The sequence below is a fragment of the Cibotium barometz genome, chromosome 10 (genome assembly GCF_041138505.1).
Source record: "Cibotium barometz isolate CiBa-2024 chromosome 10, ASM4113850v1, whole genome shotgun sequence".
Lineage (NCBI taxonomy): Eukaryota > Viridiplantae > Streptophyta > Polypodiopsida > Cyatheales > Cibotiaceae > Cibotium > Cibotium barometz.
The window spans coordinates 37,470,142-37,533,021 of NC_141055.1; the positions used below are offsets into that span (position 1 = coordinate 37,470,142).

The 62,880-nt window shown below is 42.9% G+C and overlaps 1 protein-coding gene across 6 annotated transcripts; it reads left to right on the top strand.

Moving 5' to 3' along the window:
* Positions 1–13,451: 13,451 nt before the first annotated feature.
* On the top strand, positions 13,452–48,795 carry LOC147634864 (CBS domain-containing protein CBSCBSPB3-like). Of its 6 annotated transcripts, none has more exons than XM_086804066.1 (15): positions 13,452–13,594; positions 13,902–14,075; positions 38,292–38,463; positions 38,562–38,694; positions 38,897–39,067; positions 39,162–39,240; positions 39,471–39,584; positions 39,714–39,780; positions 39,903–40,008; positions 40,102–40,160; positions 40,270–40,376; positions 40,471–40,595; positions 41,683–41,762; positions 41,852–41,941; positions 48,387–48,795. In XM_086804066.1, exons 2-15 carry the CDS (start codon positions 13,930–13,932, stop codon positions 48,597–48,599), a joined length of 1,662 nt encoding a protein of 553 aa, XP_086660192.1. In that variant the 5' UTR covers positions 13,452–13,594; positions 13,902–13,929; the 3' UTR covers positions 48,600–48,795. The 6 variants fall into 6 exon arrangements, with proteins under 6 accessions (XP_086660192.1, XP_086660190.1, XP_086660189.1 ...); XM_086804064.1 differs by having other exon boundaries at positions 13,483–13,594; positions 13,872–14,075; XM_086804063.1 differs by having other exon boundaries at positions 13,491–13,630; positions 13,872–14,075.
* The last annotated feature ends 14,085 nt before the right edge of the window (positions 48,796–62,880 follow it).

The window sequence follows — 62,880 nt, forward strand, 5'->3', positions numbered from 1 at the left end:
GCTGATGTAAGAACCCACAAAGGCATGGGCCCCTTCTACCACTTTCCCTATATGAACCCAAACCACTTACAACCATGGAGATGAGGCCTCACATCAAGCAGTCGCATGCCAACATTATGCCGCCACATGTAGCCTCGACAAACTTCTATTCTAACGCTACCCCACATATAGCCTTACATCATGCACTTCTACACCAAAACTACCCCACATGTAGCCTCCACAAACTTCCTACCTAAATGGCCAACACATGTTATCTCCAACAAGTCCTACACTAGGTGGATTGGTCCCTTGCCTACAACTAAAAACCTTGTAAGATAACTTTATTGACACATCTTTGACCATCCACACCTCTCCAAAATTTGCAATCCGAAACTAGCATCATCATCAGATAAGCTTGGTGACATAAGGACACATTCACCATTAGGAAGGGGGGTATGTTAACCACTCCAATCAACATGGTCTTGCTCTCACTGTACTACCATAAGATGTTTCACCGTCTTACCCATATGTAATGAAAGCCTATCTTTTGTAGATGGCATTGGAATATATGACATGGCCCCTCTGCTAAATGCCAAATGAAGTAAACTTCATGTATATACTTACTTAAGGTTATAAATATGGGTCATGGACCATTTTTAGGTAATGGTTGGCCAAGTGTGAACACTAGCCATCTATATATAAGATAATTTGGACATTACACAATCATTCCCCTTGCAATAGAATACTTGTGAGCTCTCCCTCTCCTCCCTACTCTCTTGCTTGCTTGTGTTTCATTGAATCTTTGCATAGAGTTCTAGATTCATGCATGGATAGGTTTGATTGTAGGCTTCTTTCTCTTATGAGCTTTTCTATCCACCTCTTAAGTGAGAACCACTATGAAGGTAAACCTCTTCTTGGCTCCATCTAGGTGGTTAGAGCTCTCCTCCACACCCATCTAGGTGGTTAGAGCTCTCCTCCATCTAGGTGGTTAGAGCTCTCCTCCACACCCATAGCCATGGACGCTCTCTGGTGTGACAATGGAGTGATGATACGAATGATGGGCTAGCACACCCACAAGTGCAAGACATTACAACTTACAGCTCTAAGGCAAAGCTCCCAACAACGACACTTGTTTTGGCAATGGCAAGGTAAGTTGTTGACTTGAACGATCATCTTCTAGTCTACTTCTACTAGGTTATGAGAATAAAAATAACAACAGTAAATATGAGAAGAAGAAGATGGAAACAGAAATACAAGAAGAAGAAGAAGTTGGAAGCATTCTCTTCTTCGTTGTCATCATCTTCTTCCTCTACTTCTTCTATCCATTTATGCTCCTACTTCTAAATATTCTTTCTCTTTTAGTCTACATCTCAACTACATGATTTTATCTCTCTTTTTCTGTTAAAAGTTTATCAATGTTTGAAATAAATTTGTTAGTTTCATTTAAACAAAATATCTTACATCAATTGGTTGCATCAATGGTTTAAATAAAACATGGTGACTAGTTATGGTACCTATTTGTTTCATCTTACACATTGGTTGAATGATTTATTCTTTCATCACACATCTTTAGCTCTAGTACATCTTGTTATTAATTTAAATAATTAGATATTTATTAAGTGAGTTATTAAAACGTAGAGGGACATGTGCTTCAAAACTTTGGAATTGCTCCAAAACTTGCACATCACTTCCTTTTCTCTTCTAGAATGCCACTTTATGGAAGATGATTGCTCATCCCTAGACTCTTGAATGACCATGGGTACCTTTAGTCTAAATGCTCATCCATGTGCAAAATATTCTCCATTGTTACATGCAAAGCATCCCGAAGGGATTGAATAGTTTGATCCAACTCCTTTGTTAAAAGCAAAGCATGAACTTTTCAAGTTAGCGGAATCCACTTTATTAAACCCAAAGTTCCCAAAGTTCAATACCGCTTGGATACTTAGGGATTGTGGTGGTAATGATAAATATGTAGGAGAGAGGAGAAGTGGATAAAGAGATGATGAAGAGGTGGATGAAGATGTAGGAGAGAAGAGTATGAGGATGAGGATGAGGAAGTGGAGGTAAAGGGGGAAGTGATTGAGGATGGTGATAATAAATAAAAGCATGGAAAATACCTTTTCATCAAGTACACTATAACAATGTGGTAATATTGACTATAAAAGTCTTTTAAGAGTGTCCCAATTTGACTCATGCAATATTTCTTTAATGATACTTGTTAGCATCACAACATAATGCCTATAAAAGACCTCAAAATTTTTAACTTTTTTGTTGTTTAAAATGATGCAATAATACAATGCTTACATTATTTTCGGTGTATAATTTGCTAGCTCTACGAGTCATTAGCTATAGTATGCTCTTGTATAGTGAAACCACAAAAGAAACTCCTTTTATCAAGGAGGACTTCATTGTTTTTGGTGGCCTTGCCCACCTCTCCCTAAATGACAAGTATCATGTCACCAACCCACCATTGTAGGTACCAGTTCACTTAACTGTTTTATCTTGTTCTTGAATAACATGAGATTAAGTGTCTATAGCACATACATATTTTGGAAAGAACATAACCAAGCCACCAATAAGTACTAGTTCACTCAATTAATTTGTCTTATTCTTGAATGGCATGAGAATAAGGTGTCCATAGCATTTTAAAAAGTCATACATATTTTGGAAAGAACATAACCATGGAGGAGGACCTTGGCATAGTCATGTGGACAAGGACAAGGATACAATAATACTTTGTTCTCTCATAGGCTATATGGAAAAAAATATATAACTTACTACTACACCAATGTTTCCAGATCAATGAGGTCCAAACAATACAATCAGAGATCAACATGATAAGGGTATTCAAGCTATAAAATTGGGACAGCAAAGAAGAACTCCATGATGTCAAGGGTGCGACAATTGGTTTTGAAGAATAATTATCATAAATACAGTAGCTACTATAAAAGTGTGTAATTTAAGGAGTCTAGTGAATGTTCCTTTTAATAAGATACAAAAAAGTGATAGGATACATGCAAAATATTTAAATGAGGAAATAAAGCTGTGTTTGAAATATGCACATAAGGTCGTACATTATTGTTACATAACCTTCCCTATTGCTCTATACTATATTTGGCCATTCTCTTAGGGAAGGCACTATGTAGAAACCCCATATGGAATTTTGCAATCTAGATACATCCCTTTTATAAATTTTGAGATGATAAAAGTACGTTTTTCTAAGTATGTATTCTTTCACTTTTTGAATTAAAAGACCCCTTAGATTGTTTATAAATTTTGAGGTGATAAAAGTACTTCTTAAAAGTATGTATTTTTCACTTTTTGAATTAAAAAACCCCTTCAATTTTTTATAAATATGCAAGATTATAAAACCACTTATGGTAAACTCATGTGCAATCTTACATCCTGGTGCCTCTTCTTGACATTCTTATATAAGATTACTAACTTTAGACTTATGGCTAGGAAAAATTTTGTTATTGCAATTTCCTTTCGCCTCATACTTCTATTTCATGTACACATAATGAAACTAATAATGTGGTGATGGCATGGATGAATATGGTGATTTTATTTTGATGTAACCTTTTGTTGATTTTATTGCTTATGGTGCTCTTACAAATAACTGTACAAGTTGCCAATCTTAACGAAGGGCTATCATATTACTTACTCAAAAAGCACTCAATAATGGATGAGATATTATTTAAAAACCAAATTTTTACTTATCTCTTTTGTGTGGATTAAGCTTTCTTGAATGTAGTTGTTTCTCGCATTCAAGAGAAAGGCAAATGGAAAAGATGAATTTAAAAACAACAAGAAGGAAATTAAGGTTAACAAATTTTTCCTCACTCAATGTCGTTATGGTTGCCCAATCTGGTTGGCAAGTCACCTAGCAAAAATAAATTTATGGATTTCCAAGGGATGAGTATTGGTGGACTTCCATGGATTTCCAAGGGATGAGTATTGGTGAACTTTCATGAACAATATCATTATGGAAATGAAAATATGGAAGCACAATCAATTTTAACTCTTCATTTATTTTATAAGTGATATAGTTATCTTAAATGCATACAGAACATAGATATTTTTGGCATTAAGAGGATGAGTAAATTTATGGGTGACCAATTTATAAAGAATGGTAAAATTTCATGGAAAATAAACTAGAGGTTGATGATGCATAACTACCAAGGTCACTGATGAAAGTTGAGGCCCATGTGCGAGATCCAAAGTTAAGGCCCAAGTGCATATTAATAAAAGTTGAGGTGCATTGGTGCTAGATTTAAATTAATATGCCATGAAAACCCAATAATCACACAAATCACAAAGGAGACTAACTAAAAACAGATTTAATAACCCACACAAACCATTAAGGTGACTAGCTATAAGCACATTCATTTTGAAATAAATATACAATTATCAAACTCTTAACTTCATAGTTTTGTACAACCCCTCCCCACTATGACATCCCATCTAAAAATCTCCCACATGCTCCCACAAACCATAGAGGTGATTAACTATAAGCACATTCGTTTCAAATAAATATGAAATTATTAAACTCTCAACTTCATAGTTTTGTACAACTCCTCCCCACTGTAACATCCCATCTAATTTCCTCCCACACACTCCCACACGAGAACCTTGCAATCTTTCCCAACTATTGAAAGATGTTGCATCGAGAGATCGAGAGAGAGAGAGAGAGAGAGAGAGAGAGAGAGAGAGAGAGAGAGAGAGAGAGAGAGAGAGAGAGAGAGAGAGAGAGAGAGAGAGAGAGAGAGAGAGAGAGAGAGAGAGAGATTATCTGAGATCACATATAAACATTTGTACTTTGAATGCTATGTGTACCATGGAACATGTATAAAATGCAAATGAGATTTCATTATAAAAATCAAAAATACAATTTTGACATTTATAGGGCTTAGAACCTTCATAATCATATCATTTTAAAAAATTACATGGTGGTTTAGATAATGAATATAAAACTAAGGTTAAAACTCAATATCCTAAAACTTTTCAAGAGTCCATAAAAAGTGTGCAAATCTTCGATATTGAGAAGAAACACACAGCCAAGACACCTTGGGTTGGAGCATCCGATTTCCATAGTTCTAAGGGGAACAAAACGGAAGGGGGCCAAACAAGGTAATGATGTGGTTAAGAAGGCCAAGGGGCCAAGGGGTCCCTTGTCACTGCAAGATTATGAGCAAGCTAAAAAGGAAAAATTATGTTTTATTTGCATGGCTTTTGGTCATGATGATAAACAGAATTTTCCAAAGAACTGTGGCAAAGATGTCAATAAAGGCGGTAGTAAGGTAGTGCTCACAGTGAAAATCTCACCACTTTAAGCTTCTCAAAAGATTTTTGAAGTTCAAGTATGCCATACCGACACCACACATGAGTGTTGTGTAACCTCTATGGGTACCCTCTTTCAGGCCTTATGATTTGGTTCGAATACATGGACACATCAACGGACAAAGAGTTCGTGTCATGATTGTTGACGATGGGGCTACACATAACTTTTTGAATTATCACTTAGTTAAAAAATTAAAATTGCCACAAAGCCCTAGTGATCATAAATACATGGTATCTCTTGCTAATGGGCATGATAAGCATGTATGGGGCACGGTGTTAAGTAATCAGGGACATGAAACGCACAGGTTATGCATATTACGAGAGTTGATGTTATTTTGGGTAGTGAATGGTTATTTCATTTAGGACCATCTCTTTCTCGTAGTTATTTAGATAATACTTTTGATTTTGAGATGAATGGTAAACAAGTTCATTTGCAAGGTGAATGTGATGTGCCCCTATCTTCGCTCATTTGTTCTGTTGAAGTGGGCAGCCTTGTACATGCTCATGAAATAGAAAATCTCTTTTTGTGTTACTTGTCTCCTTCAGTTTTGTCTCATGATGATGCTAGTGGTGGTGATTTTAATTCCAATTTAAATATTGAATCTCTCAATTCTATCATATGTGAACATGTTAGTGCTATGCATCATAATGAACAAATTAAAATTTTTCCTCAGCTCACTCAACTACTATCTATCTACTATATATCTTATTTGGGAGCTACCACGTTTGGGAGAGAGAGAGAGAGAGAGAGAGAAGTAGATATAGGTAGAGAGAGAGTGAGTTAGAGAAAGAGAGGGAGAAAGAGATAGAGAGAGTGAAAGAGTTAGAGAGAGAGAGAGAGTGAGTTAGAGAAAGAGAGGGAGAAAGAGATAGAGAGAGTGAAAGAGTTAGAGAGAGAGAGAGAGAGAGTTAGTGAACAAGAGAGAAATAGAGAGTCAAAGAGAGTAAGAGAGATTGAGATAGTTGGAGAGAGAGAGAGAAATAAAGAAAGAAAGAAAGATATATTAACGTCCTACGAGAGGCCAAAGTCGGCCTATGAGACAAAAAATAATACGATTGTGTTCTTCCGGTCATCAGAAGAAAAGGAAAAGAAAGAAAAGAAAAAGTGTGCATGTGTCTGGATACAACTGTGAATCATCATGGATCGGTGGAGCCCATATACAAACAATATAAAGGGGGGTGGGGATGTGGATGGAGTGCTAAGGCAAGATGTATCTCCATATGCTGAAGGGGTAGTACAAGCATGCTATGCAGATCTATGTCTAACTCCATCGAGTGCCATAAGAGGGATATAAGATACCATACATCGTCAATGCTAAGGCTGTGGGTGAGTGGCGTGAACATGTACCCTGAGTCTGAAAAGCAAGCTAGCCTCTCCTGTGTCTCCATCTGGTGTCTCATCCGGATAGCTGCTATCTCTCGACGGGACGGAGTCGGGGTGCTATGTGTCCAGTCTGTCTAGGTCTCCTCCTGGCTCCCAATTGCTCTGCTCTCTATGCAGTCACCCCACGTGGTACATCAGCTGGCACTGGCATAGCTCTCTGGAAGAAATCTTTGAGCTGGGACTTTCTCCCACCCCTAGTGGGAGCGGGTGTCTGGAGGAGTCTCTCTCAAGAACTATGAAGCTCTAGTAGTAGTCTGTCAAGCTGTCTCGCTGGTCCGAGGCCTCCATCAACTCATGTAGTGAAGAGTGCTTCTCAAACAATCCTGCATAACTATCTCCGACCCTCTAGTGGGCTCTACATCTACATACAAAGTGATCCTTAGTCTCCACCTCCTCATGGCACAATCTGCATATCCGCTCGGCTTTGGGAACCTGTGCCACTCTCCCAGCCTCTATCTCTAGCTGATGTGATGAGACTCCTAGCTGTCCAATAGCAACGCAAGAGCTGTGTGGCATGTATACATCTATATACCGCGGTCGCTGTATAAACCCATCCCCTGAGATGCTCATATAGTGGTCTCTGTAATATAGCATCTTCGGTGGTAGTGGGCTCTCTGGTGCTGTCCATGTCTCCTGTACTCATCACTCTGTTCCTCTCATTGAGAGAGAGGTAATCCCATGGAGCAGACTGATCATACTGAAAAGGTGGCAACTGCTCAATGTCTATCCCATGATGTGAGAACCAGTGTAGCATCTGTGCATACCAAGATCCAATGTGTCCAGCCTCGACCAGCTGTCTGGATGCCTCAAAAGCTCGACGGGATAATCTCTCCGTGGGCATCTCCCTCATCCTATATATAAAGGAGATCGTCTGGAACAATGCCTCCACTGCCCCATAGGTGGTGCAACAAACTTGGCTTAAACAATGTTGTGCGGGACGGATGGTTTGCTACGTATCATTCTCGAGAGCATCAAGATCTATGGTCGCTCCAACTGTACCCATGTGGAGGCTGCAAGCCCTGGTTCCCAAACAACTGTTGAATACATCAAGGCTGGTGTCACTAATGTATCAAAGAGCCGCCCTTCGTGCGGGGTTCCTGAAAATGTGCCTGATGACACTGATGCTCAAGGCCAGCAAGAACTGCATACCCTTGGGGGTCACTATCTCGGATTGCCTGAGCCATGGAGAAGCGTCCAGCTGAGCTAGTAAATGTGATGCCAAGGTAAACATAAGAGCTCACCACCTCGACCCGCCCTCCTGCTAATGTGAGAGTAGTGTGGCTCCTGATTGCTGGTGAGGTGTGGAAGATCATAACCTTGGTTTTCCCAAGGTTCACTGTGAGACCCTGCTATGCGCAGAAGTCATCAAGAGCCACAAGGTGTCTTTGAAGCCCAACCTGCGTGTTAGATACCAAGACGATGTCATCATAATAAAGCATAACATGGATAGTAATACCTGATAGCTCAACCCCAGAGCCTCCTCCCTGTGTGATGTAGTCGACAACCTCATCAATATAGAGCCCAAAGAGCATGGGGGAGAGCGGGCACCCTTGCTTCACACCAATGGTGCTAGCAACTGTGTCGGACAAGCCTCCTGGGCATCGGACTCTCCCAAAGACCTGCTCATATAGCCTGTATATGCCCCACATCATGTCTGAGGGTATGCCTAGTGTCTGTAGTCGCCGAAAGAGGTGCTCTCTGGGCACAGTATCAAATGCCTTGCGGAAATCCACAAAGCAACAATAGAGCCGTTGCCTCCGTGCCTTGGCCTGATCAATCAGGCACCTCAATGTAAAAATGTGGTCGATGGTCAAGAAGGCTCCTACTTGGCATGGCCTGCTGCTCTCAATCCCCCATCCTCTGCATGAGTGCTCAGCTCTGCCTCCAAAACTGCCCTGTATAGTTTGGCCAATATATGGCCAATCATGATGGTCCTGTAGTTCCCGGGGTCTAGTACATCTCCCGCTTTATGGATCGGCACAATAGTGTGCATCGTCCACTCAGCCAGAAACCCCTCTGACAGAGCTCTGTTGAAGAGATGAGCAAGAAATGGTGCCAATGTATCAATAGCATAGATGAGATGCTCTCCCTGTAATCCTGTATGATCTGTCGCCCGTCCATGTTGGAGTCGGCATATGGCTCTCCTAACCATAGGTGGGGTGAAGAAGGTGGAGACTGTGGGGCATGGCTCTGTGGACTGTGGTATAGGGGGCTGTGCAGGCACATCATAGAGTCTCTCTGCATATGTCTGCCAGGTCTGAGGATCGGTAATAATAGGTGTGGGAGGACGGGGCTCTCTGAGTCTCCTCCAAGCAGCAGGCAGCATCTTTGCTCATGAGAGCATGTGATATGTGTCCCAGTACTGAGCCTCCTCATAAGCTCGTCGGGCGGCCGATGAGAGTATGCATCCTCCTACGTGCCTGTCTCTGGGTGATCTCCCCGCGAGCCCTCTACACTCGGAGACTGCGATAAAGGTTTCTGCACTCATCATCATACCATCGATTCTAGGGTCCCAGATGTAGGTGGCTGTCCTGTCTATATGTGGTATGGGAAACTCCTCGCCAGCTGCGGAGTGCAGTACATGTGAGAGCTGGGAGGTGAGCATAGCCATGGGTGCCGATTGGTCTAAGGCAAATAGCTGATCATGAACATGATAGTCATACACATCGGGTAGGTCGTCCCCGAGTGAACTAGAAAATAGTGCGTGGTGGCTATATGATGGGTGGGTGGGTCTCCAGTAAGCTCCTAAAAGTGAGGGATAGATATGTATGATCCGCCCCAATGGGGCATGGTGGTACGGTAAAGTGAGACACCATATCTGCTGCCTCCCGGGATCCCATCACATACTCCACTGTACTGCTGCCACCCCCCAGGAAAGCAAGTCAACCCACCTGAATCTGGCCACTGAGTCATCCCGTTATAAATAACGAGATGGTGTCGGGCCCCAAGCTCCAGCAAATGTTGCCCATATCCAGTGCTGTCAGCTCCTCCGTCAGCGGAGATCCGAGTGGTCCCTGTATCCTCTCTAGCTAGCGACTCTAGTCTCAAGGGATCCTCAAACTCATAGATCTCGCATTGTCTGCTCTGAGTCCGTGCATTGAAGTCCCCCATCAAGAAGACTTCTCCCAATGTCAAATAGTGTAAGATCTCCTCAGATAAGACACAGTATGGAGACTCACTAGCCTCTCCTCCACCTGGCTCCTCGGTGGTGGCAAACTGCGACCCCTTCTTCGGAGGAAAGTAGCAAAGGGTGATATAAATCCATCTGGTCTCCGAGAGGCATAAGCTAATCCACATGTATCTCAGCTCCGAGTCTCGTGCTACGACTTGAACATGCTCATGTAACCCATGTTTGAAAAGCACTACAATACCTCCTGAACCTTGGGAGGTGGCCTGTCTCATCCCCTGTTGGTGAGCTGACTCCCACTGATAACCCTCAACCCGTGGTAAGCCCCTCTCTGGGCTCTCATGTGTCTCTGTCATCAAGATGATATCCCGGCCCTCCATCACCTCCTCAAGTCTCCCTAGATGTGTCCATAGGACTCCATTACAGTTCCAGACTGCTATGTGTATCTCTTTGTCTTCATGTTTTTTTCCTCTGTGTCTCATAGGCCAGATGGCTCTATTCGACCCTCTTCCCATCAATGTAGATGTGACCATCCCTATAATGTGCCTTCTTCCCTTCTTTGCGTGCCGCCTGGATCTTGGCATGCATAATCTTCTGTGCTCCAGCAGGCTACATCCATGTGAGGTCATCATTGAAGTAGATGGGGTCCCCTGGCAAGTTCCTCAAGATAGCACGTCTTCTCATAAAGCTCATCCTACTCTCCTCGTCCAGGAATTGTAGCACTAAGGCCTTGCCTTTGGTGGAGTCCTTTGGGGTTGTCCTCCATACTCTAGTGAATGGGAGCGGCTCATCCTCCTTTAGTCCCAGCTTGGTACATAGGTTTCGCCTGTCAATCTCGGCGGATGTGGAGGCAGTGCTCTCTGGTATCCCTGTGACTCGGATGTTTAGGCGCCGGATCCGTCGCATCTTTTCTTCATCAAGAGTAGACCAGGAGCAGAGAACAACCCATGAGAGAATGAGAGAGTGGAAGGAGAGTTGGAGAGATTAGCCCATGAGAGAGTGAGAGAGTGGAAGGAAAGTTGGAGAGATTAGCCCATGAGAGAGAGAGAGTGGAAGGAGAGGTGGAGAAAAGCCCAAATTTTTCCATACTGTAATGGCTTTAAACTGGCTGAATTTTACAAATTTCTGAAATAACCCTAAACATTGATAATCATGGGAGCATTAATTATACAATTTTCACCTCATATGTAAAAAGCCCCAAATCTAAAGTTGTTGATCTATTGACATGGAGATGAAGCAACTCTACAAGTGAAGCATGGAAATCAGATTGATGGTAATGGCGTGCTAATGATGATCATCATCATGATGGGCTGCTATTGGGGAAACACATGGAAATCAGATTGATAGCAATGGTGTGCTGATGATGATGATGATCATCATGATGGGATGCTACTAGGGAAACACATGGGGCAGTGAGTTGTGTATGGGAGATCGATAAAAAATGCAAGGCTTCATCATCATCATGTAGAGAAGAGAGGGCTATATGTAGCAGTAGATGATGGCATGGAGCAATGGTAGCTACATGACCACTATTATTGGTGACATGGCTATGTTGAAGATGATGAGATGATGTTGTTGATGGGCTGCCAACAAATGAAGTGGAACATATGACTACGTGGTGGTGTAGATGCTACAGTGTTGTCTTACGATGAGATATACATGTGGCAAAAGCTACATTAAAGGTGGCTGAGATGGCAACAAAGAAAACGCATCATGATGGTAGTCTATTGTGATTCAAGGTGGTGGGCAGTTCATAAAATGCAAGTAAGAGATGGGCAACTTTCATTACAAAAGAAAACGTAGAGGTTCATCATAGCAGCAAATTAAAAACGCAAATTGGCATGATGATGAGGAACAACACATACAAGTGGGCGCTGAATGGATGAAAAGTTCACCCATGCTTTGATACCATGTAGGTGAACATGGTTTTAGCCATGAGACATTGAGGGAGTGGAAGGAGAGGTGGACCATGGTGACTTGGTGTATAGACATGAATGGGTGGAAGAGAGAGAGAGAGATGTGTTAACACACACACAAGAGATGGGAGAGTGGTTGCAAAGCACAAGAATGATTGTATTATGATAATACTTCCACCATGTGCAATGCTTTTATAGGCACCAAAGTCTTATGTTTTGACCCTAAATAAGAGGGTGTTCACACCAGTAAGGATACTTAACTAGACTCCAGACTAACTCTGAAATACCTAACAAATCCCCCTTTAGAGTGATGGTGGAGTTGAATGCATAACCTTCAATAGTCCCATACTCCAACACAAGTAAAGACCAGACATTGACCCCGCAAAACTAGCTCAGTGGCTCATGAACATGGCTTAGAGGCTAAAAGCATGGGTCAAAGGCTACAAACATGGCTCAGAGGCTAAAAGCATGGCTCATGGCTAAGAGGCTAAAAGCATGGCTCATAGGTTCATAAAGCATGGCTTAGTTGAAAGGATTCAAAGGTTAAGTCCTCCTTAGGGGACAAAGATAACCTACATCGACATACCAACCCCCACTTGCCTAAAGTAGGGGCAAAATGGGAATAATAAGGAGAAGCCTTTTATAGAAAACAAGGCATTACAAAATAAAAAAGGATCCAAAAATATAACTTAGATTCTAGAGGACAACATGGGCAAAAAACCCATGACGCATACAAAAAAAGACTAGAAGTTGAGGAAGAAGAGTCACCCCTTGATGCCAATGAAAATCCTTTTATGTCGACGTTGTTGCAAAGCTATGGACAAGATTTGTACAGCCTTATAAAAAAAGAGGTAACGAGCGCATATCTTTCTCACACCTTGCCCAGGTAGGAATGGTGCCAAAACTTTTGCATAAGGGTCCAAAAGAATCCGTCGTGCATGAAAATGATTGCCTTTCTGCCAAGAACTATCACCCTAAAACATATATGTTATTGTACTTGACAATATTAAGGTCATTATTTTACATTTATGCCAATGTGCTTGACATTATGGGCATATATTGTGGTGACAATATGAATTTATGTAGTGTACTGACAAAATTTGGCACATTATCACTTTAATATATGCCTAATATTGTCAATACATATCACCATACATATGACTAACATGGTCATAAAACAAATGTACTTTTATTGCACTGTTAAGACTCTTCCATTAGAAGTATGCTGTTAGAGAGAGAGAGAGAGAGAGAGAGAGAGAGAGAGAGAGAGAGTCCCAAAACTAGAAAGAGAGGGAGTTAGTGAGAGGTTGGGAGCTACCACGTGGCAACTCCCCCTTTCTTCTCTTCTCTTCTCTTCTTTCTCTTCTCTTTTATATACTACTACATATATATCTTATTTGGGAGTTAGAGGGTTAGATTAGGGCTTAGAGAGAGAGAGGGTTAGAGAGTTATATATCTTTAATACACCACTATACTACTATATCTTATTTGGGGGGGGAGAGAGAGAGAGAGAGAGAGAGAGAGAGAGAGAGAGAGAGATTGGGAGTCTCGTACACAAACAATATCTATTACATATTAACCATGGACAACCAAGGCACAAAGAGAGGAGAGAAAAGAGAAATCCAGGATTTCAAAAAAATAAGAAGAAAAAATCCCTTCTATTGACCCTTTCTGACCTTTTGTATTCAATTGACCTTTTATATTCAGATTTCTATTCCTGGTTTTAGCCTCTTATTTTACATACCCCAACAGCTATAGCGGGTTGAGTAGTGCTGCAAACAATATGAAATCATATTTTGAATCTCTTTGTTTCTTCGCCCCACCATTGCAGCAGATGTCGCCTTCAACGTACGTAAGCTTGTTTTAATCCTTGTTATACCCATGGTTAGTTTAATCCTTGTTAAACCTAGGGTTTGTTTTCAACCTAGGTTAGTTTCACTCGGTGTTCAATTAAGGTATGTTTCAGCTAATGGCATTAGGCTTGTTCGAAACCCCTGTAAATGAGCCCAGGTTTTCATATAATCCCTGCTAATCCTGATGGTTTTGCAAATCTGAGGGTTTTCTCACTTTTGTATGTTTTATCTGTTGCTACATTAAGGTTTGTTTCAATCTCTTTTGCCTGCAGCAAGCCTAATTTTCCAGCAGCCTGTTGCAGTGTTTGTTTGTTGTGAGTGATTATAAACATGTCTACACAAGGGCCTGCTCCTGGTGGCGGCTTGACAAAATGGCAGAGCTCCACCACAGCTAAAAGGGGACCTTCTCTCATTCGAAAGAAGCCGCCCTCGGAGAATGGAAGCATGGGTGGCCGTCGCAAGCCAACACGCTCCACGTAAGAAAACCAAATTGCGTAGATTCTTGTCATGCTATTATGTCACTGGCAATCCATTTGAATCTCAACATAAAAATTCGCCGGAATGAACATCGATAGCAAGTGAAGGGCCCCTTTCACGTGGGAGACACTCTAGAGATGTGCCATGATCCACCCCCATCTTTGAACCTTGAGAGAGAGAGAGGGAGAGAGAGAGAGAGAGAGAAAGACACTTTGAAGTACAATCGTGAATATATAGAGAGTATAGGAAGAGAGGAAAGAGAATGACATTAAAAGACTTGATCCTCAGTAGATCCTACCAAAAATTGAACTTTCACTTTACTCCTTTTTGATAGAGCAACAAACCCTTATCCCAATCTCTTATGTTTTGAACTGATTTGTGTTAATTGCTATTTGCGATTCTCTTTGGCTTGATCTACTGGCTGCTCCTAAAAAAGGCTTGTAGAAGATGTGTGGAATGGGAGGAGGGGTTCTATTTATAGGCAAAGTAGGCCGACTAGTCTGCCAACTTTATGTTAACTATGTTAACATGCATTTTGCTTTAACTGCATTCACATAGCCTCTTTTGCACCTAAAAAACCTTATTAGATTAGAGGTCACAGCATGGGTTGTGTAAGGTCTCCATAGACCTAACCAAGGATTATTTGAGGTAGAACCACAGAGGGCTAGGGTTAGATGAGAAACCCTAACAAAGGTTTCATATGCATCACATGACCGTGATGGATTGTGGCTAGTGACTTCTCGCTTAACAGTAGGTTCAGTGCCTTGAACCACTCCTGAGCATGACGTCTGGTTGTCGCTCACGAGCTTGCCAAGCACAGAGATGACCCCAACTTGGCATCCCATACCTCCAGGCTGAGCCACCCGCTTGCAGCTCCATGGCGCACTGAGAACTTGCATGCCCTTGGCAGCTCTTTATAATAGGCTGGTCAGAACGTAACATTATCTCCCCCTTCTATTAGATTCACGTCCTTGTGAATATGTAAGCAAATTAAACCACTGTAAGCAATTCCTCGGATCCTAACTATCACTCATAGCATCTACTCGAGTCTCTTGGCTCTTACTTAAGCCATTATGAAACTCCTCTTGTGGACCTTGTTACAAAGATCCAATTGCTTATTGCCAATGCAATCCAACTCTCCTCTAAGAGTTGAAACGTTTGACTATAATTCGTCGACTCCAATCCAAGAGGTCCCAATCACACTCGGTTGCGAAGTGCAACAAGTTCTACAAGAATAACTCTAGCACAGATCCATGGCACAACTCAACTATCATACCAAATGACTGCTGGAGTATGCATAGGCAGAAGCGTAGACAAAACAAAAGAGAGAAGAGGGAGCAAAGGAGAGAGAGCTTGTGGACAAGATCACCTTTTATAATAGCATGAAGCTTTACAATGGCAATAGCCAACAAGAAAGTGTTGCACTATGCTTGGAATGAACCACATCAAGTGAATATGAGAAGACCCCTTTTATAGTGCATATGTGAACTGTCCTACTGCCTGTAGAAACATGCTGACTGCCCACCTGCCCACGACTTACTGAAAATAGGAGAAAATTATAAAAGCCCATAAAATAGGCAAACCCCATGAATACACTGAGATGCACAATTCTAACACCCCCTCTCTACGGCTCATAGTGTGCAAGAGTCTAAAGAAGATAAGCTGATGAAGATGCAACCATGGACCCTCCAGTACTGCAGATACTGGAATCACCTCGGAGAGAGCATCTGCCAACCTGTTTCCTTGAAATAAAATGCCACCACAAATAGCAAGGAACTTTGCTTAGCTCCGAATTCCCACACAAGTGTGGAGTGAACTCCAAGAATAAGATGATGAGCTTTTGGATACATCGTGCCCATAATCCCCAACAATGGACTCTGAACACATCACGTCCCAAAAGCCTCGAACAATGATCTCGGAATATATCCAGTCCATAATCTCAGCTACACCAAAGATGACCATGTCTTGCCAGATTTTTAATGCTTGGAACTTCAACTCATGGTTCTCCTGCACCAGCAAATGGAGCTGCTACCAGCCCCCTCTCCCACCCACAAGCCTTCTCTGGCTGGAAGCACATGGGGGAAACTCCATGTATACTAGAGAAGTACACCATCTTGGTTCTCCTGCGCCCTAGATGTGTTACTAGAAGTATCTGTATTACTATCGTGTGTCGTGTCTTTACCCTTCTTTTGAGATGAAGACTTGCCCTTTGTCTTGTCCTTCTTCTTGGACAAACAATCCTTGGACATATGTCCTCTCTTCCCACATGAGAAGCATCGACTCCAACCTTTCTTCCTTACTGAAGTAAGTGCATAGTTGGTTCCGTCCAACTTGTCATCCTTGTTCGTACAGGGTGAAGGCCAAAGGAGTGTTAGGGTTAGGGTTTGGAGATGCTGCAAACAGGCGTGGAGAGCAACAGAGAGGGAACACGACTTTTGTGTATTTAGCTGATAAAAATGTGAAGTACAATAGCCACATAATAAGTGACCTAAAGAGATGTGTTCACATGTCCGGCCATAAAATGTGCCGGGTGGACCAAAACACCTATAAACTGCTTATAAGTGAAACTAAGCTAAACTGGGGGAAAAAACCTCCACTAACTGAAGTAAAAAGTGCCCCAGTAATCTACTGATGATCACTAGCACTCCTCTGGGTGCATACACAGCATAAAACCCAACAAACCCCCTTGGAGTGATATGTGATCACTGTACATCATCCACCAAAAGGAAACAAATTCAAAGCAGTGCGGAATGCTTCGAATTTCGGACGTGGTAATGCCTTGGTGAAGATGTCTGCCACATTCTGATCTGTAGGACAGTAGATCAAACTGATATCTCTTGCCTGGAGTCTCTCCCGAACAAAATGATAGTGAATCTCAATGTGTTTTGTGCGAGCATGAAACACAGGATTCCTGGCCACAGCAATGGCACTCTAACTATCAGTATAGATAGGTGTAGGCTCCTCCACTGAAATATCCATATCAGTCATGAGACGACGCAGCCAAACACACTCAACAGTAGTAGTGTAGGCTGCTCTGTACTCTGCCTCACAAGACGAAGTGGCCACTTTGGTCTGTTTCTTGCTTAGCCAAGAAATGCATGAAGAGCCAAGAAAGAAACAATTTCCACTAGTGGAATGTCTGGTATCAAAATCACCAGCCCAATCTGAATCACTGTAAGCGTATAACTGCATGTCACCCTCCTCAGGATAAAGCAATCCAAGAGACAAGGTACCCTGCAAATAACGGAATACACGCTTCACAGCTTGCCAATGTGACAACCGCGGGCTGTGCATGAATCTGCTCAACTGAGAGACTGCATAGGGGTACTAATAGGCTTGCAATCCTGAAATTTAAACTTCTCCAGAAGTTTAGCAACATACTGTGATTGCAACAACCCAATGCCTCTGTTATCCTACACAAACTGTATGCCCAAATAGTAGTGTACAAGCCCCAAGTCAGACATGTTAAATGTCTGTTGCAGTATCTCTTTAAAAGCTGCAATTTTGTCATCATTTGATCCCATGAGCAAGAGATCATCCACATAAAGACTGATGACCAGCAGATCTGTCTCTTCTTTCTTTACATACAGAGCGGCTTCTGATGGACTGTTCACAAATCCCTGAGTGAGTAGGAAAGCATCTATTTTTGCATACCAAGCTCGTGGAGCTTGTTTCAAACCATACAAGGTCTTTTTCAGCCTGCATACTTTCCCTTCATGACCATGTTCTGCAAAACCCATGGGCTGATATACATAAACTTCCTCCTCGAGGTCCCCATGTAGGAATGCAGTCTTTATGTCCAACTGGTGAACAACCCAACCACGATGTGCAGCCAATGCAATGACACACCTAAGTGTCGACATACAGGATGTAGGAGCAAATGTCTCCTCATAATCAATGCCCTTTTTCTGTGCATAGCCCTTTGCAACTAGACGGGCTTTGTACCTGTCTCAATGGATCCATCTGCATGTCTTTTCAACTTATAGACCCACTTAGTACCAATTGCTTTCTTGCCTTTGGGCAGATCAACCAAATCCCATGTTTGATTCCTTTTAATAGAATCAAGCTCATCCTGCATGGCTTTGTTCCAATGCACATTATCTCGTGCATCCACAAATGAATCAGGCTCATCATCATCCTGTAAACTGGCTGCCATAACCAGATTCAAATCCATGATGTGTGCATGCTCATTGGTCCGTGTCTCCCTACGAGTACGACCAACAAGAGGACCCTCTAAATGGCTGTCCTGTAATGTCCTCAAATACCTCTAGGTATGTGTCTGACTTGTGGTGCCTGCTGCCCCATATTTGGTTCAGCTTCTGGCTCAATGTGCCGCTGAATTTCTGCACCACCTTCATCATTTGCTGGCTGTCCTGTACCCTCGAGTTGGATCACCAACTGTGGAATGAAACTCCATAGGTAGTAGACCTTCAAACACATCATTTTCAGCCTGATTTGCCTCATAACCAGCCATGGATATTTTTGATTTTTCATCAAAAATCACATCCCGACTAGTGAATATCTTCCTGGATAGTGGGTCATATAACCGGTAGCCCTTGCTCTCACAGCTATACCCAACAAAAATGCATTTTGTGGCTTTATCATCCAGCTTCCTCCTCAACTCTTTGGGTATGTGTGCATATGCAAGACACCCAAAGATACGAAAATGTGATATAGAAGGCTTACGGCCATGCCAAGCCTCAAAAGGAGTAATGGAAACCAATGCCTTTGTGGGACATCGATTCAAAATATGACAAGCACACATGACAGCTTCCACCCAAAAGATATGTGGTAGCCTCTTTGCCTTTAGCATACATCTGGCCATCTCCATGAGTGACCGATTCTTCCTTTCTGCAACCCCATTCTGCTGTGGAGTGTAAGGAGTAGTATACTGATGTTTTATACCTCTACTCCCAAGAAAGGAATTCAGCATGTGTGACATATATTCCCCCCCTCGGTCAGAACGGAGAGTCTTGACCTTGCATCCTGACTCTGTCTCAGCAAGTGCTACAAAGGCCAAAAATGCATCATATACCTGTGATTTCCGTGTCAAAGGATAGACCCAGCATATACGAGAGAAGTCATCAATAAATGTTGCAAAATAGAAGCAACCACCTAATGACTTCGTTTGCATGGGACCACAAAGATCACTGTGTATAAGCTGCAACTTTGCAGTTGGTCTTAGAGCCTGATCACGTGGGAAGGAAAACCTATGCATTTTTCCCAAAATACATCCTTCACAAATGTGATCTGGAGGCTTCTCCATGAGAGGTAGATCTGTAAACATGTTATGTCGCTGCATAAGCATAAGACTACCAAAATTTACATGCCCCATGCGAGCATGCCATAACTCCGCATCAACCATAGCTGGAGTAAGAGTGAATGCATTATAAGCAGACTGATCCACTGGCTGAAATGCATCCAACTGATAAAGTCCATGACATAATGTACCAGTAAGCATCAAGGTCAAGGCATTAGCTTTGTCTCTGACCATGCATTTGTCATCATCAAAGTGAATTTGCATACCACAATGTGCTAAAGAAGAAATGGACAACAAATTCTTCTTTATCCCTGGTACATATAAGGCATCTGTAAGGCGGAGAATGGAGCCATCAATGGCTGTGAGCTGAATCTCCCCAATGCCACGAACTGGATATGAAGCATTGTTGGCACACTGAACAGTTTTGCCAACAGGGGCAGGGCCAACATGACTAAACAAATCCCTGCGAGATGTGATATGCTTTGAGGCACCACTATCAAAATACCAAGTACATGCATGCTCTGTCATACTGAGTGCCTGTGAAGACCAAGAGGCATCATAGCTGCATGTATAAAAACAGTCATCCCTGTCCTCAACAAAAGAAGCAATCTCTGGAGGAGCTTTAGAAGCATCATTTACAGACATCCCAGCTTCCTTTGCCTTCTCTTTGGCAATCCTCTTTCTACATTCAGTGATGTAGTGACCTGGCTTCTTACAGTAATGACATTTTCCCTTCTTCTTGGGCTGTCCATCACCTTTCTTGGTATCCTGAGAAGAACCACCATCACCTGAATTCTGATTTGAACTCTTTGGCTGAGTTTTTCCTTTCCCCTTTTGACCTGTAGTAAATGCTTGTTCAGCATGTGTGTTCATATTCATATTCTTCCTCATTTGCTCTTCTTGTAGCGAGAGAGCAACAAGTTCCTGATACTTAAGGGGTTCAACAGCATTTCTCATGCTGAGGTTCAAAGAGGTATGAAAAGCCAAGTAAGATCTTGGCAAAGAGTGCAAGATGGTGGACACAAGCTGTGTCTCAGGAATAATCTCATCCACATTGATGAGTTGCTCTCTCAAATCCTGCAGCTTGTTTAAGTGGCTAGACATATCATCTCCTTCATTCATTTTCTGATTTTCCAGCTCTCTTTTCAAAAATGAGATCCTAGTCTCATTACGAGCAGCATACATCTGCTCCAAAGTCACCCATGCATTTTGTGAAGAGCCAGCTGAACGAATATGAGGTATAATAGACCTCTGTACTGACAATGCAATGAGTGACAAAGCTTGTGCATCCCTGGCATCCCATGTCTTTTGAGCATTTGTTCTTTGAACAGGCAATGGCTGCCCTGGAGCCTGTACTTGTTGTCCTCGTCCACGAGCACCCCCTTGGGGAGGAGTCTCTGGAGCCAATGGACCTGGACGTGGTTCATCACCACTAACAAAATCCCAAAGACCTTTTGCCACAAGCACATTTTTCAGCATAAAACTCCACAAGGAGTAGTTCGTGCCGTCCGATTTGTCTTCCTTAGACAAATACGTGAATACATCACTCTGCTGTTGATTTGCCATTATGCCTACGCACAATGTTGTACCTGTGTATCAAAAAACCCAATAGCAAGAACCCTGAAAACAACTGTACTCCACTGAATACAGTTCACCCAAATATGCCTGCACTCTCAATCCTCTGAATGTGCAGCTCAATGCACCAATGACTGAGTAGAGCAGCAAATGGCGTACACAATGCCAAAATGCCCCAAAAATGCCCAAATTTACTGCACCCAAAACTGTGCAAAAAATCTGTAGACTTCTTTGCTAGAAAGTCTGCCTGTAGTGCCTATAGATTTTCACAGAGAAAATAGTATTGCCCAAAAACAAAATTTTTAATGCTTACCACAAGTTGACTGAGCAGGTTGTGGTACATATGCAGGTACAATCCACCAAAAGAACACGTACAGTTGACTGTACTGTGCAGGTACAGTCGACTTGTACTTTACAGAACTGAAGGCGACTGCAGGCAGATACTGTGCAGGTACTGTGAAGGTACACTGCAGGCAGGTACAGTACGGGTACATTGTAGCTACACTGCAAGCAGGTACAGTACGGGTACAGAAGCAGTCGACTGAATACAGCCGACCAGTGCAGTACGAGGCCAGTTGACGTGCGCTGACAGATGCAGTCGGCGCTGACAGGTACAGTCGGCGCTGACTGTATGGAACAGGTACAGATGTACGGAGCAGCTACGGGCGCTGATAGGTGCAGTCGGCGTTGACAAGATGCAGTCGGCGCTGACAGGTACGGAGCAGGCACAGATGTACGGAGCAGCAGGTACTGACGGCGAACAGGTACCTGGTACGGAAAGCTGCAGTACACCTGCTGACGGCTGCGAACTGGTACGGAAGCTGCAGGCTGTGGTGTACCTGCTGAAGGCGGCGCTTACAGTGTGTGTACGGGCAGGGCAATGATGTACGGACAGTAACAGAAGGCGGCTGTGTACAAGCTGGGCAATGGCAGGCCAACACAGCTCTGATACCAAATGAAGGCCAAAGGAGTGTTAGGGTTAGGGTTTGGAGATGCTGCAAACAGGCGTGGAGAGCAACAGAGAGGGAACACGACTTTTGTGTATTCAGCTGATAAAAATGTGAAGTACAATAGCCACATAATAAGTGACCTAAAGAGATGTGTTCACATGTCCGGCCATAAAATGTGCCGGGTGGACCAAAACACCTATAAACTGCTTATAAGTGAAACTAAGCTAAACTGGGGGAAAAAACCTCCACTAACTGAAGTAAAAAGTGCCCCAGTAATCTACTGATGATCACTAGCACTCCTCTGGGTGCATACACAGTATAAAACCCAACACAGGGGGAAGCCATATCCACAGCAATAAAGTACACAAATCTCAGCACTTCAAGACTCCTCTTGAGCACTCTCCAACGAAGCGAGGCACCAGGACCAATCAGCCCCCTCTCAAATCTGAGAGAGAAAGAGGCTGGACAGCAGCAAAACAGTCCACCAAAACTCACCGGAAACACCCAACCGGAGGGAGGGGAAGCCGGGGAAGAAGCAAAGATGTCGGGGCAGCTTGTCAGGTTGCACCGCATGTGAAGAGAACACCTTCCATTGCAGACCAGGTTGTAAAAACAGAGAAATCAGCTCTTTCACCGCAATCAAACGCTGAAAAACAGCACCAAGAAGCTTGCCGATGACGCTTGGTATGAAGCAACAGCAGCAGGGCAGCCCAGGGAGTGAAAACGCAGATGAAGAAGAGCTACAGGAGCAGAAAAACGCAGCTATGTTCAGAAAAGGCAGCCACTGTTTGGATCTCCAGAAAACGCAGCAGCGGAAGGAGAAGAAATATTTGCCTTAAGGAGCCAGAAACACAGCCAGCAGACGAGTCGGCTTCAGAAGCTAGAAACGAAGCTAGTAGATGAAGAAAACATAGTCGCCTTGTAGAATGCAGCTAGGCACCTAAGCGATCGATACCATGTTGGAGTATGCACAGGCGGAAGTGTAGACTAAACAAGAGAGAGAAGACGGAGCAAAGGAGAGAGAGCTTGTGGACAAGATCACCTTTTATAATAGCACGAAGCTTTACAATGGCAATAGCCAGCAAGAAAGTGTTGCACTGTGCTTGGAATGAACTACATCAAGTGAATATGAGAAGACCCCTTTTATAGTGCATATGTGAACATGCCGACTGCCCACGGGCCACGACTTACTAAAAATAGGAGAAAATTATAAAAGCCCATAAAATAGGCAAACCCCATAAATACATTGAGATGCACAATTCTAACAATGACAACCTGCATTGATTGTTAGCAAACACTAGCCCACTTGGTGAAAATAAGTTCGAGTATCTCATTACCCTCATCACAAATCCAAACAACTCATGCTCAGGTAACAAGTTGTATCACCTCTCCCACCTCACGCACGTCCATGCATGTGAAACAGTCGTTCGTGTGAGAAGTGTTCCAAGTCCGTACCATGTACTCAAGGCGCAATATACCAAACACAAAATCTCCCCTGTCCAAAGCTAAACGGAGCTTGTGTTCAATCATAAGATCTCCTTCGCCCAATTCTCACATAAGACTAAACCCAACAATTGCTTCCGATTGGACGAAGCATAGTTGCCAACTCCCTTCTCAATCCTTACTCCACACTTCCATCAAAGTTTGTTTTACTCTTAGAACCCTGACTTCTTGGAAGTCTGCTGTGGATGTTAATAGAAAGGTTGTCCAAATTCATTGGAAGTGAGAGATTGTCCTTCAATCACAGAGCTTCTTGCTCACTAAAGATTACCAACAACTGAAGGAACTTGTTCCTAGAGAACCCATCATTCTCCCAACTCACCTTCAATCCTTGGCCTAAAAATGCCGGACTCCTTGAGTCATTCCGACTCCTCTCTTGCATTCCCTAAGCCCTCCATTGGAAAGGCAATAAGCTCTTCCGAATACCATATGCTTTGTGAATGCGAGTAGCGTGTCATGAATCAACATGTCACGTGCATCCCGCACGTGGATGCCACGTGGACATATCTGTACAACAGGTGTAGGACCTAGAGTGGAAATTGGTCCCATGTGAGGCCCAGTTTGGGACGATTCAGCCAAGATTCCACTCTAAGCGTCCAAGGTCAGGTGTACGAGTCCTGTACATGGTCTTGGTTAGGTGTGCAGTGTCGTGCACATGAAGTAGTGCGAGTCCGTATTGTGAGTCTCCCTTTGGAATGATGTCTGGTGTTTTGAGTGTTTGGTTTGCAACCAGATACCAGACATTTGTAGGAAGCATGTAGTTGCGTGTAGAAGGGAGGCAGCCCTTTGGCCTACCCCAGAAAGGGGTGTTGTATCCTTTGATTGGGGCATGGGGTAGGCCTTAGGCCACCCCAAGCCTCAAGGGCCCATAGGCCTTGTTGGCCAGCCTTAGGAGGTTTGGGCAGCCAGGCAAGGGGGATGTAGCCCAGTCAGCCAGCCCTTGGAAGGGGCTGCACAACTGGTCGGCCAGCCCCTGGGCAGCTAGGCAGCCTGTTGGCCAGGGCCCAGCCCTAGAGGCTGCATGCAGGCCTGGCCATAGCAGGCGGCCAGATCATGGCCAAGACCAAATGGGAAAAACACATGAATTTAATGCATGAAAACAGTTTGTGGGGTATTTTCCAGCAGGCTGACCCTTGTTGACCAGCACTAGATGGCACTATAAATAGCATAGGCCAAAATTCACTCTTAGCATTCTAATAAAGCAAATACACTATTCGTGGTAGGGGCCCTCCAGGGGGTATTCGAGACCCAATATTGTGTCCGACTTCCTCTCTCTCTCTCTCTCTCTCTCTCTCTCTCTCTCTCTCTCTCTATTTCTGCACTTCTCTCTATCTTGTGTGTTATCTTCATTGTGAAAGATTGCTGAATTCTGTCCATTGAATTTAGTGATTCTACCCATCGAGCTTCTGCATGTTACATTGGTATTAGAGCCTTCTTCGGGTGTGAAGATTCAGCCAAAAAAACTAGAAAAAAAGAAAGATTTTTTTTTCATTTGTGTTGTTGGTTTCTGTCAGCCTAAAGGTCGGCTAGCAACAAAGACAAAAAATCCTAAATAAAACCAATAAATGTCCAAAAAATTCCCTTTTTTAGTTTGGACAAAATGTTGTTTTCACACACAGAGTGCTGAGATGACTTCCCAACCTTCCACTCCCAAGGCACCCGCCTCGGGGGGGAAAGGCTAGAAGCAGACAGGGTCTTCCCCAGGATAGAGCACGGGAGAGAACTCGACTAATGCGTACAAGCTTACTCCAAACTAGAAAGCTCAGTCAGGCAAGACCGGTGGGAAACTGAGTGTAGAAGAGACAGCTCACTACAAGGAGGGTAGGTGTTTCTTTTGTCACACATAAGGACACACTTCTAAGGATTGTCCAAAGAAGATTACCACTTCGCAAACTACCACCCGAGCCTCCACGGCTTCCGTGGTGAGTCTTGCTCCGACACAGACCCCAGTGGTTGGCCCTAGTTCTTTGGACCCCAGTTCTTCGGTTGGTGCAGTTGTTAGCCGGGAGCTCGAAGATAAGCAGAAGGGCGCAAGACCAGGAGTATGAGTCTAACGAACTGCTTAAGACATTCGGCTACATAGGTGTCCAGAGAGTGGTTGTCTTGTTTAATAGTGGCAGCACGGAGGATGTGGTCATAGAACATGCCGCTTAGCGAGCCCAGTTCCTGATGACTTCGGTAGACAAGAAGGTTGACGGTTTTAGCACAGACATGATGACGAGCATCAAGTTTGAATCTCAAGGTGCTAAATGGCATAGAGTTTGTGTGAGACTTTATTGTTTCCCCTCTTGTAGGAGAAAACATGATTTTAGGAATTCAATGGTTTCACAAGCTCCAGCTAGACATTGATTGGGATAGATACACTTTTAGGATTACTGGGAATGTGTCCAAAGCCCCAGTAACCATTATGTAAACCGGCCTTGGCCTTCAGACAAAACCAAAGGGCAATGCAAAACAAACTGGGACACAAAACACTTCAACACCTTTGAAGACCTAGAAAAGGAAAACAAACAGGGGGAGCTAGAGTGCTCCTGCAACACCTGTACCATCTCTCTCTGCCTAAGGGTACTATCCATCTCAGTCATGGAATCTCTTGACCCCTGTCCAATTAGCAGCAAGGCTGTACAAAACATGTGTCCATTCTTGTAACCACTGCCTGCATGTGGTCTATCTCTTGGAGAAACCAAAAACATGTTCCCGTGAGAAACCTACGACCTGTTTCCACATGAAACCCTTGTGAAGAAACAACCCTTTTTCCAGCCCTAAAAAGAGACTTTTTGGATATTTTATATTTTATTTTTGGGGTTTTTTTGTCTTGGCTGCTGGCCTACACCTTTATGGTGACTGACTAGCACCCCCCCTTCACTATATATAGCATTGCCTATACCTCATCATAAACGTACCACTTCATCGCCATATCAGGTACCATCTGGCCGCCTACAGCAGGGGCTCACATCAGTGTTTTCCTTTGCTGGTCCAGGCCGCCTTCTGCAGGGCTCACATCAGCCTTACATCAGGCTGTTTTTGGCGCTTACAGCAGGCTTCCTTCTGCACCATATCTGCGTTTTACTTCTGCATATGTCAGCGCCTACATCAGAGCATACATCAGCGTTTATACATCTGCGTTTTGGTTCAGCAGACATCTGCGCTTTGCTTCAGTAGTCATTTGCATTTTGCTGCAGCATACATCAGCCCACATGTGCGCTTACATCAGGCTTACGTCAGGGCTTATATCAGCGCCTATCTCAGCCTTACATTAGTGCATACATCAGGGCTCACATCCGTGCTTACCTTCAGAATATCTTGTGCATTTTGCCATCGCCCTCTCTGCTACACATCGGGACAGCAGCCCTCTTTGCTACATCGGGACGGCAGCCCTCACTGGTTTAGGTACGCAGCACCTGTGTCACCAGAGCTTGCACCACTCGGGATGGCAGCCCTCTCTGCTTCAGGTACGCAACACCCGTGTCATCAGAGACTGCACCACCATCATCGTCATTGACGTTACCTTTTTCCGCTGCCACTATCACCTCAGAGTGCTTTGCCTCACATCGACGTGAGCCTTCGTCATTGATCGTGCTTCAGTTCCGACATCTTCTCTGCTTCAACACTGGTCTTCTTTCTGCTCAGAGTCACCTCTCATATGAGGGCTCTTGTACATATCTGCACTCACCCTTTTATATATATTCACTCACATATTTCATGCTGTGTGGTTTTACTCTGATCTCTCGTGGTCCTTCTGTCCTTTTGCCCTCACAACCCTTAGGCTTTGTCCTGTCTCCACACAGAACCACACACAACACCATCCAAAGACAGTGCCAACACGGCGCACACACAGAGGAGAGAGTTCTCATTGAATATGTTTGACGGTAAATCTGCCCCGAAACTAAGATACATAGATATGCCCAAAACTGTAGGTCCCTCTGTTCTTGTCAAGCAGGAAGAAAACCCTCTCCTCCATGAACATGCACTCATGCGAGCTTGCATCTCCTCCATGCCAAGAAACACATTCAAGTGACTCTATACTTGCAGCCAGAAACCAAAACTTGCAACCATACAGAGCACCATCCAAAGACAGTGCCAACACGGCGCACATACAGAGGAGAGAGTTCTCATTGAATACGGTAAATCTGCCCCGAAACTAAGATACATAGTTATGCCCAAAACTGCAAGTCCCTCTGTTCCTTTCAAGCAGGAAGAAAACCATCTGCTCCATGAACATGCACTCATGCGAGCTTGCATCTCCTCCATGCCAAAAAACACATTCAAGTGACTCTGTACTTGCAGCCAGGAATCCATGCACACAGCTGTACTTGCAGCCAACCAAAACAACCCATAAACAGTCTCAAAACAGTCCCGGCTGTGCGCCTCCTTCAGCCCACCTCCTTCCAAGAGAGAGAGACCTGTTCAGCCCTGTGCCTCCTTTCCTGTGACGACCTGTAGTCCTGCACCTCCTTTCAGGGGAGAGAGAGAGAGAGAGAGAGAGAGAGAGAACAATTCCCTGTGCTTCTTGCAGTTCTTCCCGTCTGCAGTCTAGCCCGCTGGTGTGCCTAGAGAGAGAAAGAGACCTGCACTGCAGCCCTGTGCGCCGCCTGCAATTTGCCCTCTGTGTGCCAAGCTAGAAAGAGAGAGAGCATGTGCCAAGCCCACCTGCTATTCACCAAGAGAGAAGCGCATCTCTCCAGCCGCCAACCCCCTCTCCCCAAAAGAAGCGTAGGCCCCCATAATAGCATAGGGGCAACGATCCCTCCAAAAGGGGTGTTCTTTTATTTTATAAGGTTTTAAACCTTTTGTCCCCTCCCCCCACATGGGTTATGAAAGGGATTTTAATAATACCTTGAGTCCTTTTTGACCCCAAGTATGAACACCTGACAAATGTCGTGCACACTGTCCACCATGTTTCCGTGCACACTTGCATAATGTCAAGAGAAAAACACAGGGCCGTAACATAACCCCCCTCTTGACAAATGGCAAGCGTCCTCGATTGCACTCAATGGCATAGTAAGGCATCCGTCCCGCAAAGATGCCTCATATAAGAAAAGCAATGGCCCTCAAGTGCATCTGGGTGATGAAACAATCATCCTGCACAATATGGCTATGCCCTCACGTCAAAGTGACATGAGACTCTTGCTTGTTCCATAAGAACGTGCAGCAAAAGTTTAAAAGCCGAGTAAAAACACATAACTTGTGTTAACCAAAAACAAAACCATGCGTCATTCCACATACGACGCACACATGCATTCGCAAGCAATATATGTAACATGCGGAAGCTTCGGGGAAGATCGGTAACTTCAATGCTCAGAAATCAGCACACTTGTCGGGATGAAATTAATACACAAAACTGAATGTAGATGTGCAAAAAAATAAAGAGAGAGAGAGAGGGAGAAGAGGACACAATATTGGGTCCCGAATGCCCTTTGTAGGGCCCCCCACCACGAATGGTGTATTTGCTTTTATAAGAATGATGCAAAATTGAAAATAAAAGACTGAACCTGAACCTTCTTGGCTGAGGAGAATCCTCTGCCCTTGACCTTCAATCCTTCACCCTTGTGTTAGCTTCTCCTTGGTTGTTCTGGCCCTTGAGTCAGTTTCAGCACCTTGATGAAATATGAGATAAATGAATTGAAATATGCCGTGGGTATTTATACCCTCAAGTTATGCTGGTCGGCTGGCTATATTTTCCTCCACGATCTGTTTATCTAGCATTAAATGCTGTTTTTTAGGTGTGTTCACATTGGGGCTGTCTAGCCACTTTGGTCGCCTGCAGGCTGCCTGCAGTCCACGTTGCCCAATGGGCTAGCCAACTGTTTGGGCTGGCCCAAGTTAAGTTGGCTGCCTGGACAAGCCCACTTGGGCTGGCCGACAGCTTGCCCAGCCCCTCCTGGGCTGGTGGGCAAGGGCCATGGGCCCCTTGGGGTGGCCTAAGGCCTACCCCCTGCCCAACCATGGGGTATAATCCCCTTTTTGGGGTAGCACTAATGGACGCCCCCTTCTGCCTGCAAATCCTACTTGTCTAAACAATGGTTTGGCATCCAGTGTCATACCAGATACACAGAACCACTGACATCATTCTAGAGGGAGATTCTCAGCGCGGACTGGCACCGATTCATGTGCAGGACAATGCACACTTGACCTTGGACGCATGTGCAGGACAATGCACACCTGACCTCGGACGACTCGAGTGGAGGAACCCTGGCTGACTCGTCCCGGATTGGGCTCACCTGGGAGCAGTTTTCCACCCCCAAGTCCTGCACCATCCACTATGTGTGTGGGAGACTTCCGGAGGCTGAAAACCAACCGTCCTTCGAGGGATAGGAGTCACTCCGAAAGGGGTGGTCCATCGGAGTCTGAAAACCAACCACACGAGCGAGAAAAAAATTCTGGTTTCTTGCTGAATCTTTACACTTGAAGTAGGCTCTAATACCACTGTAACATGCGGAAGCTTCGGGGAAGATCGGTAACTTCAATGCTCAGAAATCAGCACACTTATTGTGACGAAATTAACACAGAAACTGAATGTAGATGTGCAAAAAAATAGTGAGAGAGAGAGGGAGAAGAGGACATAGTATTGCGTCCCAAATACCCTCTGTAGGGCCCCCACCACGAATGGTGTATTTGCTTTTATTAGAATGATGCAAAACTGAAAATAAAAGACTGAACCTGAACCTTCTTGGCTGAGGAGAATCCTCTGCCCTTGACCTTCAATCCTTCACCCTTGTGTTAGCTTCTCCTTGGCTGTCGTGGCCCTTGAGTTAGCTTCAGCACCTTGATGAAATATGAGATAAATGAATTGAAATATGCCCTGGGTATTTATACCCCCAACTTATGCTGGTCGGCTGGCTATATTTTCCTCCACAATCTGTTTATCTAGCATTAAATGATGTTTTTTAGGTGTGTTCACATTGGGGCTGTCTGGCCACTTGCGTAGGCTGCTGGATAGCCTGCTGGGCTTTGGCTGCTTGCAGTCCAGGTTGCCCAACGGGCTAGCCAACTGTTTGGGCTGGCCCAAGGCAAGTTGGCTGCCTGGCCAAGTCCTCTTGGGCTGGCCGACAGCCTGCCCAGTCCCTCCTGGGCTGGTGGGCAAAGGCCATGGGCCCCTTGGGGTGGCCTAAGCCCAACCATGGGGTATAATCCCCTTTGTGGGGTAGCACTAATGGATGCCCCCTTCTACCTGCAAATCCTACCTGGCTAAACAGCCGTTTGGCATCCAGTGTCATACCAGATACACAGCACCATTGACATCATTCTAGAGGGAGACTCTTAGCGCGGACTGGCACTGATTCATGTGTAGGACAATGCACACCTGACCTTGGACGCATGTGCAGAACAATGCACACCTGACCTCGGACGACTGGAGTGGAACCCTGGCTGACTCGTCTCGGAATGGGCTCACATGGGACCAGTTTTCCACCACAAGTCCTACACCTTCTGTACAGATATGTCTACGTGGCATCCAAGTGCGGGGTGCACGTGACATCCCCTTCTGCTTAACTTAACGGAAGCTGCATAACCTCCAAATAATCCGTCAATAATGTCGGATAGTCGTCGAAAAACTCTTTATCAAGCCATACCACTTCGTGGGTCCCTCGATCCTGAAACTTTGTGAGGACTTGTCTTTGTCTTCAGCTTGAGCCATGCTTGAAGTGGTGCAAAAGGATCTGTTCTGGAACCATAACTTCAGCTTCATCAATGATATCTGGTTCCGCCTCGTCTTTAACTTCTGAAGGGATCAGACTTGCATATGGCTTTAACCAACTGACATGGAACACATCGTGCATAGTCTAACTCGGAGGTAGCTTCAACTTCATTGAAACCTCGTTAATCGTTCTCTGGATGGGAAAAGGTCCGAAGCTCCTAAATGACAACTTTGGGCATCGCTTGCCCACCTGTTTCAACCTTTACTTCATAATCCGAAGATAAATCCAATCACCTTCCGAAAACTTCATATCCCTTTGGTCTTTATTGGCCTGTCGAGTGTAGGCCTCCTGCGCTTTAGCCAACCTGTCTTTTAGTGACTCCAAAATCTCCTAGTAAGACTCCGTCAATCTATTCGCTTCAGGTACTGAAGATGAGGTCTTGGTCAATAGTGACTGGAATGGTCTTCCAAACGCTGTCTCATATGGAGTCCTGCCAATAGCTGAAGAAAAATAATCATTCAAAATAGCTTGAAGTAAAGGCAAATATATGATTCCCACTTACCTTACTGATCGTGGACATAACACTTCAACACATCAAAGGCCAACTGGTTGTAGATTTCCCGTTTGTTTGTGGGTGAAATGCACTTGAAAAATTCAATTTAGTACCAAAGTTATCAAACAATGCCCTCCAAAAATGACTGGTAAACTTGGCATCTCGGTCTGACACTATGGTTCTAGGAATCCCGCCAATCGGGTACCAACGTCGAATGAACAAATGGGCAACATCTTCGGTAGTCACATTGGCCCTGCATGGAATAAGCATAACAAATTTGCTAATTCTATCAACTATGGTTAAGCACTGAGTATCACGCTTACTCGGTCTGGGAGGCAGATTCGTGACAAAATCCATCGAAATATCTTGGAAAGGTTCCTTAGGAATCGGTAGGGTTGTAACAACCCTATCTTCTTCCCATGAGGAGCTTTCATCTTTTGACAAATATCACAATGTTGTACATATGAAAACACATCTTGCCTCATCTTTGGCCAATAATATTGTTGTTCTAACTTCTCCAAAGTCGAATTCATGCCCCTATGACCACCAGTAATGGCGTCACGGGCATCATGGAGAAGAGCTGCCCTGAACGACTTCATGACACACAGTCGGCCTTTGTAGAAAAGCCAACCATCGCGTATCAAAAAGTGGCATGGTTTTGTGGCATCCAATGCTTGTTCCCATTGTGTATCAAATTTCTCGGAATCCGCATATATGTGCTTCATGTCATCTAGTCCCGTACTAACAAGGTCGAGTGTAGTGGTTTGAATCAAAGCAGCCACTGGATTGGCCTTTCCTGGAAGGTACTCAATCATACCACCAAATTGCTAGAATATCTGGCTCCAGCGGTGTTGTCGGTCACTCCACTGTGCACTTGGCATTGTCTGAATCCAGCGTAATGCGTGATGGTCAGTGCGAACCTCAAAGTCACGACCATAAAGAAAATGATTCCAATGTTTCAAGGCCTGTATAACTGCGAGGAGTTCCCGATCGTAGACGGAGTAATTCTTTTCTGTGGGCAGTAACTTACGAGACATTTATGCTACTGGATGACCATTCTATTGTAATACCCCTCCAATTGCGATGTTACTCGCATCGGTGATCACTTGGAATGGCTCGTCCTACGAGGCAAGTGCTAAACAAGGCGTTTCTGATAAAGCTACCTTGAGGTTCTTGAATGCCTCCAACGCTCGTGGAGTCATTCGAATCCGTTGCCTTTTAGTCTTGACACCCTTTAGCAGATCGGTGAGATCCGTCGAGAGGTCAGAAAACTTGTCTATGTGGGTGGAGTAGGCCTGGCATATACCCACAAAGGATCTGATGTCATAAGCCGTCTGAGGTACTTCCCAATTGACAATCTCGGCCATCTTAGCCGGATCAAGTCGAATGCCTTCTGCACTAATTATATATCCAAGGTAATGAACCTCGAACAAATAAAATTCCGACTTCTTCTCATTGACGTAGAGCTCGTTGCTTTCTAGCAACTTCAGGACTTTCTCCACATCAATGTTATGCTGCTCAACCGTAGCTGAAAATACTAGTATGTCGTCCAAAAATATGAACACACACTTTCCAATCAATTTTCGAAACACACGCATCATCATGCGGTTGAATGTGGCTGGGGCATTCGTCAAGCCAAAAGGCATGACCCCAAATTCATAGTGGGCCTGTTCCGTACGGAAGGCTGTCTTGGGGATGTCCCCCTCCACAATCCTCACCTAGTGGTATCCACTCTTTAAATCGAGTTTCGAGAACACCTTAGCTCCATTCAGCCTCTCGAGAATATAATCTATTTGAGGCATCGGGAATCTACTCTTGATAGTCAGCTTATCGAGTGCACGATAATCGACACACATACGAGAAGACGCATCTTTTTTCTTGACAAACAGGATCGATGTTGCAAATGGCGACACGCTGGGACGGATGAAGCCAGATTGCAACAATTCTTGGAGGTGGCGGTCCAACTCTGATTCCATTGCCTTGGAAAGGCGATATGGAAATTTGCTTGGGGGTTTCGAGCCTGGGAGGAGATCGATCTTATGGTCCTCCGGTCTGGACAGGGGGAGCTGGGGAGGGAGATTGTCGCGACTTGGAACTTTTGATGGAGAGCCAAATACTTCTTGGAAGCACTGGCCACCGTCTGGGCAGTCTGGATGTATATCATCGCACAATGTGCACCTTTCTTGATTGCTGGTTTAGCCTGCAAGTGGCTTATGAGCGAAAAGTTCGGAATTCCTGGCTCACACTTAATGGACACTGGGGCATTTGACACATTCCGACTAATCTGGAAAGTGTGCTTGTCCCACTTGACATCAGGAAGGAACTTGTGAAACCACTTAATGTCCAATATTATGTCTGCTCCTACAAGAGGGGAAACCATAAAATCACGCACAAACTCTGTCCTGAATAACTAATTTAGCACCTAGAGCTTCATACTTGACGCTTGTTATCATGCTTGTGCTAAAACCCTCAACTTGCTTGTCCACCAAAGTCAGGACGAAACGGGCACGTCGAGCGGTCTATTCCGTGATCACGTCCTCCATGCTACTGCTGTCAAACAAGACGACGACTCTCTAGCCACCTATGTAGCCAAAGGTCTTGAGCAATTCGTTGCGCTCATACTCCTGGTCATGGGCGTCCTGCTAATCTTCGAGCTCCCGGCTAATGATTCCTTCAAATGAAGCATTGGGATTCGAAGAACTAGGGACAGCCACTGGGGTTTGTGTGGGAGCTGCGCTCACCACGGAAGCCATGGAGGCTGAAGCGGCAGTCTTTGGAGCGGTAGTCTTCTTAGGACACTCCCGAGAAGTGTGTCCTTTTGTATGACAAAAGAAACACCTACCCTCCTTGTACTGAGCAATCTCCTCAGCACTCAATTTGCCACCAGTCTTACCTGCCTCTGCTTTCTGGTTTGGAGTAAGATTGGGCGGCGCATTGGTTGAGTTCTTGGAGCTAGAGGCTCTCGTGCTTTGTCCTAGGGAAAAGACCCCGTTTGATTATGGCCTTTTTCCCCTGAGGTGGTAACCTTGGGAGTAGCCGGCTGGGAAGTCTTGGGCTTGCCATCGTTGTGCTTCATTTCAGCACTCTGCGCAAGCGAGAGTGCGTCTTCGAAGGAGGTTGGCCTCACCTCCCATTGGATTTGCGTGTCCAGGCCAAACAGGAATTTCCCCTTCTTGTCCATATCCGATAAGCCTAATTGCAAACATAAGTTCGAAATTATGTAGGCAAACTGAAGGACTAGTTGCGCGTTCTGACGCGCTCCCCTAAACTTGTCTTCGAGTCGCTCAAGGTAATGGGGCGGTAGAAACCGCTGCTTAAGGTCGCTACAAACTTGTCCCAAACATAAGCTGCCATACCTAATCTGGTGTGGGCATGAGCCCACTGGGTCCACCAAGGAATGGCCTCACCTTCCAAGTACCAACTGGCTAAGATCACCTTGTCAGTATCATTCTTTCTAACTGCGGAAAAGTAAGCTTCAAATTGATGCAACCATGAATAAAGAGTTGTGGGGTCGAGTTTACCATTATACTTATTGAAATTCATTTTCTTGGAAAAATGATTTGAGGAAGCCGCTGGTGTCGGTCTTGCATCCCAAGGTTGTTAGTCTCTCTCGTCGTCGAAGCTCTCCATAGCAGGGAAATTCACCTCCTTTCTGGAGCGCAATCTGACCATCCACTATGTGTGCAGGAGACTTCCGGAGGCTGAAAACCAACCGTCCTTCGAGGGACAATAGTCACTCCGAAAGGGGTGGTCCACCGGAGTCTGAAAACCAACCACATGAGCGAATAAAAAATTCTGGTTTCTTGCTGAATCTTTACACTTGACGTAGGCTCTGATACCACTGTAACATGCGGAAGCTTCGGGGAAGATCGGTAACTTCAATGCTCAGAAATAAGCACACTTGCTGCGACGAAATGGAAGTGGCTTCACAAGATTGCTACCCCCAGCATTCATGCCCATCATAGGGTCAACATTGCCAGTTCCCACACCTGGCATACCATATATTCCTACTACTGATCCCCCCATGTTTCCAAACATACCACGGTCACACATGGGTGGCACGAATTTGGCTCCCATCCATGTGACACCAAAAGACTGGCTCTTTCATGTGGGACACCGGCCTGGCTCCATGTGAACATGGCACAAATCTCGCCGCTCTATGGAGTGACAATTCCATAGAAGTGGGTCCAGAAATGGAGATGGACCAAATGGTGACACCCCCCCCGGGCTTCTAAACAGTTGTCCTCAACTGAAAAGCCTCAAGATATGCCTGCAAAAGCTGAGGGTAGTCAGCAAAATAATCCTCGTCTACCCACTTTGTATCAATGGGCAAATAATTTTTAAATTTCACAAGGTATCTCGTGGAAAGCTTCCCATGTCGTAACTCTCTTTCCTTGTGAAATACAATCTGCTTTGGCTGGAGGATCTCCTCAAGCTCATCAATCTTGGGCGGGTCTTCTGTGAGTGACAGGCTCTTTTGGATTTGGCCCCACATACTTCCGCAAAAGACTCATGTGAAAAGCATTGTGAATCTTCCCATGACTGGGTAAAGCAAGCCTGTAGGACACTTCCTTGATCTTGTCAACCACTTTGAAGGGTCCATAATATCGGGTAGAAAACTTTGGATATGATCCCTCTCATCTTGGCCTCTTCTGAAGCCTAGCTTTCTCAAATTTCAGCAATACCCAATCACCTTCCTTGACTTGCATGTCCCTTCTATGCTTGTCAGTAGCCCTCTTGACCTTGCAATGGCTGTCCGCACCTGAGCAAAGACTTCATCCAAGCCACGCACATACTCATCGGCTACAAAAATCTCATCCTTTGTACGAAGGATAGGTGGCAAGACCACTCTGCCATAAATAATCTCAAACGGGGCCTTTCCCGTGGAGGCATGTACTGTGTTATTGTAAGCAAACTCTACAAGTGGAAGATGCTTCTCCCAAGCACTCTTTTGATATGCCACATAACACTTCAACAAATCCAATACAGCAGAATTTGCAGCCTCACTTCGACCATCTGTTTGGGGGTGATATGCAGATGAGAACTCAAGCTTAGTGCCCATGTTATCATATAAAGCCCTTTAAAAGAGGCTCGTAGTCCTGGGATGTCTATCCCCAACAATGGACTTAGGCATACCATGATGCTTGAAGATGTGAGCAAGAAAAAGCTTCACCATATGATCAACTTTAATGGTTTTCTTGACGGGCAAGAAGTGAGCTTGCTTGCTAAATCTGTCCACAATGGTCCAAATAGCATCATTCCCATGCTTGGATCTAGGCAAACCCATAATGAAGTCCATAGTAATGCTTTCACGCGATGATTCACATTCCATTTGAGTTCTGATACTCCACTTAGTTCATAAATTATTCGGCCTGGTCTGAGGAGAGAGACAAGGGATACGTCAAAAGATCATCACTCAATCTCGGGAAGGGCCATTGACCAAGATGAAGCTTGGGTGAAGCTAAGTGGAGGTAGTTGGGCTGTTCGCCCATTAAAGCGGTACGTGAGCTGGGTTCAGAACGTCGTGAGACAGTTCGGTCCATATCCGGTGCGGGCGTTAGAGCATTGAGGGGACCTTTCGATATTGGACATGGGGTTTGCAAAAGAATCTGCCGAAGCGCGAAAGGGAATTGAAGACATGGTCGAGATTGCTAAAGATAAGAGAGTACCATCTATACCTACTTCAGTACCCGGACGTCATCCATGAAGTACCAGTTTCCAGCTGTTGTCCCCCTCCAAGGGCAGGTTCTTACGCGTTACTCACCCGTCCGCCACTCGCTGTTCTTAACCCTCTCGTAATGTTACGCGAGCCGTATGAGAAGAAATTCTCATGTTCGATTCTTACGACGATTCTTACGCATAGTGTATCGGAAAGGCTTCCCCGAAGGAAGCCTGAGCGATCACCGGGTGACAATCGTCTCAGACGAATGAAGATCATCGTGCATGGCTGTGAGGGAATAGGCAATGGCTGAAGCAAACCTAGAGGCTTTTGCCTATCAAATTTCACCTTTTGGCAAGTAATACATGCGCGTACATATGCCTCAATGTCTTTACGCATGCTTGGCCAAAAGAAATGTCTTTCGATCATGCGTGTCGTAGGTAAAATACCTCTATGACCAGCATAAGGTGGAGCGTGACATTCCTCCATAACCTTTGGATGCATATCCTTCACCACACATAAGCAGAAGCAGTTACCTTCATAAGATAACCCTCTTTGATCACATAAGAGGCATGCGAGTGACCAGCCATCAAATCAGTCCATAGATGGGAAAAATCAGCATCCAAATGATAAAGATCACGCATGGCAGATAAGTCTCCATGAGAGGCCACTGAAATTGCAGCTATATAAGGCTTCCTCGACAAAGCATCTGCCACCAAATTCTTCTTTCCCGGAGTATGTACAATCTGAAAATGAAACATGGAAAGAAAGTTTGACATCCTCATTTGCTTCTCCGAGAGCTTAGTTTGAGATAAAAAATACCTCAAGCTTTGATGATCTGTCTTAACTACAAATTTAGCCCCAAGAAGATAATGCTTCCATATCTTTAAGGCATGAATTACAACCAAGAGCTCTTTTTCATAAATGTCCATATGGATCTCGGCATCATGCAATCAACGGCTTTCATAAGCAACTGCATGACCCTCTTGTTAAAGCAATGTGTCTAGTTGCTTATTTTAAGGGTTGCTGCACGAAACATCCTGCATGTACTGTTTCTAAAATTGCAGCATTTATTTGACAGGTCAGGATCAACAGGAGAGCGCACCGTAAAAAAGTTGAGGCTCTCAAAGGCTTTGACAATACCAGATGGCACAACGGTGCTAGATGCATGCCGGCGTATGGTGACTCGAAGGGTGGATGCTGCACTCCTTACAGACTCGAGTGCATTGTTGTGTGGAATCATAACTGACAAGGTGCTTATTAGAGTTCCGTTTTTGTTTTCAGGATTTCGAATGCCCGAGTTTTTTTTGTCTCTTCAGTGACATGTGCTGTGTGCCTGCTGTGAATTTAGGATGTGACGACCAGGGTGATAGCTGAGGGTCTGAAACCTGAAGAAACACCCGTGTCAAAGGTCATGACGAGGAATCCGGTGTTTGTTATGAGCGATACATTAGCGGTGGAAGCCTTGCAAAAGATGGTTCAAGGTAAGTAAATGCCTCTCTCTCTCTCTCTCTCTCTCTCTCCAAAACATATTAACATATACATGTATGTATGTATATATAAAATATGTTAAAAATAAAGTTTTTGACCCGTTTCTGTTAAATTTCTTCAGCAGCAAGCACCCGTGGACGGTTAAGTCTTCTTGTGTTGCCTTGCTGCTAACTCTTGCCACTTTGTTTACTACAGGAAAATTCCGACATCTTCCTGTGGTAGAGAATGGGGAGGTTATAGCCCTGCTGGACATCACAAGGTGCCTTTATGATGCTATTGCTAGGATGGAAAAGGCAGCAGAGAAGGGGAATGCCATCGCTGCTGCTGTTGAAGGTGTGGAACGTCAGTGGGGCAACACAGATTCGGGTACATCCAGAGAATTTTCATAATTGGGAAATGCCATAAATGTATTTTAGTGAGGTGATGTGTTGATTGAGAATGCGCATGTGGTTTACTTCAGCGTCATCAAACTTGGTGGATGCGCTGCGTGAAAAAATGTTCCGGCCTTCTCTAGGATCAATAATTCAAGAAAGCTCCAAGTTAGTGTATTCATTTCAACATGTTATTCTTTCTGGTTCACCAATCCCACCACCATGTTATCCTTGACCAATTTCACCACCATGCTGCACTAGTGGCCACCCATTGAAGTCTTTGCACTCCCGGCCTGCCTTGGGCAGCATAGAGTGAGATAGAGCACTTCAGAGGTGGGACTATTTGTTGTTATTTCTTGCATTTTGGATGCTGAATTTGATGCAGTTTTGGGTGCTAGAGTGGCAACCGTGTCACCGTCCGACACTGTTTACATGGCTGCAAAAAAGATGCGGGATCTTCGGGTCAATGCAGCAATCATCACAATGAACAATAAGCCTCAGGGGATTCTCACGTCAGTATCCTTGAGTGTTTTTTTTTTGCATTTCTTTCAAGTTCATGTAAAATTTTTGGGTGCACTTTAAAAAGCATATGACTTTGATGGGCAGTTTGTCATCTTATTTTTGCTATTTTTTACCTGTAGGTCTAAAGATATCTTGATGCGAGTGGTTCGTAAAAACCTTCCGCCTGATTCAACAGCTGTTGAACAGGTGCTTTTGGTTCCTTCTTTTCAATGAGCTTGCATCTTCAATGTTGTGCCATTATTTTAATGCAGTAAACCACGGCGCCAGTCATTTTAAGACCTTCTGGTACACATTTTGGTGTTGTGCAGGTCATGACACCCAATCCGGAATGTGCTACAATTGATACGACCATTGTGGATGCGCTTCATACAATGCATGATGGAAAGTTTCTTCATTTGCCAGTGGTAGATCGAGGTAATAAGTAACTTGAATCCATTGGCATGGATCTAGGCCTTCGTGCCAGTATGAAAGCTTCTGAAACTTGACTTCATTCTGTGTCTGTTACAGAAAATTACATCGTCGCCTGTCTGGATGTGCTACACCTTACACATGCGGCAGTTGCAATTGTATGCTTTTCAGTGTTGCCTGTGGGTGTGCGTGTGTAATGATGAGGCAGCGGCCCATTGTAACTGAGGCCTTCTTTTGAGACAAATCAGCTCTTGCCCATTTATACAGGTCGGCGACACTGGAGGGAGTGCAGATATGACTAGCACTCTGTTGCAGAAGTTTTGGGATTCAGCTCTTTTATTAGAACCTCCTGAAGATGATGACGATAGTCATAGGTATGGATGGGTACATTGTGGCGGAGATTTTGTATACGTAGTTGGCAAAAACTGAGAGAACGTACTAATGAAGTAAGGGCGATTATTTGAACAGTGACATCTCCATCACACGGTCTTCTGCAGATAATTTCGGATCGGATCAAATAAAGTACCCATCAACAGGTTCTTTTGCCTTCAAGTTGGAGGATTCCAAGGGTCGAGTTCACCGTTTTCACAGTGGTAGGTTGAAATAATCTCAATGATGTCTGGCAAGCCTTGTCCAAGTGTATATGGCACTCCGCTGCCCAAAAGGGGGTTGGTTGGGGGGCTATGTATGTGTTACTTTGCAGGAGCATGGACCCACTTATCATGCATATTTTTTCTGCTAGAGGTGTTTTGGCAATTTAGTTGAAAGATAAGAAAGAAATGGTGCCATGATAACACAAATGGCTCTTCTTTCCCCTCATGCTTTGGTTGCTAGGATGGACAATTCAAGAATGAGGTACCTAACAAAAATTAAATCAGCTGGAAAGACCTTGGGTAGGCTCAAACAGATATAGGGGAAGGGCAATAAAAAAACAGGGGATTATATTCAAGATCATCCGATAGGTGCATGCATGCATGTACATGCAGGCACATCGAGAAAATCTCATTGATTCTCCTTAAACTTACATAACTCAAGTGCCCGACCAACTACCACGTGTGTGCATGCACTCGCTTGGTTGTCCTAGCCTTCATTCTGGCTGAGCCTGTCCCTCCCCCCTTGAGAAGATCCTTATTTAGTTGCAAGATGATACTACCCACCTGAGGCGGCTTGATCTTCCTGGCTGAAGGCGTTATGGCACAAAGTGGTCACAATACCAACGGGGCCTGCGGGAAGCCTGCTCTTCCTTGTGGAGAAGTTCAGAGTAGGCCTGTGTTTCTTTTACTGCTGTAGCAGTGTTCGTATTCTGCCTTTTAGGCAGGTATTTTTCAACTAATAGAAGCATGTCTTTTTCGGGGGGAAAAAAAGTTATAGAAACTCAGTATGTGGTTTATTTATGAAGATTTGTTTACTGAAGCTGAGTATGTGGTTTATTTATGAAGATTTGTTTACTGAAGCTGACATATCTTTATGTACAAACCTTGATGAAGTGAGTGAGGATGTCTATGCTATGCAGGATGGAGTTGATGATTTGATACTTTGTGAGCTGTCATGGATTAAAAATGCACTTTTGTTTTTGTTAAGTTTGGGAAATAACCTGAACTTATCGTCGTCGGTGTATTTTTTTTGGGTTAAATTGTGATTCCTTTCTACAAATATTTGAATTTGTAAAAAAATGAGCAGGAACGGAAAGCTTGGCGGAGCTTATGTCTGCAATTGTGCAACGAGTGGGTACAGATGGTAGTCAGCTTCCTCACATCACGGTATCATTACTCTCAAGTCAATGCTTATAGCTTTTTGATACCCAAAGTTTCTTTAGTGGATCCTCACCTGATTCTTTAGCTTTTTTCAGTATGAAGATGAAGAAGGGGATCGCATAGTTCTTGCAACAAACAGCGATCTCGCTGTTGCAGTGAGTCATGCAAGGTTGTTAGGCTGGAAGGTTAGTAACCCCCCCCACCCCCCTCTCTTTTATTATATGTAAAAATGTACATCAGCCACATGGCTCACACAGAACCTATGGCCCCAAAAAAACCCCCACAAAAGATCCTCTAAAGGATCATGACCATGCAAACCTGTACACTAATAAGAAAGCCTCCTAGCCAAACAAGCATCCCAGATAAAAGCATCAAAGATTAGCCAGCCGAGCCGCCGTAGACCATAACGAAATAACATCTGCATCCAGTAGTAGCTGAGCGGAGAGAAGAGAAGAAAACTGCCAAAGCAGCAAACCGCGGATACGTAGAACGTGTCCATCTATTCCAGACAAGGAATCAAAGATGAACCCATTCCGTGTAGTCCAAATATGCCAAAGTCCTGTCCATCTAAGGAAATGGAATATCACAAGGTGACTGTCCGAAGTAATGACTTGAGGACAAATCCCAAATATCCACTGATGAGCCGAAACAGTAGACCTCTCTACTGCCTCCCAAACGCGAGAGACAAAAGACCAAATCTGACGGGCCACTGGACAACTCATGAACAGATGCATAATTGTTTCAGTGCATGTCGTGTAGAAGAAGCAAGAGGCCAATGGAATTTTACGACGGCTGAGCTGATCCCATGTAGGTAACCCTCCCACCAACATCCTCCAAATGAAAACCTTACCTTGGTAAGGGAGTTTAGACTGCCAACCACGCATAAGAGTTTTCTGCCACCATGATTTAGACTTGTGCAATCCCCACACCTTATTGGCCTTGGCTGAAACCCAATCTTTCTCTGATACGAGCTTATGATAGACTTGGTTAGCTGAAAGTGATATCAAGTCACCAGATTTACATAGTGCCCAATCAAGCCAAGGTTGATCTGCAGATGGCCGAGGCAATGGAGTAAAAGGTTCAACTGCATGCATGATGTCAACCCATAGTGGCTGAAATGTCCGAGGAACCCTAAAGTGTTGCCGAATACGATGAAACGAATATGGCCTATCACGACCAGGTATCACAGCATCTCGGATTCTAACCAAGCCTAACCTGACCATGCGGTTGAGTCGTATGCGTGAAGCATCTCTGTCTGACACGGGACTCCACAAATGTTTCGAACTGCAATGAGTTCAAAAGTAGTCTTTCATGACCAGGATCCCACCGAGCCAATAGTAGAACTTCATGCCAAGAAAGGAGAATATGCGATAAAATGTGAGATGAGCGAACACGGACAGGATGAGCCGCATTCACAATGTCCCACCATGAAGCCTGCACACGTGTCCGTCCATGTGACAATCCCTCCAACTCAATCAAGTCACGAGCCATGAATACCCAAGGCTGCTCCTGCAAACACATATCCTGAAAAAGCGCCCATCTACGCGCCACCATATGCAAGCGGACATCCAGTAAAGCAGCCCCACCCATTCTTTTGGGCGTCGTAATGTGATTCCAAGCTATCCATGTTTGACCCATAATATTTCCTTGCCTCTTCCACAGCATAAACCGAATGGGAGCAACCAAACGGAGAAGAGATTTGTGCGTCCAAGGTAGCAAAGGCAAAAATTAGGAAATCATGCTAAGCATAATAACCTGAGCTACCTTAACCCTCACGTGCATAGGCCACCCTTGAGCTTTCCAATACACAAATTTATCTGAGATCCGAGCAGAAATCCAAGCAAGAAGCGCTTGGGGGTCCACATCCACACCCACCGAATACCCAAGATGACGAACAATGTTTCCTTTATGCACCACACGGCCTTGCCACCCTAATGCCTCAAGATCAAATTCCGTGCATACAATGAGGGCTGATTTTGTTGAATTTATTTTCAGCCCAGAAGCCAATGCAAAATTATTCCAAGCTTCCATTGCTCGATCTATATTGACTTTTTCGGCCCTGAGAAACATAAAAGTGTCATCCGCAAGGGCTTGAGCAACCAATTACTTGCCATGAGGGAGATGCAGACCAACCACTTCACCATGCGATGCCATAGCATCTAGGCGAGATAACATAGGATGAGTGGCAATGGCAAAGAAAAGAGGGCTAAGAGGACAGCCCTGTCGGAGAGAATGGGTGAGAGAAATACCATCCGAAAGTCCTCCATTGAGCATAATCCGCGTGATAGAGCCAGAGCTAAGTAAATGCACCAAATTAGCCATTTTGGGACCAAAACCCATGGCTGTCTCATTAACTGAGAAAGGAAAGACCAGCTGACATGATCAAAAGCTTTTTCAAGATCCAACTGCACCATCACAATCTCTTGCTTCTTTGCCTTGGCATAATCCACTCCAATTTGAACATAAAGAATATTATGCAAAATATTCTTGCCATGCACAAATCCATATTGATATGGATGAATAAGATTAGGAAGCACCTTCTGCAAGCGATTGGCAAAAATCTTTGTAAAGATTTTATACATAATACCCATAAGTGAGATCGGGCGCCATTGAGCCAAAGAAGTAGGCGAAGGGACTTTGGGCAACAAATGAAGTATGCCCAACTTCCAGTCGGCAGGCATATATCCCTCGTCCCAAACCCTTTGACAAATAAGCGTCAAAGGCTCTGCAAGCTGATCAGCATATTTTCGGAAAAACTCATTTGTCAAACCATCCCAACCAGGGCTCTTTCCCATGGGAAGTTTGGAGAGAACAGCTTCCACTTCCCCTTGAGTAACAGGAGCATCAAGCTGAACCGCCACATCAGGGTCAACTTGATATCGTACTTCAGCAAACAATGACTCCCTTGCAGCCAGGACAGCCGGCGAGACATCCTCTCGAGGGGCAAGCAAATCTTCATAAAACCTGATGCAATGCTGAATAACCTCAGAAGGTTGAGTAACAAGGTTGCCTTGGGCATCCATCAGCCTAACAATATTCTCACGCATATGTTTTTGATGCAACTTATCATAGAAGCGATGAGATTGACAGTTAGCATCCTGCAAAGCATCAAGACGTGCAAGTAGTTTAAAGCGAACATATTGTGCTTCTTGCACCCTAGATAGCTCCTTTTTCAGCCATTCTATGGCATCCACAACTTCAGCATCCATAGAGTCAGTAAACATGAACGCCTGGAATCCCTTTAAAAGCGACTCAAGAAGAGCCACATGCTGTTTTTGTATAGAGGCATTAGCAAGACCATAATGCTGCGCTAATTGCCGAGTGTTGGTAAGGAACACTGGTCAAGCATGATAATCAGCCATGGACACTCTTGTGGAGAAATGTCGTATCAACTGACGCATATAAACATCAAAAACTTCATGCTCCAAAAAAGTGTGATTTAAGCGCAAAGGCAAGCGTCCCAACAAGCCTTTATATGCATCCACAGGATGATAGACCATTTCAAACACAAGCGGCCAATGATCCGACAAAACCTGTTGCTGATCAACCATCATAGTAAGAACCTCTAGCAAAAAGAGATCTTGATGTAAAATATACATCCTATCCAATCTAGCATAAGTGCCCCGAAACTGTTGTGAGGCATAAGTGTAACCCCTTTCATCTGGATGCAACCAAGACCACATGTCTTGTTTTAGCGACCTTGCTGCAAAAGCTTCCCACGCCAGTCTCTTCGGGCCATCCATTACAGAATGAGGCGACGTGGCTTGCTCCCTAGAGACACACATATTAAAGTCTCCCAGCACAAAGCCAGGATGAGAGATTGAAAGAGCACACAAGTCATTCCACAGCAAACGGCGTGCACGAGCATTATTTGGAGCATACACCCCTAACAACCATAAAGGCGTATCATCCCAAACAGTCTGTATCACTAGAAATCTTCCATGAACATCTTGAATCACAAGAGAAGGCTGAAACTGCGAACGAATAGCAAACATAACACCTGATTGCGAAGCATGTGAAGCAAGACGTCCGCTGTAGAAAACATGAAACCCCTTATATACATAGGCTTTGCCACCCAACTTATGCTGCTTATGTTCAACTGCACACAAAACATCCCAACCATGACAAAAGTTGTACGCCAAAGCCTGAACTACTTTTGGCGCGAAGAAATACCCTTTACATTCCATTGTACAATTTTCATAAGCCTTCCCAAAAAAGGAATCAACAAGGCCGTGTACTAGGCCCAGGACAATTTGCCAAATCACGAACCTTTTGAAGCATTGCATTTTTAGACATTGTATTTGTGATCTCAGACTGCCCTTGGAGTTCCCGAGCACGTGCCAAAGGGTAATGACCATCCCATGGCGAGATGACCTCACCCTTCGAACCAAACACAAGAGGCAATTGTTGTTGTGCTTCTTTTGTTAGGCGACTTCTAATAGGATAGCGTTCTACTCTATCCACCCCAAGAGCCCCTGTACCCTGTACCCTGTACCTTGAGAAAGTTGGCCTCCCGGCCTCTCAATCCTGGTCTGTTGTTGGGCACCTGAACCCAAAGGGCGACCAGCATATGTATGTAAGGATCCCTGATGAGTACGCAAAGGCCCCCGCCAAAGAGCATCTGAGAAATCCCCCCACGGGGCAACAAATCGTGTCTTTTTACCATGTACTTCCACCCATGGCTGCTCAACCTCATTCTGAACATCCACATGTACATCCATGTGCTGGGCATCATGTAAAGGAGCATCATGCTCATCTTCCACGTGCAACTGCCCATCAACGATATCCTTGGTAGCAACAACTTGTTCTTTCTTAGGACATTCGGAGACAAAGTGGCCCATCTCACCACATTTGAAACAGTGGCCAGCAAATGTATCCCACCTCAAGTCATGCATTAAAGGTTGCAGCCCAGCCATATTGACACGCAAATGTGTTGGCCTAGGTCCCCCAGTATCCCACAACTGCATAGACGATTTCGGTTTCTAGATGTCATTCGAGGCACCACCAAGACATCACCGATACCTCGCATGAGACCTGGTAAAACACACCAAAACATTGGTGGGAATTGTTTCACTTCAACCCAAACTGGGCAAGCCTGGCGCAACATATCTTGGTACTCTGCCATAGGCTTCCACGGAACCACATGAACCAACTGCCCATTCAAAAAGAGTGGCACTTGCTCCAAGACTGCCCTACGGGCTTCCAAAGTGCGAAAAAGTATTTCATAAAAGCCTCTCGGACCATCATAAATCTCCTCAAGTGCCTCAAGCGACACCAAGTGGCCCAACCATGCTCTAAGACGAGGCAACAACGGAATACGCCCAGTAAAGAAGAAGATAGCAACACGATCATGAAAATCTGCTAGCTGTTGTAGCAACAATGGAGTCTCCATGCATACATCAACCACACCACCATTATCTACTGCAGCCATTTGCACGCTATTTGCCTTCACATATTCTTGCAGAAGCTCACCAGTGATCTGCAACAAACGTGCAAACACCGGAGAAGGTACCTGAGAACTTTCCTCTGCATTCTCTCCAACATTCATCGGAGTGTAGCTTGCTTCAACATCAAGCCTTTGACGTTTTTGTTGCTCCGAGGCATCTGAAGCATAACCCACATCCTTCTCGATCATCTCCTCAATAAGATCCATGTTAAGGCTATTGGCAGCCATGCCACCAACAGCAGCAGCCGGGTCATCCAAATCCATGTACAAAAGCAAAGAAAACCGTTCTCTCAAACCCTAATTCAGCACCTGAAAACCCTAATTCAGCACCTGCAAACCCTAATTCAGCAGCTGCAAACCCTTGCTGAGGTCGGAATCGCTGTACAGAAAGCTTAGAAGAGTCCCTCTTGTTGCAAGCAGCTCCACAAGTGTGCCAGAGAGCTGCACATCTAAATCCGACATGAGAGACTTGATCGTGCGAGTAACTCACTGAAGCTCTTTTGCTCGGCAATCGGTAGTAGCGAAACGGGCCGGCTTTTATTTATCCCCACCCCCCCCCCCCTCTCTCTCTCTCTCTCTCTCTCCATGATGAGATATGCCATGGACATTATTGTATCACTTTGGTCTCACAGGCCCATTGGGTCTTTAGTAGACGCTTAATATCTCTCTCTCTCTCTCTCTCTCTCTCTCCCTCTCTCTCATGTTTCATGTTTTAAGGGAGTAACAAAACCGCTTTCGGCAAAGTTAACGACAAAAGCATTTCTCTGTTCGAGTCCAGGGATGGCTCCGGCTGCCCCTGACCCCGGCTCAAAAAACAAAAAAAACTTGAGATTTCCATGGACATTTTCTAAATCACTCCAGTGAGATAGTTTTGATTTGTTCGAGTGGATGCTGGAGGCATAAAGACCCAAAAGGGGATGGGGAGATTTAACCTTTTGAATAACCGTGTGCACACCTGCACATACCTATTTAAGGGAGCACGTGCTTGCATGTATGCATATACTCGCAGCCATACTCAGCCTGTGCTGGTTGATGTGATTCTCTTTGCATACATGCTAGTGTAGGTATGCATGCTCAACCTCGTTGTTGAATGTGTTTTTTGTTTATGAATGTGTATTCAAATTGCAGCATAATTTTTCATCTGAACTTTGAATAATTTTTCTGGTAATGCTGAGTGTATGCAGGGCTTGAGGTTGCATTTGGATTTTCTTCCATCGATAGAGAGGAGTTTACCTTCACAATACCGCAAAGCTATGAAGTCCAGAGATACTTACCTTGAAATCGATATCAGCAAACAGACGGGGTGGGGTTCGTCTGCATATACTGCTGCTGTAACAGGAGCTGCAGTAATAGCTGGCATTAGTGTTCTTATGTACTTGAGACGATCTAACACATAGCTTTATCAGAAACCTTTTTTCTATGGAGCACACAATTTTGAGGCAATCCTTTAAGGAGGTAATCTGATTAGAGAGCAACTTTAAGAAAGACTCCAATTATTTTGATAGTTGTGTTTGTTGACACAACGGTTTTCACCTATGTAATGGAAAATTTTACATGGGAATGCTAAGGTTGGCACTAAATTGGGGCTGATAATCCCGATCGTTAAGTCGTTCAAAGGAAGCGAAGCTTCATTTGAACATACAAAATTGTATGTGTGTGTCATGTGTGATGGGCAATTGTAATCGTTAAACCCACCCTTCCATCTATTGCTGTGGAGATAGATGCTGTACACATGGGGAAAAATGCTTTGACTTGAAATGGGGTGTGTTTGCAGATGCATGCTTCAGGTGCCATAAGTTTGGACACGTGGCTTCGTAATGTCCCACTCTCACATTGCAGCCTCCGGGTGATTTTATTCCTCCTGCTCAAATGGTGAACGAACCAGTAGCTTAGGCAAAGCGCCTAAATGAAACCTTGTTGCCAATATGGGTGTACAGACAAGAATCAAAACTTTGCAACAACCTCAATTGCAAGTATGGTCTGAGGCACCTCAGAAACACACTATTGCATGTGAGAAAAATGTGTTGTTTGTGAAGGGTTGGCAGACCCCGAATCTAAGAAAATGTGTTGTTTGTAAAGGGTTGGCAGACCCCGAATCTAAGAAAAGTTATCAATGCCAGACCACGACCATTGGAGTCACGCGCACTTGGATAGAGTCATGTGCATCTACGTCTTAGAATAAAGCATCCACCTTTCCGAATGTTGATGTCTGGATGTTGTGGGTTGAAGTGCCCAAAGGTAGAATGATGAAATCGCAAAGCATGCAAGCTGATTATTGATATGGCTTTTACTTGAAATTGTTCCTTTTCTTGTGACAATGAATGTGCCAATAAAATGTATTGACATATAATGCACATGGGTTGAATAACCCAAGAACATGGAGATTGGTTTTGGGACTAGATAATGAAATCAGATATAGTATGCTTGTAGTAATATAATCAACATGCTCTAGTTGGGCAAACTGGTTTTGTCCATGACTAAGATATATATTATGGAGGTTTGAATAGTTTTTTTTGGAGTTTGTGTATTGGCTAGACATGCATTACAACCAACAGTGACTTGTAATGATCCAGATGGTTGTTTGATCATTGTGCAATGTATGTTGAATGCAAGTTCATGAATTTACATCGGTTTATGCTTCCTCAACATTACTCCAAAGAGCTAGGCTTTCGTACTCGTAGTATCCATGGTTGGCAAATGCATTTTTGTGGGGACTTTCGCCACTATGTGACGGCAACACCCGTGGTCACTCACATATGATTGCAACTGAAAGGGTATAGCGGACAAATGTAATATGCCATTTGAATGCAATGGATATTTGGAAAGAAACTTGTTCAGGTAAAAAAGCTATCACATTTCATTGTAATGCCTTTATTAAAGGCCGTGTGAGATTGGACCGTTGGTACAGTTCAAATGTTGGTCACACTCATCGAGTAGCATGTCGTATATGGATTGATTATTCCCTAGGACGCTTGAATCATGCTCCTATATGGATGGGTCTCTATTTAGAAGTTCCCATTGATGATATACAGTTGTAAAGAGGCTTTGCTTGGTGAATAACAACTATCTCACCACTCTTTGTTTTAGGATACGATACGCAAAACAGGGGAGAGGAAGAAGCTAAGTTCCTTGCAAGTACACACACGAGACAAACACACAAGATAGATGGATGGTATGATTTTTTTCTCTCTTCTCTTATCTACAACCATAACATATAGAGATAAGAGTACATTGTTAATCTATAGTATTACCCATACAGTAGTAAAACCTTAGTCACGTTACTCATTATTTTCGTATTTAGATATCAATTTACATATTGAAATAGTATGTCGTTTTGTATCTTTTTCGATTATTATATAATGCAAAGTGTAAGTTTATAATGTTACGATTGATCGACAACAGTTAGAGAGAGCTTTTATAGTAATACAAAGATATGTTATACCATTAGTTTTTATCTTGTAAATGTATGGAATATATTGATATCTGTTTATGTTATCAGTTGATTGTAATGTATGAACATGTTAAACCGTTATGTGTTGGTCATCTGTCAACACTTTTGGCAATCTTGTAGCGTTCGATTCTCTTGTGATTCTTTTAGATTTGCTTTAGAATGTCGTTTTGTTATAATGGACTTGTGGTTGGTTGAGGGATTACCTCTCCTAGCCAAGCGTGCAATCGTCAAAGGGTTTTGAGAGCTTCGAAACATTGAATTATTTCACCGCAATGTGGTCCGCGTTGATATCCCTTAAATTTCATTTAGGTTCTCTTTGTCGACGCCTATGCTTTATCATGTATGCATTCTTGTCTGGTTGTCTTATTCGCTATTGAATTAGCGTCATTGGGATATTATCGAGATCGTATTGAATTCAATACTATCCATTTTTCTAATGGATTGGGTTATTATCAATAATTTCATGTCGGCATCATTCTGCGACCCATGTGGTATAAGGATTTCTGTTCTTTTCTTCCGTTGTTGAGTGGAATGCCTTTTTTTTGATCCGCGTACCAAGTAGGAGCTTGACAATGTGGAAACCCTTTGGAACGAGCGAGGTTATGACCACTAAAGGCGGTGGAGGGCATGACTGATCACGGGCAACGTTATGAAGGAGGTTGTCTGGAGCTTGCTCGACTCAGAGCTGGTTTTGCTGACGATGACCGTCCACCAAGGGAGGCTGACGATCGCCCAGCTAGGGATGAAGAGGACATGTGGGAGGATACCTTCACTGATGAGGATGCTGCCAGTCAATCAAGACCTTGAATGAGGTTGTTTGGGTGTGAAATCTGTTGATTTTGGTCTTCTTTTCGCTAGTCTTGATACAAATGTCACATCTTGGGTTCCTCTTGGCCTCCTATGAAGAGGATGTGGGGGGACACCTTCATTGATGAGGATGCTGACAATCAATCATGACCTTAGATGAGGTTTTTTGGGTGCAAAATCTGTTAATTTTTGGCCTTCTTTTCGCTAGTCTTGATACAAACGTCACATCTTGGGTTCCTCTTGGCCTCGGTGCTATAGCATTACCCCGATAATCCACTCTTATGGCCCATCAAGTATCCAAAGTTCACTGGAAAAGAAGGAGGAGGATCTAGATACCTATGTCGCCAATATATGGCATGCCAAATGAAGATTGACTATTGGCAATGTTGGAAAAGTTCATTGGCAGGAGGAACTGGAACCAGATGTCTCGCATACCAAGTGCTCCAATCAAGGTCATACCAAGGAAGACTGTAAGTTAACCATATACTGTGCAGTATGCCAAATCACTACTCATGTTACCGAGGCTTGTTATAGTACACTAGCCGGGTTCATTGTCCATATGGAGCAATAGATTTGGCACAACGAGCAATGTAAGTGCAACAAGTGACTCCCAGTAATCCAGTTAGCACCAGCCCACCACTATATCGTACATATGGGCGAGGTAGACTAGAGGGAATACCTAGAGGAACTTTTCAATGTTGTTAATGTAAGATTTCGCGGCACCGAAAGTTGGAATGCCTGGTTTGGGAGAACCATCAAAACTGGAGCTACAACAGAATCAGGCAGAGGGGTCTCCCTCGAAGCCATGGTAATTAATATGATCCAGATCAAGCTATTACCGGCGGTGGAAGACAGTCCACCACGGTTTTAAGGGTCTGTGTGACGGAAGAAGGGAGTTGGGAAGTGCCAAGGATGAAGGAGAAGCCCGTGGATTGGGCGGAACAACGATGTGTTGAGAACCACGTTGCCAAGTTAGTGCAAGAAGCACAAGGGGCGCTTTGGAATGATCAACAGGTTCCTTCTTAGGCAAAGGAGGTTGTGAATGGTCCAATGGATGGTCTGACTCCACAAATATAGGAAAAGGGGCCAAGAAGTAATTTTGCCACCAATTTGGAGAAGCTCGGAGGACAAAAGAAGGCATAACAGTTTTGGTTAGTAATGGACGGATCTAGGATTCGAGAAGCAGTAAGGTCATGGAAGGCCAGAGAGTGCGGATGTGTGAATAAAATCAAACTAGATGGTGTTCATCCGAAAGGAAAGTCGGCAACACTGAAGTAAATGGAAGTGAGATGCTTCAAAAAAGATGGGGAGGATACCCCAGCAAAGAAAAACAAAATAGGGGAGGATACCCTGATAAGGAAAAGTGAAATGAAGGTGAAGCCTGGGGGTGATGATAAACCAAATGTTGAGTATGATATGTGGGAATATCTTAAAGACATGAAGCTCAATATGACCTTGGATCAGTTGTTTCTATGCTTGGTGCCTTATTACTAAACATAGTTGATCTTGTGGATACAAACCACAATTGGATAAGGAAAAGAACACAAAAGAGGAAGAGGTAAGTACAACGTTCAATGTGCAGCCAGTCGTGGGTTAGGATGCGGCGATTCCAAATGTAACAATTCAAATGCATGGTAAGACCATTAAGGGGGTGGTCCTTGATGACGGGTCGGGAGTGAACATTATTTCGGATGCTACCCCATAGGGAATTGGGAACTAAGGATCGAGAGCTGGAGCTAGTCTTATTTCAAAATAGAATGGTTGACCCCAACGAAGAGTGAAACCTCTTGGTCTAATCCGAAGTAGAGATATCTAGATTGTAGGATGTGATTTCCCAGTAGCATTTATTGTGTGTTAAAGATGGAGGAGGGGATCTCTAGATCTTCCCCAATGTTATTCGGTAGATAAGCAACGAATCCGATTACAATTAGGAACCGAATGAAGAAGGTTCGATTTCTCACTCAGAATCTAGATTTGGTCTCATTATTTGAGGTGGATGTGGACTAGATTATGTCTTAGTTTGCTCCAACTAGCGATCTGCATACATCGCCAATACTACAACCTGGCCTCTTGGATGAAGCGGGCATGCCAGAAGAAATCAAGGCTCTAGTGGTAGCGAAGAAAGCCTATGAGAGGGAAATGAAGAACACCCACGCTAAGTTAAGAAAGATGATGTGAAAGACATGAATTTGGGATATGAGAAGGATCTAAAGATTGTACGGATCAGTAATCAACTAGATCTAGAATTTAAAAAGAAACTCCATGAGTTATAAAAATTATATCTGGATGTGTTTACTTGGAGTTACAAAGATATGAAGGGATAGATCCTCATTTTTATTAACATCATATTAATCTTAAGGAATATGCTCTTCTAGTGAAGCATCTTGCAATAGAGATATTTATGATACGAGTATTCTTGGATGGTTTTAGTGTTTTCAACAAAATAATGGAGCATCTTCTATGTCTGGCATTGTGTCCAAAAAATGTCATTCTGCTTAACCTTAAATATCACCTTTATAGTGGCCAGCGGAATCCTTATGGGGCATGTAGGATCTGTAGTTGCGGAATTGCAGTGGATTTAAAAAAAAGTGGAAATAATTAAGCCTTGAGGGAACCTCCCAATATTAAAGAATTAGGGTGGTTCTTGGGACAAATCAAGTGGCATAATCAATTTCTAAGATACTTAGCCGTAGATGTGGCACATCCCATGCATCTCCTTACAAATAAAGAGGTTCTGTATGATTGGACAATACATTATCAGCAATCTTTCAGATTATGTTAGCTATTGCCCCAATTATTCAACCACCGAATGAGTCAAGACTGCTCCATGTGTTCGTTGATGCATCCGACGTGGTAGTGGGGACTATGCTCATGCAAGAATCTAATGATGGATGGTTTCTCCTAGTGTATTCTGCTAGCCGGATGTTGTCCAGAGTGGAAAGAAATTATTCTACTATAGAAAGGAAAGCTCTTGGGATGATTTATTCTGTTAAGAAATTACGGTGGGCAACAAATTCACTTTTCATGTAGGTCAATAAGCCTTGTTGTTCTTGGTGAATAAGCCAAAAATTTAACTATAAAATTAGCAAGATGGATTTTGATATTGCAGGAATTTGATTTCACTGTTCGGCACACATCGGTTAACCATTATGTAGTGGTAGATTTCTTGTCCAAAATTGAGACTTGGGAGCCACAAATGGGATATCGAATCAGTTACTGGATATACAGATCTATTTCAAATATATGTTCCCTCAGATTGATATGATGAAATGCTTGTTTTTTTGGCAGAAGGTAGTTTTTCGGAAGGAGTCAACTAAGATCACTAGAAAAGATAAGCACTCCCTCAGCAAAACATTTTTGGTGATTGCTAGACAATGAGCATTGATCAAATTATTCACCGGTGTGTGTAATCACATGAGTAACAAACAATAGTAATGGAGGCCCATCAAGGTATAAGTGGTGACCATTTTTTTGGAAGTTACAAGCTAGAAGATCTTAAAAAATTCTTGGAAATTTTCTCGTGAGTGTGATGTTTGTCAAAGACTGGGCACCAACCTTGAGACTACTTAACTAGGACTTAATCTTCCATGAACACACATTGTTACAAGCTAGAAGATCTTAAAAAATTCTTGGAAATTTTCTCGTGAGTGTGATGTTTGTCAAAGACTGGGCACCAACCTTGAGACTACTTAATTAGGGCTTAATCTTCCATGAACACACATTGATACTTTAAACTTTATAATTGGGTGTGTGTTGGCACACCACAAAGGGAATACTTGTTTTATCATCAAAATTTGTGAGAAGACATCAAACAATAGACATATGATGAAGGATGGACAAATAATAGACATATGATAAAGATATCAAACTTTGCTAGAAGACAATAAACAATAGACATATGATGAAGGATAGATAAAATAACATCAACAAGCATATGATGAACTTAAGAATACACTAGCTAGTGCACAATCTTGAGACCACCTAACTAGGGACTAAATCTTCCATGTATGGACATAAGGATATCAACAAGCATGTGATTTAAACTTAAGAATACACTAGCTAGTGCACCAACCTTGACACTACCTAACTAGGACTTAATCTTCACATTAATGCTTCAAACTTTGTAATTGGTTGTGTGTCGGCACACCGTCATGAAAATATAAGTTGGACTACACTGTTTGTTTTGCCAAAGAATCTGTTAGTAATAATAAACAATAGAAATTAGACATTTTAATTATGCAAAGAGAAACTATACAACCATGGAAAGAAGAATTAGTCATGGTCTATGCTGTGTGAAGAAGTATTGTCATTATCGCCATAAGTTTTTTTTCTTTGTGGACCATTAGGCTCTATTATACATATAAACAAGCTTTGCACAACCAGATACATGTCGGTTGCTTCTACTTTTGAAGTTTGACTTTATGGTGGCGACAACAAGAAAAGGATTATCTCATAGTGTTATCTCATAATGTTCCACTATGTATTATAGAGTTAAAAATCACAAACAAGTTTATAATTTTTCACTATGAAAATTCAAGGTTTTTATGTTGTGAAAAAACTAACCCTAGTTTTTCATGTCATTGCAAAGAAGTGCACAAACCATGTAAAGACGTGAACAAACCATCAAGTAATCCTATACATAAAAGTATTTAACTTAAGACTTGTTAAAAAAAATAAAACAATTGTTTTACACTATGGTGAAAAAACTCTAGATTTTCATGTTGTGAGTACTATGGTAGAGTCATCTACAGTTCTGAGTCTATCAATCTAACAAACATTTCAGCATATGAAACTAATACTTGTGAAGTGTGACCTTCTGCGTCCTAAATCCTCACTCATATATATATAGCCAAAGCCTCATCACACTGAAGAGAACCAAGAGAAAGCAAGAATGGTGCTTAGTTGCTTACAAGCCTATAATTTATTAGGCTAACTTATTAATTTACTTTTCTAATAGGATAGGTCCAAAGAAAGCACTATGGGTCCCTATACTCATTCACTTTAGAAGAATAAGTTTCCACATCAAATAAGCCAAAGAGAAGAAGACCGAAGCAGGAAACGTCCAAATCTCAGAAGACTCGGGTCTCTATATGGACCAAGTGGCTGGGTACATTGTGTAGAAGGAAATCGATGTAGCCATTGATATGATAGTGATGTATAGTAGTGATGTGTGGACGTCGGCCAATAATGGGCTAGGACTCTTTTTCCCTCTTTAGGAGGTCCCCCCCCCCCAACATACACTATGAGTGTGTAAGTGACCTTATCATGTCATTTTGCTTGTACTTGACTCATTCTTATCAATTTACTTTTAGTGTTGTGCTTCCATCTATCTCTCCTTGCTTGCTACATCTATGTGTGTGTTGCTACCTTGATCTCCACTCCAACAATTGGTATCAAAGCAACTTCTCTTGGCCCTCACCCCCTTGTCATCTTCTCCTTGAGCTTCTATTTTGGTTATCTCAGATTGGGCTATCCTCTAAGATAGAGAAGGTATACTACCCTATAGTAAGATGTTAACTATGTTAATACTTTTTTTTTTTGCATTTTGAGTGGGTTTTGGGACTCGTTCACATGCTGTAAAGATTTCCAGTCAATTAGGAGAGTTTCAATTTAAACTATCTTTGTTTGATTTTGGGTATTCTGCACTGCAGCAGCATCATTTGGTGTGCCAGGGCAATCAGGTTTCCTTTGTCTCATCAACCATCTCAGCCTGTTGTATTTAGTAAACATTGATAGTACCAGGTAGTTGGGATATTTGCATTTTGTGTCACAAATTTGTTATTTGAAGGCTAAAATGGTAAGCATTGATGTATTTGGAATGGTTTTTATTAAGGATAAATTTAACAAGACCAACTACTTGTTGTGTTCATATATGATACATCATGTATTGGTTGCCCAAAGGGCTTTTAAATGTCATCATTTAGCATTGAGACATGCCCTATCTTGAGAGCATAGGATAGTATAGGTACCTTGGATGATGACGCTAGTTCAAATGTAACTATGACATCTGTGTCCACACACCTCCCATAACAGAACAAGTCAGGTGGAATGGTAGGGATACATAGGCACATGCATTGGTGGCAATTTTCATGTAAAGGAACATTATTCATAATTTTTTGGTTATGTAAAACTAAGCAAGCTTGGGTTGCACTTGTTGCACTTTACCAAAAGTAGTTAGAGTCCTAGCATATGAATAAGGGAGATTTAATGGATAAGTTACAAGGATTAAATATCTTAAGGAGAAGCTAGCATGTATTGTCGATGTAGCATATCTAGACAAATCATTGGTGTCAATTTTTGTCACAGCTATAGTAGATTAATACCAAGATTTTGTGTCCCCAGTGTTTTGCTCATAAGGGGTAACCCCAATGCACCTACATCTAGACAATGTCTACTATTCTCACAGCTGTAGTAGATTCATACAAAGATTTTGCATCCACTTTTTGGCTCATGATGAAGAGTAACCCTAATGCCCTTACATTCATGCTTGTGGTTATCTAAAAAAACCAAGCTAGTATGCACGTGGGAGATAAGGAATTCACTTGCTAGTTAAAAAGGTAAAGACAAAGCCTTTTGCATCAACACCAAGTTTCAAAAAGGAGTCAACGAACTATGCACATGATGATTGGGCATTCATTATGCACTGCAATTACGGCCATTCATTGGGCATGATGGATGCATGTAAATGAAAGATGTCTAGTATTTTGATAGTGGTGCTAGGAAGCACCACTATCAAAATACTAGCAAAAGCACCAATCATTGGGCATGATGTATGAATTTAAATGACAGATGTCTAGTATTTTGGTAGTGGTGCTAGTAATAAGCACATTACTTCTTAGCGTGATTTATTTTCCTTCCTTGGGTCTGCTTCTCAAAGGAGGCACACTCACATGTGTAAATAACTCCTCATATCCAAAGAAAGAACTTAGTAAAGTTGTTCTCATCACTACTGCAAGTGGTGGGACAATCACTCTCTAAGAAGTCTTATTTGTGCTAAACTTCCTTTGTCAGTCTTCTCTGCCATTGCTGAGCATATCTTGTGGTTAGATTTGTTGATGGGACACATGTACATTTCATGACCAGAGTAATGGAGACATCACTATGGTATTCAATACTCTAAGCCATGGAATTTATAGCTTGGACAAGTATGAGAGATTTGCACATAATGCTTGTTCAGTTTTACTACGACATGTATTATGAATGACATGGAGTTATGACATGCCCGCTTTGATCACTTGAATTTGGTATTTTGTTATGATTTGAGGTAAGAGGTGGTTTCAAAGTTGCTAAAGCTTGAGGCTGCTAGAAATATGTATGTGAGAGCTATATTTTGGGCAAGTATGTAATGGGCATTATTCTCAAAAGATGGATCATAGTAAGGGCTATCCAGAAATTACAACTTATACATAGTGATGTATGGGGTCCTATGAGGACACCATCGATTGGGGTAATCTCTTCTTTGTGACGTTTATTGATGACTACTCTAGGTACACCTAGGTGTATCCATTGAAAGCAAAGTCAGAGGTTTTTATATGCTCTAGCCACTTTGTTTCTATGGCTCAAAATGTGTCTACATGTAAAGTTGGTACCCTTTGTAGAGATCGGGCGCGACAGGGGGGGATATATGTTAAAGGAGTTTCATGTATATATGGATAAAAGAGGAATAAAAAGATCAATGCACAGTGCCTTACACACCTAAACAAAATGGTGTAGACGAGAGGAAGAATAGATTTCTCATGGAGATGGCATGCTACATGCTTTAAGGCTAAGATTTGCCTCATGTTTTTTGGTTGGAGCCAGTTATGTCTGTCACTTATGTGCTGAACTAGATGTCCCACTAAGGCATTATCAATAATTACCTCTCATGAAGCTTAGAATGGTAGGGAAGTCCTCTATGGATCATTTGCATGGTTTTGGTTATCTTGTTTATGCTCTTATGCTTGACAACAACAACGTAATAAACTGGATGATGATATTAAGGTGGTAAATTGTATTTTTATGGGATACAGCTCAAAAAGCAAAGGGTATAGACTCTACCATCTAGCCACAAGGTGGATTTTAGAGAGTAGAGATATTGTCTTTGTTTAGAACTCACTTCAGCTCATGCTTTTATACAAAAAATAGCAAATGCCGTATTTGATACTCGTACTTTTATACAATGTTGAGCAGCTATATGTGGAGTAAATAAATGCTCAACAAGGTGCTACAAATTAATCCATACCAACTAAAAATTAGCTCAATTTTCAACCCATAGATCAGCCTTTTAATGAGAAAATCATGGATGATATAGTGTGGATAAGGAAAGATCAACCATACAGGCATCCAAGAGTAGGCCAAAATGGTTTTAGTACAAATAATATGGAGTATCAAATTAGCTATTCCTTTGCCTAGTAGGGCACGTGCGAGTTCTCATCATGCACCTTATTTTTTTTGTGAATCATGCTCTCATTATTAGTATATGCAATGAAGTTAAATATGTTTCCTAGTGGAAGCACATGAAAATGATCATTGAATGCACGACATGTAGCTCAATCCTCAAAAATGGCACTTGGTATTTGACAGATTTATCTTATGGTAAAACAATTGTTGGTACGAAGGGGGTTTATAAGCCTTAGTGTAAAGTTGATGGCAGTGTGACCAGTATAAGAGGTAAGGCTTGTTGCAAAGGGTTATGCCCCAGGAGAAGGACATAGATTATGATGAGACCTTTGCATCCATGTCTTGTATGACTATAATCATAGTATTATTGCATTAGCAGTGCATCATGGCTGGAATGTTATTATGAGAGTAAATTCATGGTTGGAATGTTATTATGAGAGTAAATTCATGGAATTTAATATTCTCATATTTTTAATTATTTATGAATTCTCAATCCGAGCAATAGTAGCTTACTTTACGCATACACGAGTGATTTTGGACATGTATGAGAGTATGGGTTGCATCATCTTAATTTATTGAGTTTTGTATGATTATTTATATTTTTAATCAATTAAATTATTATTTGATTGGCATATTTGATGTAAGTGCAGATCCTTGGATTAGATAATGGAGGTGAGCTAGTTAATTAATTAAATTATTAATCAATTAAGTTTTGTACAATTATCTATATTTTTAATCAATTGAATTATTAATTGATTAGCATAGTTGATGTAAGTGTAGATCCTTGGGTAGGATTATGATGGAGGTGAACTGGTGGTGGTCAATTTTGAGACACTCCAGCGAATTACTACTTAATTTTGTGCACGCATACCATTTATTCCATTTTGGGTGACATTCATATTTATTGACATTGGATATATTTATTTGGATATATGAAAGCTTCCTTATAGATATTTAATTTTATTACAAAAACTGTACATAAAAAGATAATCTCATTTATAGGCTTGGTATAAAAGTGATTACAAGGTGATTAAGATATAATCCTATTTTACAAGGTGATTAAGGTATAAAAGTGATTACAAGGTGATTAAGATATAATCCTATTTTACAAGGTGATTAAGATATAAAAGTGATTACAAGGTGATTAAGATATAATCCTATTTTATAAGGTGATTAAGATATAAAAGTGATTACAAGGTGATTAAGATATAATCCTATTTAACAAGGTGATTAAGATATAATTCTATTTACCTAATCCAAAGTGTATCAAAAAGAGCACCCATTGCCTAGAATGGAGTGCAAACTAAGACTCCTTCCACACATGCTATGGTTTTCCTAGAGGTGTGGTCATGCCTCGAAACCTTGCGCGCCAAATAAGGCTTTTAGACCATAGAACTATATGCCCATTATCCCCAATGTCACTAGATGTTTTGATGTATTATTTCAACACCCTCCCTCAACAAAATATCCATGGCTACAATGATGTCAATGCTAGTTCTAGTTACCGTTTACAATGCTATTTATGATGGCCATACAAGTGTTTGTAGGTCTTAGTCATGGTGGTTTACAATGTCAGTTATGATGAGAAAGATGGTAGACATCTAGTTATGATTACCTTTCACTTACAATAGAGGAGTGACCACATGGTTGGTTCTAGTTGGTCTAGAAAGCCTAGCCATCTTGAGCATAGTTGACCTCTAATGAGATCTCTACTTCTTTGATTGAAGATACTACCTTCTTGATCTTGATCTTGTCGATATAGCTCTTGATCTTCTTTATTTCAATATAGAACTTAATGTAGATTGGTATTCTTCAATCTTGATTTCATTGTGCTATGAAAATAATTTTCTCAATGTGTTTATGAAGCCTTACATGATGATGCACATCCCTTTCAGATGTTAATGTAATAATTATGCATAAAGGGGTCTTGTCCTTATCAATGGCTAGTTTCTTGCCCTTGTACAATTGATTTATGAGTTATATGAAGCATACAAGCTAAAAAATCCCATTGTCCCAAGCAATGCTAATGCAAGTTTATACCTTGTTTTGGATTAACAATTTAACCATTCAAATGAGGAGGAAAATCTAATTTGATGTGTTATAAAGGTTTAGTAGAACTTGTATTTCAGATATGAACCTCTAATGGCCCTAAAAACCTCACATGATTAGCACTAATCAGTGTATTAGTGAAATGAATTTTTTGTTAAACTATGTAGAAAATAGCCTGCTTTGTAGAGCACCATATCGGAGGGGCAAATCAAGGGGCTTTTTCAATATGAAACTTTGGCAAGCTATAGCAGGTCTTGAATGGTAGGGTTGAACCCTTGATGGTTCAAAATCCCCTCAATGATTAGCACTAATCACTTGATTAAAAGAGAATTAATTGTTCATAGTGTAGAAAAAGGGTCACTTTGGAGTGTAAAATTGAAGGCCTTCCATAAATCTTCTTCAAAAAAGCTTCAAGAGGCAACTATAGCAATGGGTTAGATGTGTTTCAAGCCTATAAACACAAGATTAAGCATAATAATCATACTTTAATCTCTATTTTACCAAAAGTAGTCTTTGTGAAATACTTAGTGCTGTACCAACTGTACAAACCTCCAATCAAGAAACTGAGCTTGTCACCGTGTTTGTAACAATTGGAAACCCTCGAGGGTAAGAGAGATTGCTCCAATTTTTCTTTGTTGGCGTGCTAGATCATTTTGCCCAAAAACATAAGTGCATTTTAATATGTAAAAATTGCCTTCATTATTCACATTTTTTTGCCATTAAAGCTGTAGCCAATGTGCCTATAAGTGGTATAGGTGCTCCAAGTTAAAGTTTTTAAGGGTGTAGGGAGAGCATTCATCACTCCAATGGAAGGGGGTTGTGAAGAAGATGGCCTAAATGTGGAAAAATGATAAATAAGTGAGTAACCACTAATCATAGTTCATGTAAATGATAAAATGAGGCTAATGTAAGTTGGAGAGTGGATCTAAGCTCTGATACCATGTTGGAATTTATGGTAGATCAAACACGATGATAAAACTCATGGTGGTGAA

Excerpts from the sequence above, each read along its gene's own strand:
- LOC147634864 (XM_086804066.1), top strand. The coding sequence starts at position 13,930 with ATGTCTACACAAGGGCCTGCTCCTGGTGGCGGCTTGACAAAATGGCAG. Across the intron at positions 39,241-39,470 it reads ATAATTCAAGAAAGCTCCAA|AGTGGCAACCGTGTCACCGT; the intron begins GTTAGTGTATTC and ends TTTGGGTGCTAG. Across the intron at positions 40,596-41,682 it reads AGTTCACCGTTTTCACAGTG|GAACGGAAAGCTTGGCGGAG; the intron begins GTAGGTTGAAAT and ends AAAAATGAGCAG.